At 36.5% G+C, this 72,089-nt stretch overlaps 4 protein-coding genes, 2 long non-coding RNA genes and 1 other non-coding gene across 8 annotated transcripts; 2 read left to right on the top strand and 5 right to left on the bottom strand.

Moving 5' to 3' along the window:
* Nucleotides 1-5,583: 5,583 nt before the first annotated feature.
* On the top strand, nucleotides 5,584-8,102 carry LOC104895659 (uncharacterized). The gene is made up of 3 exons (XR_790347.4): nucleotides 5,584-6,226; nucleotides 7,078-7,144; nucleotides 7,852-8,102. It is a non-coding gene; the product is annotated as an uncharacterized LOC104895659 (long non-coding RNA).
* A 13,751-nt stretch (nucleotides 8,103-21,853) lies between these two features.
* Nucleotides 21,854-26,222, top strand: LOC104890555 (uncharacterized). Its single transcript, XR_008970023.1, has 3 exons — nucleotides 21,854-23,844; nucleotides 24,816-24,876; nucleotides 25,604-26,222. It is a non-coding gene; the product is annotated as an uncharacterized LOC104890555 (long non-coding RNA).
* Nucleotides 26,223-35,468: 9,246 nt separating this feature from the next.
* On the bottom strand, nucleotides 35,469-37,245 carry LOC104895658 (molybdate transporter 1). The gene has a single exon (XM_010682226.4). It carries the CDS (start codon nucleotides 37,151-37,153, stop codon nucleotides 35,741-35,743), a length of 1,413 nt encoding a protein of 470 aa, XP_010680528.2. The 5' UTR covers nucleotides 37,154-37,245; the 3' UTR covers nucleotides 35,469-35,740.
* A 1,548-nt stretch (nucleotides 37,246-38,793) lies between these two features.
* Nucleotides 38,794-43,693, bottom strand: LOC104895657 (probable pectin methyltransferase QUA2). 2 transcript variants are annotated; one of them, XM_010682225.3, is made up of 9 exons: nucleotides 43,491-43,693; nucleotides 42,188-42,924; nucleotides 41,954-42,086; nucleotides 40,931-41,171; nucleotides 40,592-40,817; nucleotides 40,301-40,476; nucleotides 39,905-40,208; nucleotides 39,546-39,684; nucleotides 38,794-39,422 (listed from the first exon to the last, which is right to left on the bottom strand). In XM_010682225.3, exons 2-9 carry the CDS (start codon nucleotides 42,850-42,852, stop codon nucleotides 39,267-39,269), a joined length of 2,040 nt encoding a protein of 679 aa, XP_010680527.1. In that variant the 5' UTR covers nucleotides 42,853-42,924; nucleotides 43,491-43,693; the 3' UTR covers nucleotides 38,794-39,266. The 2 variants fall into 2 exon arrangements, with proteins under 2 accessions (XP_010680527.1, XP_010680526.1); XM_010682224.3 differs by having other exon boundaries at nucleotides 42,188-42,863; nucleotides 43,491-43,692.
* Nucleotides 43,694-46,001: 2,308 nt separating this feature from the next.
* TRNAM-CAU (transfer RNA methionine (anticodon CAU)) lies at nucleotides 46,002-46,086 on the bottom strand. Its single transcript is given in 2 exon segments — nucleotides 46,002-46,037; nucleotides 46,049-46,086. It is a non-coding gene; the product is annotated as a tRNA-Met (tRNA).
* A 969-nt stretch (nucleotides 46,087-47,055) lies between these two features.
* Nucleotides 47,056-53,361, bottom strand: LOC104895656 (linamarin synthase 2). Its single transcript, XM_010682223.4, has 2 exons — nucleotides 52,739-53,361; nucleotides 47,056-48,085 (listed from the first exon to the last, which is right to left on the bottom strand). Exons 1-2 carry the CDS (start codon nucleotides 53,262-53,264, stop codon nucleotides 47,142-47,144), a joined length of 1,470 nt encoding a protein of 489 aa, XP_010680525.1. The 5' UTR covers nucleotides 53,265-53,361; the 3' UTR covers nucleotides 47,056-47,141.
* Nucleotides 53,362-63,818: 10,457 nt separating this feature from the next.
* On the bottom strand, nucleotides 63,819-68,517 carry LOC104895655 (linamarin synthase 1). The gene is made up of 3 exons (XM_057395959.1): nucleotides 67,962-68,517; nucleotides 66,740-67,140; nucleotides 63,819-65,115 (listed from the first exon to the last, which is right to left on the bottom strand). Exons 1-3 carry the CDS (start codon nucleotides 68,153-68,155, stop codon nucleotides 64,169-64,171), a joined length of 1,542 nt encoding a protein of 513 aa, XP_057251942.1. The 5' UTR covers nucleotides 68,156-68,517; the 3' UTR covers nucleotides 63,819-64,168.
* Between the last annotated feature and the right edge of the window lie 3,572 nt (nucleotides 68,518-72,089).

The raw sequence follows: 72,089 nt of genomic DNA, 5'->3' as shown, positions 1-72,089 counted from the left end.
TTGGCAAATGTCTGTTTAATCTCATTTGGTTCAAACAATGGAATGGAAAGGGAATAGAATGGAATGGAAAGTTGGAATGGTAATATAATAAAATCTGTTATATTAGAAATTTGTTTGTTTACATGTAGGAATGGAGTCGTTGTCCTAATGACTCCTTTAGTTACTGTTTGGCTCAACTTTTTAATGGAAATAGTTTTTAAAAATATCACTCTTATGTATAGAATCATCATAATTATTCAAAAAGGTATTAAAGCTGAAAGTTGGAGATACATAAAAAGGTATAAAATTATTACAAATTTTTAAAAATACATCAAATTCTGGAAACAAAATATCAAAATTCTATAAAAAATCGGAAAAAAATGTATTAAAGATGAAAGTTGGAGATGAAACCTAATTGATATTCATAAGCACATGTGAAGAAATGAGTACCAAGTTTCAGGTTTTGTTCAATTTGTAAAAATATAAAAGAGGGCAGAAAATTCTAAATTGGTTGTCGAATTAAAAATTAAAAATAAATGGAAAATAAAATGGCAAAAACAATTTCTATACTTCTCGAAAATTTGAAAAATATTCTAGAAACTCATATTAAATTCAAAAAAAATCGAAGAAAAAGAGCAAACCCATAATTAAATTCGCAAGCAAAATTGAAGAAAAGAGTACCAAAATTTGCAAGCATAATTTCGAGGAAAACTCAAATAAAAAGAAGCAAAAAACATGAAAATGGTGAAGTGGAGAAGATTGATTCATAAACCAGCAAAAAAAAAGGATGATATATCACATGAAAATTACCTTTGAAGAGGAGAAGATTGATTATAGAACTTATCTTTGCATTAGATTTATGGTGAAATAGAGACGACAGAGAGGAAGTGAGGAGTACTCATGGATGGTTAACCGTCCCGAAATAACATTTCGGATTGGTAACCAGAAGTTTCGGCTCACTCTTTTTGCGAAACGTAACCGCAACCGTTTAGACCGGTTACCGACTAAGCGGTTAACCGTTTTTTCGGTATGGATTTTCGGTTAAGTATTATTCGTTATTTAAGTTATAATATCATGTTTTGCTTAAATGTACATATATATTTTAAATTTTTTTGTGCATATATTATAATATTATATATACTCTAATATAAAATGTATTATAAAGTGTATAATAAATCTATTGAAAAACATAACTAACACTAATAATTCATTCCATTTCCTAATTATAATGTTTATATTAATACTAGAGTTTCCAAATAATTACTACTTCCTCTAATTGTTGTAACTTAGCAACAAATATTAGAATTAATGTAATTGTTTGAAAATATTTCACAACAATTAAATAGAGAAAACAAATATTTCAGTATTTTGGTTAACCGTTCATTCAAAAATCATAACTGTAACCGTACCGTTTAACTTTTAATTTTATTGGTTTGGTAACTGTACCGTTAAATTTGTTATTTGTTGGTACGGTAACCACCCATTCAGACCAGATTTTCGGTATTTCAGTACCGTTTTTCGGTTTCGATTTTTTATGAACACTCCTAGTGAGGAGGATAGTGTGTTTGAGGGGCGTGAGGGTTTTTTTTTTCTAGTGATGGGGGAAGAGTTTCAAAAAGGAGGAGTGAGATATGGGCTAATAATGGAATAAATTATTAGACTATTCAACCAAACAGAGTATAATGGAGCCCATTACTTGACTCCGTTTCCAGAGTGAAAAAGGGCCAACCAAACATGCAGACCCTTAGTGACTTTTTGGTTCATCAAGACGATGAATTATCCTTAATTTAGTATTGGAATATGCACAAGTAATTAAGTAATAACAATTAAACTATTAATTTGAGAATTAACTGTCTTGATCAAACAAGAGTTGGATTTTAACGGATTTGAATATTTCAGTTAAGAGCATGAATATCTTTATGAGAATAAGTAGATTGGATTATTAGTAGTTTAATTGTAATGCTCTGTTTAATGTGTCTTTTTGCGTGAATCCACGGAATAAATAAAATGCATGTTTAAGGAAGTCAGATACTCGAGAGAAGTTTATATTACTTTGAGCTAGAGATGGCCAACAGTGCGGGACCATCCAGCCCAACCCGCCTTTTCGGTCGTGTGGGCTGAGCTCACGAAAATCCCGCTCCCGCCCAGCTCGAATTGTGAAATTGGTGTGTGGGCTGTGGGCAAGATTTTTTGAGTCCAACCCACGAAAGCCCGCTACTAAACCGCCTAACCCGGTCTGCGAAACCGATCTTGATAATTTATATCCAGATGTCCCTATTATGTGTGGTAGTACCACCCTAGTAGCTGATTTGATAGCTTTTCCTTTGCATGATTTTGATGTAATTCTAGGGATGGATTGGCTTAGTAGGCATAAAGCCAAGATAGATTGTGAGAAACAAAAGGTGTCGGTAGTTGGTCCTAGTGGAGTCCATGAGTTTTATAGAGGGTCTTCTTTGAAAATCATTTCTGCTTTGACTCTAAAATCCTATTTGAGGAAGGGTTGTCCTATGTACTTGTGCCATGTTCACGACACTAGCAACGAAGAGCCACGTGTTGAAGATGTTCGTATTGCTAGCGAGTTTGTAGATGTTTTTCCTGATGATATTCCTGGCATGCCTCCGAGACGTGATGTTGAGTTCAGTGTTGACTTGATGCCTGGAACTGGACCTATTTCTAAGCCTCCTTATAGAATGGCGCCTGCTGAAATGAAAGAACTTAAGGCTCAGTTAGAAGAGTTGCTTGATAAGGGCTACATTCGACCTAGTGTATCTCCATGGGGTGCACCTGTTTTGTTTGTGAAGAAGAAAGATGGGAGTCTTCGTTTGTGTATTGATTACAGAGAGCTCAACAATGTTACGGTGAAAAACAAGTACCCCTTGCCAAGAATAGATGATTTGTTTGATCAGTTGGTGGGAGCTGGAGTTTTCTCGAAGATTGATCTGAGATCTGGATACCATCAACTTCGTATTGCAGAGAATGATATTCCTAAGACGGCTTTCAGAACTCGCTATGGGCACTATGAGTTTACTGTTATGCCCTTTGGGTTGACTAATGCTCCAGCAGTGTTCATGGACTTGATGAATCGAGTCTTCAGGCCGTACCTGGATAAGTTTGTGGTGGTGTTCATAGATGATATACTGATTTATTCAAAGGATGCTAGTGAGCATGAAGAGCATCTTCGCACTGTTCTGCAGGTATTGAGGGAGAATAAGTTGTATGCTAAGTTCTCCAAGTGCGAATTCTGGCTGGAGAAAGTTGCTTTTCTTGGTCATATCATTTCTAGGGAGGGTGTCTCAGTTGATCCATCAAAGATCCAAGCTGTTTCAATGGCCTACTCCAAAGAGTGTGACTGAGATTCGCAGTTTCCTTGGCTTGGCGGGTTATTATAGGAGGTTTGTGAAGGACTTCTCGAAAATAGCTCGGCCGTTGACTGCATTGATGAGGAAGGATACTAGGTATCGTTGGGATGATGATTGTGAGACGGCATTCCAGATTTTGAAGGAGCGTCTCACCACAGCTCCTGTGTTGACCTTACCTGATGGTAACCTTGAGTACGAAGTGTTCACAGATGCTTCGAAGAATGGGCTTGGTTGTGTGCTTATGCAGGATAAAAAGGTTGTTGCTTACGCTTCTAGGCAACTGAAGAACCATGAGTTGAATTATCCGACGCATGATCTAGAATTGGCAGCTGTTGTTTTTGCACTTAAGATCTGGCGTCATTATCTGCTTGGCACATCATTCAAGATATTTTCAGACCACAAGAGTCTGAAATACATTTTCACTCAGAGAGAGCTGAACATGAGGCAGAGAAGATGGTTAGAGCTGATCAAGGATTATGATATGGAGATTCAATACCATGAGGGTAAGGCTAACGTTGTTGCAGATGCACTTAGTAGGAAATCCTCTCACTGTTTGCAGACCATGCGTTCGAGGAATCGTCTTCGAGAGGAGTTTCAGATCTTGATGTGGAGATAGTGCAATTGGGAGCTCAGCTTAACTCTCTTATGATTCAGTCCACTTTGTATGATGAGATCAAGAAAGCTCAAGCACATGATCAATTTTTAAAGGACAAGCAAGCTAATGAGCCTGTCAATTTTACAGTGGCTGAGGATGGTAGCGTGAGATTCAAAGGGAGATGGTGTGTTCCTAATGTTCCTGAGTTGAAGGAAAAGATCTTAGGAGAAGCTCATTCAGCACAATATTCAGTTCATCCTGGAGGGGATAAGATGTACAAGGATCTTAAGCAGACTTTTTGGTGGCCGCATATGAAGACGGATGTTGCTAAGTATGTCTCGAGATGCTTGACTTGTCAGAAGGTCAAGAGTGAGCACAAGAGGCCTCAGGGGATGATTCAGCCTTTAGAGGTTCCTACATGGAAATGGGACTCGATCTCGATGGATTTTGTTTGTGGACTTCCGAGGACACCAAAAGGGAATAATATGATTTGGGTTATTGTGGATCGTCTTACCAAGTCTGCTCATTTCGTTCCCATGAAAGATACTTGGAAGCATGAACGATTGGCTAGTGCTTATAGAGAGCACGTGATCAGACTTCATGGTGTTCCGAGTGATATTGTTTCGGACAGAGATCGCAGATTCTTGTCTAACTTTTGGCAGAAGCTTCAAGAAGCTTTGGGGACTAAGTTAAAGATGAGTACAGCTTTTCATCCTGCTACAGATGGTCAGACGGAGCATACTATTCAAACATTGGAGGATATGTTGAGGGCTTGTGCCTTAGAGTTTCAGGGCTCTTGGGAGGATAAGCTTGATTTGATTGAGTTCTCATATAATAACAGTTATCATTCTACCATTCGGATGGCACCATTTGAAGCTTTGTATGGTAGGCGTTGTCGTACTCCTTTGTGTTGGAGTGATATTGGTGAGTCGGTTGTGATTGGTCCAGAGATGATTCAGGAGACTGTTGAGCAGGTCAAGCTCATCCAACAGAAAATGAAGGCGGCACAAGATAGACAGAAGAGCTATGGTGATAAGCATCGTCGCCATGAGGAGTTTCAGGTGGGAGAGAAGGTGTTTCTTAGAGTCTCTCCTATGAAAGGAGTTATGAGATTTGGGAAGAAGGGCAAGTTGAGGCCTAAGTTCATTGGCCCGTATGAGATTCTGGAGAGAATAGGAGAGGTGGCTTATAGATTGGCATTGCCGCGAGGCGTTGATCGTGCGCATAACGTGTTCCATATTTCTCAGTTGCGGCGATACATTAGTGACCCTTCGCATGTGCTACAACCAGAGTCTCTCCAGTTAGATGATAACATGACTTATGAGGAGTTTCCAGTTCAGATTCTCGATCACAAAGTTCGAAAGACTCGCAAAGGTGAAACAAAAATCGTGAAGGTGTTGTGGTCAAACCACAACTCGGAGGAGTCTACTTGGGAAGCTGAGGATGCGATGCGTCTTAAGTATCACCATCTCTTCACCCAGGTAAATTTTTAGTTACGAGGACGTAACTCTTTTTTTAAGGGGGGTAGAATTCATAATAATTTTATAGATGTGTGATTGAAAGTTATATGATAAAGTTTGTGCATGTGTGATTGAAAGTTTTATGATAAAGCTTCGATGTGTTCCACTCCCTACTTGTTATATTACGATGATTCCTATGATAAAGTTCGTGAGCTGTTTCAGAAACAAGAGTATAAGTTTAATCATTTGAGTAATACTTTAAGTTTCGGGACGAAACTTATTTTAAGGGGGGTAGATTGTAACACCCCGTATTTTATACCCGTATAGTAATTAGTTACATTAATTTATTTAATAAAAATGATTTCAGATTTCTTTTTTAAAAAAAAATACTTTTTTTTTACTAACTTTGACTTTACCTTTGAAGTGGTTAAAAAAGAAAAAAAACTGATTCCTAAATTTACTAGGTTACTATCTAATACATATTAGTATAAGGAGAGAGAAAGTAAAAAGAAAAATAAAAGAAAGTCTTCATCCCTCTTCTAACCTACGTGCAGTAGCTTTAAAAAAAAAAAGGATGAAGCCTTCCTCACATTGATCATCTTCTTCTCCATTTATTTTTCCCTTATTTTTGATTCAATACCCTAAATTCATGAATTTTGTTCAACTTTCTTCACGATTCAACTTTCCTTCATCTACCTTTTTCAATACTTAGATATTGTGAGTATTTCAAAGAGGTAAAATTTGGGTTTTATTTTGGAAGTTTTTGGGACGAACTTCAGATCAAAAGGGCGTTTTTCGGGTCTTCTTGTGTGATTTTTATCTTCCATATTCAAGTAAGTTCTAACTTTTAGTTTCAATTTCGAATTTCAGTTTTGTTTAAGTTTCAAAGTTTGGGTATGTTAAATTAGGGTTCTTGGGTGAATTAAATTGGGGGAAAATTTATGGTGTGCGAAATTTATATGAAAGGTTCATGTTTTATGGTTAATTTGATTTAGTTAACGTAATTTGGGGGTTTGATTGCTAGTTGTTAGTTTCGAAATTATTATGAAATTTCCATTATGTTGGTTTGATGTGTATTGGTGTAGGTTGTGGTTTCATTACAAAACAGAGTAGTAATCTTAGCTTGATTCAATATGGTCCACTGTTATAAAAGTTTGTTTTCATTGTATGTTCTGTTTTGCACGCAGCTACTGTTTTGGCAAATTCTCAATGATGCTGTCGTTTTTAGACCTTGGTTCCTTCATGAAAGTTGTAGAGCTTGAAGAGTTAATGAATTTAGGCTCAAAAATTGTGTGATTTGGAGTTGTATACTTGGAGTTATGCCTTGTGCAAGTTCTGGGTGTTTAGCTGTTTTGGTGGTGGCGATAATATGTTATAGGAATTTTTATGTTGTGTTGGTATTGTGCTGTGATGTAAATAATATTATGATAATTTGATATTTCTACCATCTATGGAGTACATATATGTAGATAGACATAGTAGGTGTCTGATACTTTGTTTAGAACATAGAAGTGTCGTCGCTACTTTACTACACTATACGGCTATATACTCTATATTATTCTGATAATTGGATGTATAGTAATCTTTATAAAATGTAGTGTTTATATAATGATATGAATGATTGTTGCGAGTCAATTTTAGGTATGTCGTAAGTGGCTTATACTATATTATTATTATATTATAGATTGCGGGTTCGTAGAGGAACCTTTCTGACTCGAGATTGAGTTTTGTTAGCTGTGGTTGCTGATAAGGTAAGATTTCTTACTGTGCTTGTACAGATGAGTTGAGAAACTGTTTTATAATGTTTGGAAATTTATTTTTACAATGAGATTGTTTTATGAAGTTTATACGTTGAGATTTAAATGGTTCTCGATATTTATATTGAAAGAGTTTATGAGATTATTCATGAGATTTATATTAAAAGGAGGAAATTCCTCAATGTTACCAAGTTGAGATTTTGAAAGGAGGAAGTTACTCACCCTTACGAGGGTTTATAGAGTTTTATTGTGGGGTTGCCGGTAAGCGGTATTCTCCGAGTTTGGGAGTATGTTGAGTTAACAGTGTCTCAACAATATATTTAGTAGTTGGGTGTATGTTGATCAATACACTTGCCATTAGTCTTCCTTCTTGGTACGTTATCAAGTTAGGGGTATGCATACTAGGGACTTTGGTGTTTACCTTGTCTAGTGAGCCTAGCTAGCTCATTGGATTTTTATATACTTCCTACTCACAGATTACGAAAGGTTATATTTGAAAGTTTTACAGAATAGTTCAGATTGAAAGAAAGATCGTATTTGAGTTTATTAGAAAGTTAATTATATATATATACTCTGTACACCTCTTAAATGAATTTGTAAGATATTCCTATATATCTTACCTGCACATTGAATAGTTTTGTTTTATTTCAGTATTAAATCTTGCTCAGCCTTTGGCTGATATTACAGTGTTTAATGTGCAGGGACTTGAAGATAGTTAGCTCCAGTTGGGTTAAAGAGTGCGTTGGATCCCTTTTGATTTAATAAGACTTTTAAAAAGACTTCCGCTGTTATTCATTTATAAGATTTATGTTCCGGTTTGTAATAATTAATTTACATTCTATTTAGTTGGTCTGTAATAGTTAGTTAAAACTTATTGTTTATTGTTTTAGTTAGAACCATTAGCCTTGCGGTTATTATTAATAATTATCGCGGCGTAGCACCTTTGGATTTCCGAGTTTATTTTATTAAGTTGATTTTAGAAGTATTGGAAATTCAGGGTTGTTACAGATCTAGACCGACATGAACCGGACCAGCCCAAATTCAAAAATAATGAAATTATTCATTAATTAATAACTGTATATATATATTTAATTAATTTTAAATGTTTTGTGTAAGAATAAAAAATGATTTTAATGATTAAATAATTTTGAAATTAAAATAAAAAACTCTCATGTCGGCCCGCCAGTCCGCTAGGTCCATGAATTGCCAGAACTGCGAAAACCGGGAACAGACCGGTGTGGGCCAAGATTTTTCATCATGTGGACCAACCCGACCAAACCGTGAATTTCATGGTCTGGTCCTGAGACTTGAAATCTCAGCCCGACCCACTAGGTCCCACGAACCACCCTGCCCAGCCCGCACCAGTGGCCATCTCTACTTTGAGCGTGCATTGTTCCTCGTGATTATAAGTTCAATTTGATTCGGGGTAGGATTTATTATTGCATTGATTCATAATAGTGGAAATACTTTACTAGAGCTTTTATTCATTATATTTTTTTAGAGCCCGTCTTGGGTTTAACATGTTACAACATAAATTATGGTGTAACAAAGACTCACACATGGGCATAAAAAGGACAAAAACACGTGCTTCATTAAGTACCCAATAAAAAGCACGAAATTTCACCCATCACTCCGATATAACTCGAAAAACCTAAAACTAATTAAACTCAATAATGGCGGAATAATACGATGAATTGGAGAATCCAGCTCAAATCATCGCTAAAAGCTGGAATCTATATCGAATGTAAGAGATGAGTATTATTTTCAGTGGACGTTCACGTTCTGACTCCATGTTGTTTTTTGTACTTCCTCCGTTTCGTTTCAATTGAAACGTTTGCTTTTTCACACAACCCAACACGCTTCTTTGATAATTAATATCTTTAGTTGTGCACACGTAAAAAAAATAAAAAGAAAAGTTATAATTTGATAATATGCATCGAGACGAATCTAACACCATTCCACTTGACCATGTTTTTCTTTATATAATGACAATAAATTGGAGTTAAAATTGATTAATGGATAGAGTATGTTTTCTTGTTGATTTAGTGTTCTTACGTAAGTTTTGCCGAGATTTTGTACACAGTTTTAGTGTACAACGTTCGAAGTTAAGGAAAAATAATATTTTTAACTCTAAAGGGTCCCGTAAACGAGAGCTAGGAGGAGCAGATGCTGGAAAGATGAGTATATGTTTTGAGTTTTCTTTTACTAATTGTTTTTGCTTAGAAACTGTCAAAGGTAAGTGTAATGTTGAGAGTCTTGAAATCCCGAGAACGTCTAAGGAGCTGAGCAAGAGGTCTCCGATAATCCTGCAAAACACAACGAAAAACTGGCCCGCGGATGTTCCCAGGAAAGCCCCTCTGACACTCAAGTCATATGAGATTGAGGTAGAGAGAGAAAGTGAGTAAATGTAGAGCGAGATGCTCTGGTTCTCTGTAGGTAAGAATTTAATACCTTTGTCTGATGGGACAACCCCTATTTATAGAGGATGGGACCTATAATAAATGAGGGAATTTAGTCGGCTCCAGCTGGTGAGGATTATGTTCCCTAGAGGTAGGGGTATTTTAGTAACATCATCATAGATGGGCCAGTCCAGGAAATGGGCCCAAACAATTAGCCCCACGGCAAGTAATCGGAATAAAGATTTTTCATTCTTAGTGCGGTTGATTGGCGGAAGAATAATGTTTTTTCCGAGGTTGAATGATGCCTTGAGTTAGTTATCTGGCGCTAGGTTTAACCAAGCACGGGGGTCCGAGAGGGTCAGCCTCGAGGGGGTCCGAGTGGGTCAGCCCCGAGGGAGTCCGAGAGGGTCAGCCTCTAGGGGGTCCAAGAGGGTTAACCCCAAGGAAGTCCGAGAGGGTTAGCCCCAAGGGGGTTCGAGAGTGTCAGCCTCGAGGGGGTCCGAGAAGGTCAGCCTCGAGGCCGTCCGAGACGGTCAGCCCCGAGGGGGTCCGAGAGGGTCCGCCCCGAGGGGGTATGAGATGGTCAACCTTGAGGGGCCCGAGTAGGTAAGCCTCGAGCGGGTCTGAGAGGGTCAACCCCGAGGGGGTCCGAGAATGTCAGCCTCGAGGGGGTCCGAGAGGGTCGGCCCCGAGGAGTCCGAGTAGGTCAGCCCCGAGGGGGTCCAAGTAGGTCACCCCCGAGGGGGTCCGAGAGGATCAACCTTGGGGGGGGGTCCGAGAGGGTTGCATCATAGGGCTTCTTCGCTCGATTTGGCTCCTAGACCAAGGCACTCATTTCCCGAGTCCAGTTAGATGCCAAAAAACTATTGTAACAGCCCGCTCTTCCGAGCTGCTAACGAAACACACTCAACATCCATAAACAATAATTATATCTTAAATAAATTACTTCGCGGCGGAAAAATTCCTTAAATACACCAAATATCTCGAATAAAATTCCCAAAATGATATATACAATGAAATATCAGAAACTATTCCTGAATCAACTATCTAAATACAAACTCAATCCTTAATCTAGGACGACATCATAATCTTGCTTCACTTCCAATTCCGAGCTCTGAATATCAAACCTGCAAATTCAGGGAAAAAATACAAAACAAAACAAAATTCCAAAATGAGTAAAAAACTCGTAACCTTTGCTTCAACCCGTTATAAACATTTTATTTCTCAAATCATTTTCATGTCATTACAACGCTGGCATAGCTCACTCTCTTAAACAAATCAGTGGCAAGTACGGGCTTTGGACAAAGGACAAACGCTGCCTCCGAGGTTCATTATGGAGCCCAGCAATACTACCCCTAAGGTTCGTTATGGAACGTAGCCGACCGTATCAGGTCAAAAGAAGTAACCATCCTCCATCCATACCTTGCCCACTTTCTATTTTTAGCTCATAAACTAAGCCAGCAAAACATTTGCATATTCATATTCATCGAATGACATTTCCAGAATCAACTCATAACATCACATTCATAACTATGGCCATAGTACGAACTTAATTGTAAAAAACAGAATAGAGATCCACACACACATGGGCATGAGTAAATTATTTTACTGAACATAAAAGTTACCTTATACGCATCATCGATTTTTTTGAGTAGTTCACCACCAAGAATAATCATGGGCAATTGATCGCCAACTCTAACTTGAACTCCACAATAATTTACCTCACAACAAAAACAATAATCAATAACCAATCTTAACTAATCTAATTAACTTCTCTTAATACAACCACTATGCTAATCAAACTAAATCCCGCAAATAGAAACTAACTAATTTTATAACTCCTACACTTATCTTCAAATATATCAACTCTAACCACACAACATTAACCACAACAACACCCACCCAACAACACCTACTACAACAGAGCAACAACAACAACTTCACCACCACCAACAATTATAACATCATCGAACAACAACAATACAACGACGACAACAATATAATAACTACAGCGCAGCTACAACAACAAACAACAACAACTTAACACCACCACTACAACAATAATATACAATACCACAACAACATAACAAAACTACTAACAACAACAATACATCAACAACTTGGCTTGAATTACGAATTAAAGGGTCCAAATTAAGAACAAAGAGGAAATTTACCTCTGCTCTACTATGAGCAGCGAAGAACATGGGATAAAGGGGTTTTTTGAAGCTTTGACGAAGCTAGCAAGGTTCCGGCGAGGCTAAGCAACAACAACACGACGCGAGCGGTAGGAATCCGGCAGTCGTTTGTCAACAAGACCGCGCAGCAACAAGACGCTTTACACCATAAACAGGGCACGAACAGGACGAGAAGGAGAGAGAAAAACAGGACAACATCACCAGCAACCAACAACAACAACCGCGGCAGCAGCGCAAGTAGCAGCAGCGACGACGTCCGGCGATCTGTTCGTCGGTGGAGCACCAGCAGGACACGAGAGAGAGAAAAATTGGGGGTTCGGGTTTTTCAATTTTAGGGGTTGGGGTTTTGGTTTGTCGAGCAAAAGAACAGGGGAGGGTTTCATTTTGGGTTTTGAAATGGGTTTTTTGGGTTCTCATGTTTTAGATTCATCGAGCAAAATAATGAAATAAAGTGATGGGTTTTGGAAATCTTTCCTTAACCGACAAGAAAACATATGGGTTTGGGTTTCTATTTTGGGCAAATAATCTGCAACAAATTACACTTAGAGCCATAATATACTACCTCCGTTTCTTAATAAGTGCAACATTTCCCTTATTTGGAATAGTCACAATAAGTGCAACCAAGCTCAAAATGGTAAAAAAAATTCAATATTATTACAAATATGCCACCGAAAAGCAAGAGGAGACCACAACTTTTTTGTTTCATCACTTGAATTACTCTACTTTATTATGGTCCCAACTTTCTCTCTCTACATTCCTTGGTAGTCCCCCACTTTCTCTATGTTGCACTTATTAAGAATCGGAGGAAGTACATTATTAATAATAATAATAACTACATAGAATTAATATAACAAATATATTGCAACACGACAAAATAATCATACTCCATCTCTAATAAATTAAGAATTTCCGAAACATAATTAACTTAATAAATATATTTAACGTTTAAATAAACGCTCTTAAAAACAGGGCTATTACAACTATACATAGTTGTTTTTCTGCTAAAGTCACTAGGGCGCTTCTCTTATGACCGAGAAGGTGCTTATCAAGTAATTCTCGGCTCCGGGGGAATAGTGACTCCCATGTTCCCCGATGAGGGCTCACAACTAGGGCTAGCAATCAGGTCGGGTCGGGTCGGGTTCAGGTCGACCTATTTAGGTAAACAGGTCAGAACCTATGAACCCGAACCCGACCTGTTTAGGTAAACAGGTCAGAAAATTAAACCTGAACCCAACCCGGAGTTAATCGGGTTGACCCGAACCCGACCTGTTTAACCCGATTGCTGAATAGCTTCAATTTTGCCCAAAAAAATCCTAATTTTTTACAGACTTTTTTCTAACACACATCGATCTATTCCAAATTTCCAACTATCCAACCTTCAAATTTATAACAAAGAAATCGACATCCAATTGCATCCAACTTTCAAGTTAGAAAATTAAAAGTTAAATCCAAGTATCCAACTACACAAGTAGTCAAGTACCAACATTCAAATTTCAAACAAAGAAACCAACACTCCATCAAAATATACTAAATACGCTAAAAGTTAATTTGCAACTACAATATATAAGTCTGCCAATTACAATACAAAATCCATCAAACATCATTATAAAATCAGCATCAAGCTTGGCTAGACATGAGAGTTCTCTTCTTCCTCAGATGAAGCCTCCAAATCAACAATCAACATGATTAGAAGGGAGGTCAGCCATCTGCATTAACAGATATGAAGCAAAAAATAAGAACAACTTAACAAAACTGTTATAGTACAAAACAAGAAAAAAAAATGAAGATACAAAACGACTATAAAAGAGGGAAAAAAACAGCAAATATCGAGTTCAAAAAAACAGCAAACTAAACCTTTCCATCAGTATGACTAACCACATAACATAACAAAATGAAGATACAAAACAGAGGGGAAAAGAAATTACAAAACATAGGCGAAAACAAGATTAAACAAACTGAAGAACTAAACAAAATGATTAAACAAAAAATGAAATTTGAAGAACTAAACAAACTGAAACAAATTCGAAGGATTAAAGAAAAAGTGACAAAAACAAAGTGAACTCACCAAGATTTGAACTTAACAAAATGAAACTTATGTAGCAAACTCACTGAACAAAAAATGATTAAGCAAAAAATAAAATTTGAAGAACTAAACAAACTAAACAAATTTGAAGGATTGAAGATAAAGTGGAAAAAAACAAAATGAACTTACCAAAATTTGGATTAAGGGCGATGCAAGAATGAAAGAGTGAGAGAGAGAGTTGAAAATTGAAATGTTAGGGTTTTTGGCTTTGTGCCGTTTAGATTTTGTGAAATGTTAGGGTTTTACTTTTTAACCTTTGTTTTTATACTGTAGTCATAACTCATAAATGACAGGGTTTTATCTTTTATGTTTTTACATTGGGCTTGGCCCAAATCTGGTATATTAACTCAAATTTTAAACGGGTTATGTGGGTTATTTTCGGGTTGGGATTTTCAACCCGAACCTAACCCAATTAATTTCAGGTCGGGTTCAGGTCGACCCAATTACTTAAATGGGTCGAATTTTTTTCCCAAACCCTTTTATTTCGGGTCGGGTTCGGGTCGGGTTATCGAGTTGAGTCGACTTTTGCCAGCCCTACTCACAACGCTACTCGGATCCCGAGTAGGTCCAATTAACGATACTTAGCCGTTTTTCGGCTAAGTTGCTAGGACACTCCTCTTATGACTGAGGAGGTGCCAACGAAGGAGTTTCTCGACTCGGGGTAGCTAAGAGCCCTATGTTCCCAAGGAGGGCTCACAACGCTACTCAGATCTCGAGTAGGTCCAATTAACGAGACTTAGCCGTTTTTCGGCTAAGTTGCTAGGACTCTCCTGGTATGACCAGGAGGTGCCAATGAAGGAGTTTCTCGACTCGGGGAGGGCTAATGAGCCCTATGTTACCCGAGTAGTTTTCACAACGCTACTCGGATCCTGAGTAGGTCCAATTAACGATACTTAGCCGTTTTTCGGCTAAGTTGCTAGGACGCTCCTCTTATGACTGAGGAGGTGCCATGAAGGAGTTTCTAGAATCGGGGGAGCTAATGAGCCCTATGTAACCCGAGGAGGTTTCACGATGCTACTCGGATCCCGGGTAGGTCCAATTAACGTGACTTAGCCGTTTTTCGGCTAAGTTGCTGGGACGCTCCTCTTATGACGGAGGAGGTGCCAATGAAGGACTTTCTAGACTCGGGGGAGCTAATGAGCCCCATGCTACCCGAGGAGGTTTCGCGACACTACTCGAATCCCGAGTAGGTCAAATTAACGACACTTAGTCGTTTTTCGACTAAGTTGCTAGGACGCTCCTCTTATGACCGAGGAAGTCCAATGAAGGAATTTCTCGACCCGAGGGGGCTAATGAGCCTTATGTTTCCCGAGGAGGTTTCACGATGCTACTCGGATTCTGAGTAGGTGCAATTAACGATACTTATCCATTTCTCGACTAAGTTGCTAGGACGCTCCTCTTATGACCAAGGAGGTGCTAATGAATGAGTTTCTCGTCTCGGGGGGGCTAATGAGCCTTATGTTTCCCGAGGAGGTTTCATGACGCTACTCGGATCTGGAGTAGGTCCAATTAACGATACTTAGCTGTTTTTCGGTTAAGTTGCTACGGTGCCCCTCTTATGACCGAGGAGGTGCCAATGAAGGAGTTTCTCGACTCGCGGGGGGGGGGGGGGGCTAATGAGCCTTATGTTACCAGAGGAGGTTTCACGACGCTACTCGAATCCCGAGTAGGTCCAATTAACGATATATTGCTGTTTTTCGACAAAGTTGCTAGGACGCTCCTCTTATGACTGAGGAGGTGCCAATGAAGGAGTTTCTCTACTCGGGGGGGGGGGGGGGGGGGCTAATGAGCCCCATGTTTCCCAATCGAGGAGGTCTCACGACGCTACTCGGATCCCGAGTAGGTCCAATTAACGATACTTAGCCATTTTTTGGCTAAGTTGCTAGGACACTCCTCTTATGACCGAGGAGGTGCCAATGAAGGAGTTTCTCGACTCGGGAGAGCTAATGATCCCTAAGTTACCTGAGGAGGTTTCACGATGCTACTCGGATCCTGAGTAGGTCCAATTAACGATACTTAGTCTTTTTTCGACTAAGTTGCTAGGACGATGCTCTTATGACCAAGGCGGTGCCAATGAAGGAGTTTCTCGACTCGGGCGACTAATGAGCCCCTTGCTTGGCCGAGGAGGTTGATTTATTTGCACTTAGCTATTTTCGCTAAGTGATAGGGCACTCCAGGCATGGCCGAGGAGGTACCGCGAGATATGTCAACTCGGGGGGATAATGAGCTCCTTTCTTGGCCGAGGAGGTTGATTTGCTAAGACAGTGATAGTCGGTCGGGGCGCTCCTCTACGATCGAAGGGATGCCATTGGAGAAACTCTTGACTCGGGGGGCTGACTAACACCACCATACCTCGATTCAACTCCATAACCCAATCCCGTCATTTCACCGCAATTATGTTAATGAATATCAATAACCATCACTCAATAAAACTCATATCAAGAATTATTCCAATTCACTTTCTTAGTATAAACCATTTCAATAACGGTTATTTCACCAAATACCCCTGACAAAAAAAATTATTCACCAAATACCCCAGTTTTTTTCAAAATTTACCAGATACCCCTATCTTTTAAAAAAATTCACCAGATACCCTTACTATTAACGCACGTTAGTGCTCCGTTAGCCTGTATTTACAAGTTTGCCACAAGTCAACTTAATTAGCCCTAAGTCAACTTAATTAGCCCTAATTAACCTAATTAAACCTTATTAAACCTTAAACTCTCCCTAACCCAACCCCCCAAACCCTAGACACACCAGCCCCACCACCCAACCCCAGCACTACCCCCTCCCCTCCCCCTCGCCGGCAACCCCGCATACCCCTTTCCGGCAGCCCCCTCCTCTCCCCCTCCCTCACTCTCATCGCACCTCCCCTCCCCCTCCCTCATTCTCGTCGCGCCTCCCCTCCCCCTCCCTCACTCTCGTCGGCCCCGCCAGCTGCTGCTGTTGTTTCTGGTTCATCGGGGGAGAGAGAAAAGTCGGAAATTCGCGCGAATTTAGGGGAGGGGGCTGCCGGAAAGGGGAGGCGCGATGGAATGAGGGGGGAGGCGCAACGAGAGTGAGGGAGAGGGAGGGGGCTGTCGGAAAGGGGAGGCGCGATGGAAGGAGGCGCGATGGAAGGAGGGGGAGGGGAGGCGCGAACGAGGCGAATGGAGGGGAGGGGGCGGCGCGACTGGCGGGGATGGAGAGGGGGGCGGCGTGACTGGCGGGGAAGGGGAGGGGGGCTGGGTGGTGGGGCTAGGGTTGTCGGGGGGTGGTGGGTTAGGGGAGAGAGAGGGAGGGGTTAGATTAGTTAGGTTTTTTAGGGTTTTTTGTAATATCCCGAAAATTTAAACCTTCCTAAATTAATTAATAATAAATAGTGATTATATTTTTCCTTTAATTATAAGGTATGACTAAATTTTGTTACTCTATACCCAAGTAAAGTGATAATTAATTCGTTAAATAAATATATGTTGCAAATAATAATAAAGTTATGTTAGATTAGACATTAACAATAAATTAGAGTAAGGAAACAAAGTAGTAAACAAATTGATTTCTTTACAAAAAATAGTATTAGGATTCAAAAAAAAAAAAAAAAAAAAAAAAAAAAAAAAAAAAAAAAAAAAAAAAAAAATCAAAAACATATGCTACTGTTTCATTGTTTTTCCAAAACAACCCGACAACGGAAATGGTAATCCAAACCAGATTTTTTTCACATAAACAAACTCAACTGCAATTAGAAACTTCAATTCAATTCAAACCACCTAAAAATCTGATTTTTATACTCAAACCCACCCAATTTCAGTTTTTCTTCATCAATCAACCCACCAAATTATGAAATTTATCCCCAACTATGCCTATAAATACCCATTTCTTCCTCCTCAATTCACCACCACAACCATTCCACTTTCTTCGCCGGAAAACCACACCTTCGCCGGAAAAACGCCTCCAAAACCACCCCCAAAACTTCTGTTTTTGAACCACCACTCTCTCTCCTCTGTTTCGTCAGCCACACAACCCCCACCGCAGCACCACTGCCGTCGTACTTCTGCCGCCACACACAACCACCACACCGTCACTCACCCGCACGTTATCCTCCTTCGTTCGCCACCCTTCCTCTCGCCCAACTCGTCTCTCTTGCTCCCCATCTCTCTCGTGCTTCCCTCTCTCTCCTCGTGCGCCGCCCAGAAACCACCGGAGTCCCGCGCCTCCAGCAACGCTGCCTCGCCACTGCTGTCGGAGCCCCGACCCCGCCCAGCCAGTCTCTCCTCTGCTTTCTCCTTTCGGTCCTGCTCAATTGAGCAGAGGTATACAAATACCCTCTCTTAACTTATTAAGCTCATTTTATCCTCCTTGTTTTGTTTAATTGAATTAAGCCCAAACATAGACCTTGTTACTCAATTTGTTGGCCAAAGTAAAATCTGATTTTAATTAAACTCACTAATAAGATCCATGTATTTAATTTGTTAGAATGGGCTAATTAATTAGGTTATTTCTTTAATTAGTTGTTCTAATCAAGCAACAAGACCTAAACGAATTTAGATAATTATCACCGATGATTCACCTTATTTTTGTAATATGAAATTGTTAGAGTTACTTAAGTTAGTGGATTAAATTATAAATTTACAATAATTATTTATGATAATAAACGTATAATATTACGAATTGACAAGAAAACTTAGCAATAACGTCACCTAGTAATTATCAATATATTCTTATAATATGAAAATAATAAAGGAATGTTAGTAATTTACGATTAATTGGGTTACGATAATTGAAATTGTTTTATTAACTTGTTGAAGATAATTTATGTATTAAATTGAACAAGGTACTTAATAGGATAACATATGATAAGTTAAATTATAATTCTATTAATTATAGTAACGTAAGTAAAGTTAATTATAAAAGTTGAAATAATGAATCTTTGTAACATCACCAACGACCACTGTTTTAATTTATAAAATGACGAATATGTTTAAAGGGACCATATGACTAGTGGAACGAAGTTTCGAACGAAAGGTTAACAAGAGTATAACATGATCTTAATGTTCAATTTATAAATACGAAATGGTTATAACAAGACGTTCATGCTCACAAATAATGAATTACGACTTAGACGCTAAGTTGTTAAGCGAAAAGGGAGCCTACGACTTTATATCAACCACCAAAGAAGTTAATATATAAAACTCCTCACAGCACTCCTAAAATAGAAACATGATGGAAAGGATCAGTAACTCAGAATTCGAATAAAATATTAACAAGTCTTTTTATTAATCCCTTAATTGATTAGATTAAACGGAAAGGATATTACAGCCTCCCCGGCTTTCAAGGTTATTAAGCAGGATCCAGGTAACATCTATTGCTAACACCCACGATCCCCTTCGAAATGTGTTTGTGAAATGATGTTTATAATTATGTTAAGATATTTGCATGTGATTCTTATATGGATTGTGGGATTAAATTTTTTCGAATGATTTCGTAAATGATGATCTTATGACTTATTGATGCTCAAGTATGATTCATGAAAGATCTGTGGCTTATGCCGATGAATGCTAAACAAACGAAACATGATAAATAAAAGTGAAAGAGGTTCTGGCAGTATAATGTTACGCTTATCTACTTTATGGTCGTGCACGTACCTTCGCACCGCCGTACATCCGAAAAGGGAGCTGGGCTCCTTGAGGGGTACCGCATGCTATTTTGGTGCGAGCGGTGTATCCAAAAAGGGAGCGGGGCTCCTTGAGGATCATCGCATGGTGGTGTATCCAAAAAGGGAGCTGGGCTCCTTGAGGATCATCACATGGTGGTGTACCCAAAAAGGGAGCTGGGCTCCTTGAGGGTCATCACATGTCTATACTCGTCAGTTACCAAGCTAAAAGATGAAAAGATAATGGGAACTTATGAAGTATCATGATGCTATTTATAAATGTTTACTTTGCTATTATTTCATTACGAATTTGAAATATGTTTTACTATATTCTCTTCTCCCTGTTTGCAAATAAAATGAATTGAAATGAATTTACGTTGTTAGGGTAGAATGTTACTGAGCTTCGGCTCATGATGTTTTGTTTTCTGTTTTAGGTATGAGCATAGCCATTGCAAGTGCGCTGTTAATAAGGAACATGTTCAAGGGAAAGTGGCGGTATCTGGTGTTGGAGAAATTATTATTATTATTTGGTCGAGTATTTATGTATAGATATCAAGGACTATTTAAGGTTGCATTGTATTAGTGGGCCATATCCCACATGCTTAAGTTCCATTTCCGCTGCAAGTATGTGCAATTGTGTTTAATTAAGGTTATGAATTTTCGGGCCATTACAGAGTGGTATCAGAGCCGAAACCTAGCCGGAAGTGCGGAGTATTAGACTTTGCACTGCCTAGGTACGATCATTTGGGAAATTAGATATTGAGAGGGTCAAGATTAATAAATGACCATTTGGGTAATAGAGTCTAAGAAATGAGATGTGAATCGAAAAGTTGTGAGGTTTACGCCTAGGTATGATCCTTTGGGAAATTAGAAAATGAGAAACTCAAGGCTAATGCATGACCAGTTGGGTAATTGAGTCTAAGAAACGAGATGATGAATGGTTAATTTATGAGGTTTGCGCCTAGGTATGGCCCTTTTGAGAAATTAGGCATTGAAAAACTTGAGGTGAATTGATCGTTATTCGAGTTAATAATGGATTACATGATATGTGATGTTGAATAAAAAAATTTATGAGGATTTCACCGAGGTATGAATTTTGAGGAAACTTAGATGTGGAGTAGCTCGAGGATAACTTGATGGTTATTTGAGTAATAGAGACTAATGACTTGTGAATAATCTTTTGAAGCATGAGTAGTTATATCTCACATCAAAGTTAGACACAAAAAGGGGTCAACGAGATAACATAAAGAATACTTGGAGATATTTCAGTGCATGAACTTTTGGATGATAAAAAGGTTAAGTCTAAGGAATATAAACATCCTAGGTTAACTGTATTGTGGACACTATCGAAGTTGTAACTTGGGATCGATTTTATTTTTATGAAGGTTCGTGCGAGGATCTCTTGATTAGGAAAAACTTTCAAGGGAAATTAGGATTTTTACTTGAGGACTTAGAAAGTAAGTAACTTCATTGCAGTCATGAAAATTTTGAGTTTAAAGGTTGAAATACGTTATAATGTGGTATGAACTAGTATTAGGTGTTATGGTTTTGCTGAACAACGAATTATGGCTTTTAAGTGAAGCATTAATTTAAGAAGTTAGACAAATTATTAGCTTGAAGGAATAAGGATGTACCATTTGGAGATATAATAACTACGTGGAGTATAACTAGGAAGTAAGCATTTGGATATCGAAAGAAATTTTGAGAAGTTCTTAACCATTAAGGTCATCATATTTCGAATATTTTATGAAGATATTGGACAGGACATCTTGTATTTGGAGAACTAGGTATAACACTTTGTGACGATGATAATGACTCTAGTATGATTATTCAGATAACTTGGAATGTGTACTAGATAATATTGAATGCTCAGGTTCATAGGAAGATGACATGTTGCGATGAATGTGGAGAAAATTGAAGTTGGGATAAACAGTAAACGCTATTTGGGTTTGATAAAGCGAGCAATGAACCTTGCGCATATCAGGAAAATGTATAATTGGGTTGGACATATGTAACAACATTGTTAAGAAATAGACGCTTAGCCTCGGGACAGTGATAATGAATCAGGTTTGATAAGACGACTGAAATTAAGGATATATGAATAAGAAATAGAAAACTCGAGGTTTTAGGAATATTTTACTAGATGATATTATTATAATTTTGATGATTTCAAAAGTCTGACAAAGTTCATGCTATAGAATGATGGATGGTGAAAAGATAAAGGACCTACAGAGGTGTGCGAGGAATAGTTAAGCCAGATGGTGAATTATAAATTAAGGACAAGTTCGATTCATAAATATGGGCTAAATATTTCTATGAAATTGGGTGGACCAAGTAGTAATTGTGTTAATGATTTTGAAATTCATGGAAATTGATTTATTTTGGGAATTTGACATTATCTTTAGGATTGTAACGTTTGTTTTGATATTATGTGACTAATAGATATAGAGACTTGAATAAGGAACAAAATTGTGATAAGGGTATTAAGTGAAGATAGTACATGAACCTAAACTCTTACTTGAATGATGAATGACCTTATTGGATAAAAATTATTGGTGCATATGTTGGAGGAAGAAAGAAAGTACAACCAAATTACTTGTAAGCAGTGCTTACCTTAACAACCCTATCCCGAGATATTCTCAAAGCCATCAAATTCAATGATATTCTTGAGTAAGGGTATAATGCTAGTTCTGATTAGTGATAAGTCGTTAATAATTGAATTTTTAGATATAAGTTTGATGCCTTAGGAATACTGATAAAACCATATGTAAATACGTACATGCTTTAGATCATAATAAAAAGATGAGTAACTTAGTACAAATGTATATTTTTCTGTGACCAAAGAAATGTGTTATGCAAGGTTTTGAAATCCAATCTGCTGACTAATTGTATTATGAATTATGAGATTTCAAATATGAATTTTTTGAGCGAGTCAACGAAATAGCTTATTGTTTAGCGCTGCCGACAGATTTGGATAGAGTCCACAATGCTTTAATGTGTCAATGCTGAGAAAATACATACTAGATCCTAATCGTGTGATTCAACACGAACTCCTAGAGCTTAGAAATGACCTAACATATGAAGGAAGACCGATTGAAGTTCTCGATCGACGAGAAAAACAACTTAGGAATACAGTAATCCCTATGGTAAAAGTCCTATGGGCTAACCATTCGTCGTCAGAAGCCACTTGGGAAGTAAAAGATCAAATGAAAACGAAATACTCTCACCTCTTTGCTTAGATGATGATTCTGTGAAGTTACTCATAATATGCATGTGAATATTTGACTTTGAAATTATGTGCCTGTATATATGTATATATGAGTAAATGAAAATATGATTATTGGCTATCATTATTAAGTTTCGAGGACGAAACTTTTTCTAAGGGGGAGAGGATGTAATATCCCGAAAATTTAAACCTTCCTAAATTAATTAATAATAAATAGTGATTATATTTTTCCTTTAATTATAAGGTATGACTAAATTTTGTTACTCTATACCCAAGTAAAGTGATAATTAATTCGTTAAATAAATATATGTTGCAAATAATAATAAAGTTATGTTAGATTAGACATTAACAATAAATTAGAGTAAGGAAACAAAGTAGTAAACAAATTGATTTCTTTACAAAATAATAGTATTAGGATTCAAAAAGAAAAAAAAGAAAAGAAAGAAAAGAAAAAGAAAAAAAAAAAAAAAAAAAAATCAAAAAACATATGCTACTGTTTCATTGTTTTTCCAAAACAACCCGACAACGGAAATGGTAATCCAAACCAGATTTTTTTCACATAAACAAACTCAACTGCAATTAGAAACTTCAATTCAATTCAAACCCACCTAAAAATCTGATTTTTATACTCAAACCCACCCAATTTCAGTTTTTCTTCATCAAATCAACCCACCAAATTCATGAAATTTATCCCCCAACTATGCCTATAAATACCCATTTCTTCCTCCCTCAATTCACCACCACAACCATTCCACTTTCTTCGCCGGAAAACCACCACCTTCGCCGGAAAAACGCCTCCAAAACCACCCCCAAAACTTCTGTTTTTGAACCACCACTCTCTCTCCTCTGTTTCGGTCAGCCACCACAACCCCCACCGCAGCACCACTGCCGTCGTACTTCTGCCGCCACACACAACCACCACACCGTCACTCACCCGCACGTTATCCTCCTTCGTTCGCCACCCTTCCTCTCGCCCAACTCGTCTCTCTTGCTCCCCATCTCTCTCGTGCTTCCCTCTCTCTCCTCGTGCGCCGCCCAGAAACCACCGGAGTCCCGCGCCTCCAGCAACGCTGCCTCGCCACTGCTGTCGGAGCCCCGACCCCGCGCCCAGCCAGTCTCTCTCCTCTGCTTTCTCCTTTCGGTCCTGCTCAATTGAGCAGAGGTATACAAATACCCTCTCTTAACTTATTAAGCTCATTTTATCCTCCTTGTTTTGTTTAATTGAATTAAGCCCAAACATAGACCTTGTTACTCAATTTGTTGGCCAAAGTAAAATCTGATTTTAATTAAACTCACTAATAAGATCCATGTATTTAATTTGTTAGAATGGGCTAATTAATTAGGTTATTTCTTTAATTAGTTGTTCTAATCAAGCAACAAGACCTAAACGAATTTAGATAATTATCACCGATGATTCACCTTATTTTTGTAATATGAAATTGTTAGAGTTACTTAAGTTAGTGGATTAAATTATAAATTTACAATAATTATTTATGATAATAAACGTATAATATTACGAATTGACAAGAAAACTTAGCAATAACGTCACCTAGTAATTATCAATTATTTTATAATATGAAAATAATAAAGGAATGTTAGTAATTTACATTAATTGGGTTACGATAATTGAAATTGTTTTATTAACTTGTTGAAGATAATTTACGTATTAAATTGAACAAGGTACTTAATAGATAACAATATGATAAGTTAAATTATAATTCTATTAATTATAGTAACGTAAGTAAAGTTAATTATAAAAGTTGAAATAATGAATCTTTGTAACATCACCAACGACCACTGTTTTAATTTATAAAATGACGAATATGTTTAAAGGGACCTATGACTAGTGGAACGAAGTTTCGAACAAAGGTTAACAAGAGTATAACTGATCTTAATGTTCAATTTATAAAATACAAATGGTTATAACAAGACGTTCATGCTCACAAATAATGAATTACGACTTAGACGCTAAGTTGTTAAGGAAAAGGGAGCCTACGACTTTATATCAACCACCAAAGAAGTTAATATATAAAACTCCACACACTCCTAAAATGACACATGATGGAACAGGATCAAGAACTCAAATTGAATAAAATATTAACAAGTCTTTTTATTAATCCCTTAATTGATTAGATTAAACGGAAAGGATATTACAGCCTCCCCCGGCTTTCAAGGTTATTAAGCAGGAATCCAGGTAACATCTATTGCTAACACCCACGATCCCCTTCGAAATGTGTTTATGAAATGATGTTTATAATTATGTTAAGATTTTTGATGTGATTCTTATATGGATTGTGGGATTAAATATTTTTCGAATGATTTCGTAAATGATGATCTTATGATTATTGATGCTCAAGTATGATTATGAAAGATCTATGGCTTATGCCGATGAATGCTAAACGAACGAAACATGATAAATAAAAGTGAAAGAGGTTCTGGCAGTATAATGTTACGCTTATCTACTTTATGGTCGTGCACGTACCTTCGCACCGCCGTACACCGAAAAGGGAGCTGGGCTCCTTGAGGGGTACCGCATGCTATTTTGGTGCGAGCGGTGTATCCAAAAAGGGAGCGGGGCTCCTTGAGGATCATCGCATGGTGGTGTATCCAAAAAGGGAGCTGGGCTCCTTGAGGATCATCACATGGTGGTGTACCCAAAAAGGGAGCTGGGCTCCTTGAGGGTCATCACATGTCTATACTCGCCAGTTACCAAGCTAAAAGATGAAAAGATAATGGGAACTTATGAAGTATCAGATGCTATTTATAAATGTTTACTTTGCTATTATTTCATTACGAATTTGAAATATGTTTTACTATATTCTCTTCCCCTGTTTGCAAATAAAATGAATTGAAATGAATTTACGTTGTTAGGGTAGAATGTTACTGAGCTTCGGCTCATGATGTTTTGTTTTCTGTTTTAGGTATGAGCATAGCCATTGCAAGTGCGCTGTTAATAAGGAACATGTTCAAGGGAAAGTGGCGGTATCTGGTGTTGGAGAAATTATTATTATTATTTGGGTCGAGTATTTATGTATAGATATCAAGGACTATTTAAGGTTGCATTGTATTAGTGGGCCATATCCCACATGCTTAAGTTCCATTTCCGCTGCAAGTATGTGCAATTGTGTTTAATTAAGGTTATGAATTTTCGGGCCGTTACATTTTTTTAGGTTAATTAGAGTTTTTTAGGATTTTTTAGGGTTAATTAACACTAATGACTAACGGAGTTAACCGCCGTTAGTCATTAAGTGCATTATTTGTCATTTTTAAAAAAATTTGGGGTATCTGGTGAATTTTTTTAAAAGGTAGGGGTATCTGGTGAATTTTTAAAAAAGGTGGGGTATTTGGTGAATAAATTTTTTTTGTCAGGGGTATTTGGTGAAAAATCCGTTTCAATAATCTAAATGACAATTTCTAATTAAGAACATTAATCCAATTCTATAACTTACTATTCAATATAACCAGATAAGGCTTTCCATTAATCAAATGAAACTAATAAATTTTATTGAACTAACTTAAGAACTTCTAATCATAATTCTTTACCAGAACCAACAACACATCAACTAATGTTTATTAGCAAATTGAAGGAGCTATTCCAATTTGAGTTCATCACAGCCAATTCACAACCAAAGTACCACATTTATTCAACCAATCTTTGGACGTTCTTCATCGAGGAGGATTTCTAGACGAGGGTCCTTCCTAGAAGGAGAACGTCCCTGTCTTAACGTTCCTCGTCGAGGAGGATTTTTGGACGACGGTCTTTTGTAGAAAGAGAACGTCCATGTCTGGACGTTCCTCGTCGAGGAGGATATCTGGACGAGGGTCCTTCCTAGAAGGAAAGTAGCTAGTCTAGGTCGGTTTCCTTCTACAACTTGTCTCCATCCAAAATCCAAAGTTCTTTTGGGCGAGTACACTTTTGCTCGGCTTTTTGCTCGACTTCCTTTAGCATGCAAAGAGCATCCGAAATTTATGAATTTGCCACTTGTTTTTTTTTTTTTGGTCTAACCATCAAAACATTGGACAACATTTGAACTTCAAACAAATAATTCCAAGTTCAAATGTGACTCGTCCGAGAACCTAGACAATATTTCACTAGTAGAAAAACGACGATTTGCGTCGCCCCAAGTGCGTCGTATGTAAAACAGAACGACGTAAAAGGGTAATTTGCATCGCACGCAAAGAAGAGTGCGACGCACATCATGGGTAAGTTAGCACTAGTACGAGCTATATGCGTCGCACGTACCATAGGTGCGTTGCAAAAGCCCAATGTGTGTCGGACCACCTGGCACACACGACGCAAATTGTCTCCTCCTTGAAAAAAGAAAATTTCACTATCTGCATCGCATGGTACTTTGGTGCGTTGCAAAAGCTCGATTTGCGTCGGACCTCATGGCCCATCCGACGCAGATCCGCAGCCCACCAAACATTTAACATCAATATACTTGCAATTGGGCCTTATCTATCCGCGTTAGACCTTAATGTTGGTGCGACGCACATTCTTTTCCCCCTTTTAAAACAAAACTCAAACCCTACTAATTTTTCAAACCCACTAACCAACCGTCATTCTCCTTCCCTCTCTCTCCTTCCGCCTCTCTCTCTCCCCCTCTTTATTCTTCTCTTAGCTCGGTTTCTCAAACCCTACCAATTTCGCTCCTTTCACAGTTTCATCAACACTTTCATCAACATTCCCATAAAAAAAAAACACTTTCATCGTTTTCTCAACAAAGACGAAGGGTCAACAGTTAGATCTTCGACACTTAGATCTGCACTTTCATCGTTTTCTCAACAGTTAGATCTGCACTTTCATCAACACTTTCATCGTTTCCTCTCTCTTTCCCCAAAATCTCTAAATTTTTCGATTGTTTACAATCTCCTTGATTAATTTCAGTTAGATCTTTGACTTTGATTCTCTTTTTCTTCTCTCTTTATGTTAATTTTGATTGTGATAGAAATTTCAGAATAGTTTGGAAACCCTAATTCGTGAAATTTTCGATCTCCTTGATCAATTCGTGATTTTTGTCGCGATGTCCTCTCTCACTCTCACCGTCGAAAGGTGCGAGAAAGCTAAAGATGACGGCGCAAGAAAGTTGAAGATGATGGTGAATATTGAAGAAACATTAGGATTCAAATAAAAGTTGACGGTTAATGTTTTACCCAGATTGTATTGTTGATTGCTTTAGATTTTAGGGTTTTTTATTAGATCTAAATTTTGTTTTTTGGGGTTACATTTTATAATTTCGTTTTAGAGACATGAATTTTTAGGATTCTTTTGTGTTATATTTGATTTTGTTTTGTGATATATTTCGTTTTGTACTTCGAGTCATTTCAATGACTAGATTTTTTACTTGTTGATCTGAATAGAATGCTTTAAAATCTATATTAATTAAGTTCGTTAATTTCTATTCTCTTCAATCAGTGCGAGTGAAAAAAGAACCAAATGCAATGGCGATATTTCTGTCTTTACGAAACAAAATCAACAAAATAAAGCAGCAATAACAAAAGAAAAACTAACATGTGCCATGTGCGTCGCATGTTGCAACATGGCTGACGCATATGACTGTTATGTGCGTCGCATGTTGCAACATGTCTAACGCAAATGACTGTCATCTGCGTCGCACCTTGTGCATAGTGTGACGCAAATAGCCGTTCAACTGCGTCGGATCAACATACGACGCAGATCATGTTTCTTTGATTTGCGTCGAGACCTGTGCCGTCGGACCAGTGTCCGACGCAAATCGACGTTTCTCTACTAGTGTTTGAATTGTACTTAAATAATTAAGCACAAGTTTCGATGAGACTTGTCCTAAAACCTATACGCCCCCCCTTCTTGGGACTAGGCTCGTACTGTTAGTACGGACGAGCTATGTTCGAAGTAGGAGAATGACCACCAACCCTTCATCTTGGATGAGTATGAGTTTATATACACTTGCCGACCTTGTGGGATATGAGTGTTGTTTGTGAGCATATCAGTTCCTGGCCGGCTTCCTTAAGGAAGCAGTGTTTGTCTTGCAGTAGTGAGCCCTTACTAGGGATTTTACTACTTACTTGACCTTGCATTTGAAAGTAAGATACCTTTACTAAGGTATGCTTATTTGCGGTCGGCTTCCTTTTAGGAGACATGATGTTTCTCTTACTAGAGATTATCATTTTTTGTTGAACTAGATATGTAATCTACCTTTCTTTGGGTTTATTACATTTTGGTCGGTCTCCTTGAGGAAGCAATGTGCGTTAGAAGAATGTTTATCCCTTGCTGGGCTGATTCAGTCATTTACTTTGTTCTTGGTTGTTCCGATTTTTCTCCCTTCTATGATGAAGGTTTTAAAGTAGTAAGGTAGCATTCTCTTGCTGCTTGCTGATCTCTATATAGGGATCCAATGCATGGATAAATTCCCCAGCCTCCAGAAGGACTTTGGTCAGAGTGGTGATCTTTTTCTTTACCATATCAAATTTGAAACTTCATAGCTTTAGATTCCTAATGAAGGCGTCAAAGGCCACTCTTGCATTCAGATCTTGAATCTGCAATGCCTCTAGATTAAATATCTTACCAAAGCTTCTTAAGGCCTCCTTTGGTCCTTGGATAACCTTCCCCAAATGCATGCTAGTATTCTACTCCTGTCGATTTTCTACAAAATGGCTAGTGAACAGAATATAACTAAGCTCCGTGAAATTATTCACTGAGTTCGGAGGAAGATTATTGAACCATTTTTGTGCTACCCCTTTCAAAGTAGCTGGAAAATTCTTACACCAGGTAGCATCATCAACTACCTGAACATACATTTGATGCTTGTATGCCGACAGGTGATCGTCTGGATCGGTAGTTCCGTCAAATGGTTCTATCGTGGGTAGCTTAACCTTTGGAAACGGGGGAGGCTCCATGATTCTGGTTAGAAGAGGTGTTAGATAGGCCTGGACGCCTATACACCATAGGTTGCAATACAGATTTTTCTTGCCTTGGTTGAACAACATATGGTCCTTGACTTCTTCCTGTAGTTCTGGATGGCAGCCTTAATGGAGGATCTCTCATGTAGGGTGTAGATCCTGATGCTGAGCGTTGTAGAGCTGATGCCTTCTTGGCCTCTAAATACTCCCTAGTATCCTTCTCCATTTTATGACCACTAGGAGGTAGGTTGTCCCCTGGCCGGAGTACTAACTTTCAATCCATTTTCCTTCGTTGTTCACTATCCGCTTGCTGCTTTCCTTTTGATACCCGCCTGGACACCTCCTGCCGGGGAGGCCTGCTTAGCCCTGGCCGTGCCTTCTTGGGACTGCCCCTTAGGTGGAATTACAGCAGCTGGGTCTAGATTGACATGAAAAAACAACATGTTACTTTTAATTTGCTCCTCAACGACAGCAGCCATCCTGCTAGTCTGAAAATCATTCAAAACATTTTCCAGATAGGCAGCTATCACTGGACGCTTTAGGTTTTTCTTGAATGATAGGCTCCCTGATTTTTCCAGAAAGGTTGACAACAGCAAGGGGCCTATCTCTTCCTCTTGGTGGCCTTTCATCGTCCACCGTATCCTCCACTCGAATCTCAAAACTTCTATTCCTAGCAACGTTGGATGAGTGACAATTAGTCATTGTTGCGTCTCCCCACAAACGGTGCCAAATGTTACGTAGTGCTAGACTCGTAAATTAATACTACTATTCCCAACAGTAGGTTCTATAATAAGAGACTTGTGCAAAACCCGAACTTGAGCTCCGCCTTCAAACCTGCAAAAAGGGACCCACCCTGGAGGTTTGGGTGGTATTTCCCCCTCCAAAGCTTAAGTCATGTATCAGGAGTGGAAAGGAAATTTTTTAGAGAGAGAAAGTAGACAGAGGGAGAGAATTTATGGCAGAATAACAGTACACTGCTCTGAAAAACGTACATTTCCCCTGATTTTAAGGACTATTTATAATGTATGAAATGACTGACACTAGTTGAATAAATGTTATTTGCTGCGGTGATATTGCTGCGGTTTTACCCATACGCAGCCATATATCACGTAAAAATAAATATAAAATATGAAATAAAGATATTGTTGCGGTTCCTTCTTAAAACCGCGGCAATATGGTATCTACCGAAATTTTTTTGAAAAAAAATTGACTATTTAACCAAATATATTGCTGCGGTTTTTGTTAAGAACCGCAGCAATATATTAAAATAATAATATTTTAATATATTGCTGCGGTTCTTGGTAAAAACCGCAGCAATATTATAAAAAAATATATAAAAGGCGCGTTAGGGTTTTTTCCCCCCTCTCATTCTCTCAATCCTCACCAGCCGTTTCTTTCATTCTCTCAACCTCTCTCATCTCTCTCAACGTCTCTTTTCTCTCAACCTCTCATCTTTCTCAACGTCTCTTTTCTCTCATCTCTCTCAATCTTCACCGGCGGCACGTTCTCTCTCAACCAGTACGTTCCCACGCAATCACTGGTGACTCGTGCATAAACAAAACGAGTCCAACAGCCTAAGCACATCAGCACGTTCCCACGTGTGAACGGAGCGACGCGATCTTCGTCGTCCACCAGCCTCGACGGCTCCCGTCAGCCTTCGAACGGAGCGACGCGATGAAGCCGCCAAGTCCACCGACCTCGATCAGAGTGTTCGTGCGTCCTCTACTCCGCCGTTCGATCCAGATTGTTCGTCGACACGCTTTTTTTCGTTTTTAGATCTGAATTTCTTTTCTTTTTTCTCCTCCTCTACTGTAATGAAATTATCAGTGGTGATGTTTTAATTTATTTTTTTTTTCGATTTTCATATTTTTGTTTGTAATATATTTTTTTTGCTTTTTTTGTTTAATTTTGTAATTCTAATTTCATTATAGTGAATTTTTAATATATTTTCTGCTTTTTAGTTTCTTTTTATATTGGGTGTTTATAAAATTGTTGTAGCTAATATAACATATTATAATAATGTTACTGCAACCACAAAAAAATTTGGCCTTGAAAAAATTTTAAATTTTTTTTTTTACCTGCTTAGCGCCTATTGCTGCGGTTTCTAGCCCAAAAACCGCAGCAATATTACGTGTCAATCAGATAATAAATAATAATATTGCTGCGGTTTGGCCTATAAACCACAGCAATATAATTAATACCTATTGCTGCCCCCTTAATTGTCGCGCGCCAAAACCGCACCAATAGGCCACTTTTTAACCACAACAAATAGCATTTATTGTACTAGTGTGATGTACCTTGATATCACCCTAATTTAAGAGCATCATCTGATTGGCTAAGCAATAGTGTTATGACACGTGGCAATCATTTATTGGAGAGTACACATCATCATCTATTCCATAAAAGATATCCTTTGATATTGTTGGGCCTAAGTACAAATCGGGCCAGAAGGAGGGCTAGTACAACTCTCTTTATTCAGAAAGGTGTACTTTTTGGCCATGCACCTTTCAGGGCCATGTACTTTACTGTAGCAGCAAAGTGCCACGTGTAGGGTTTTCATGGAGCCACGTGTCCTTACTTATAACCGTTGTTTTTTAGGCTACAACAATACCAATCAACTCATTTTGGATATTTAAAACCCAAAAATATATTTAATAACAATGACTTTATAGTATTTATATAACAAATATACTGCAATACAACAAATAATAATTTTTTTTTAATTTAAATAAAATAATAATAATCGAAAAAATAATTAACTTAATAATTATATTTAGCTTTTAAATAAACGCTCTTAAAAATAGGCTATTACACTATTGTTGCGGTTCCTAAAAAAACCGCAGTAATAAACTCTTTTAATTTATAAAAGGATACACGCACGCCCAATTAGGGTTCTCCTCTTAGCCTTTTATCTCCTATCAACCGTTTTATGCCCTCACCCTCCCCCCTCTATCTCTCTCTATCTTCCTCCTAACCTCGCACTCTCCTCTCTCTCTCTCTCTCTCTTCCTCCTAACCTCCAACTCTCCTCTCTTCGCCACCTTCAGCCCTCTTCCTCTCGTCAAAACCGCAGCCATAATCGTCAAAACCGCATCCATCATCACTCTTTCGTGAAGATCTCAACCATCGTCGTCCGATACGAAGGTTTTATATCTCAGCCACGCGAAGTCGTCATATCTCACTATCTCAGCCACGCGAAGTCGTCAGATCTCAACCTTCGTTGCTTTCAGTCGCTTTCAGCCCAGTGGCGTATCCAGGAATTACGGGATGGGGGTACGGATGAGAAAAAATCAAATAAAACAAAATACAATACTTGAGTTGATTTACGACTAAAAATTCAAATCAAAATACAATGCCAATATCAATTAATGATTCGAATTACAACTAACTGAAAACGACAAAAATACATAAGTTTCAAATAAAAAAAAATTACAAGTGCACCCCACGATATTAATTCCAAAGTTCCTTGATTCAAATCTAGTACTTCCAAAGTTCCTTGTTTCAAATTATATTTCACAACATCTAATTCCAAATTCAACTAATCTCCATTCGCAATCTCTATTTCAATTTTACAACTTCTAATATCTAATTTCAATTCAAATAATCTTTAATTTCAATTCAAGTAATATCAGTTCCATATTTCACAATTGCACAACATTTAAATTACATTTTTATAATTTCTTATTCCAATTCAAAAATATCAATTCACATCAAGATGAAAAATCTATAATTTATAAATTAGCAGAAATAAAAAAATAAAAAAAAGAAAGTGGTGACCTGAGTTATGGCCTTCTGCCTTCCTCTAGCGAGTGTGGCGACCCGCGACTGTCGTTATGGCCTCCGGGCTTCGACAAAGTGGCGACCCGCGTAGGCATGCTGCGTTCTGGCCTCCGAGCTCCGGCAAAGTGGCGACAAAAAGGAACAAACGGTCCGGCAGAGGCGAAAAAGAAAGAAAGAGAGAGAAAAGAAAAGGTATGAGGGAGAGGGAGAGAAAAACGTTATACTGACCAGAGGAGAGAGAAAGAAAGGGACGCGTGATACTGAGGAGCGTCTGTCAGTCTTCAACCTTGGGCAGTGTAATTTTTTTTTTCTTTTTGCTTTTATTTCCTTCAACTTTTCTTTTTTTTTTTTGGAAATGGGGGTACAGCTGTACCCACTGTACCCCCTGTAGATCCGCCCATGTTTCAGCCGCCTTCGCGGCGCGTTCCTGCTCTGTACCGCGGATCGCTCTTCGCCGCCTTCGCCGCTATTCCACGTTCGTCGCTTCCAACCGTCTACTAGTTTGTGAAATTGTAGTTAGCTTTGGTGTTGTAAATTGTTTCAACTTTTTGATGCTGTAATTAGTTTGAGTCACTGAAATAGAAGTTTTTGATGCTCTCTTTGTCTGGTTCATTTCGTTTTAATGATGTAACTTGTTTCAATTTTCGAAAAATACTTAGTCAATGTTGAACAATGAAGAAAAACACGGTTGAAAATAAGAGATTAGTACACGGGCACTCTGCATGTTTGGTTTTAACGAGTCAATGTTGAAAAATGTTTGGTCAATGCTGAAAAATGGATCGTATTATCTCAGATAGTCCGGGCATATAGTCCTTTTTCCCAACTAACCCTCACATTGTCACATCTATCACCAATAACCCTAAATTTGTAATTTGTCATTAAACATGACAAGTTACCAACAATGTTAATTTGGTTTAACTTTGGATGGCTTTGGTGTCAAGAAGGTGGTTGATGACATCAAATGCGAAGAAGGTGGTTTGATGCCTATTAGTGGTCTGCTGCCAGTAATAAAACCCTTGAAATTGTGCATCAAAACTAATGAAAACATACTTTTGAATAACCATCAACCATCTTCTTAAATAACGCCAAACCATCAAAGTCAAACCAAGTTAATGCCGTTTGTAATTCCATCATTTTTAATGACAAATTACAAATTTAGGTTTATTCATGATAGGGGTGATAATGTGGGGGTTTGTTTTGAGAAAAAGAGCTATATATGTCATGAGATAACATCCCTTATTAATTTGTTATAACTTATAAGTTGGTCAATTTTGTCTTTCACGTTTACAAACAATCAGCCAACTTTTAAAGCATTTCCAAATTAACTCTGGATCAAGGCAAGGGATGAAGGGATAGACAAGCACCATTATCTGAGTCAAGTATGGAAAGAGTTGGGTGTCAATCCTCGAATTGTGTGCGATAAAATACATTGGTTTTGGATATTGACTTAAGTGTTGGAGGCATCGCCTCCGAAATCGCCGAGGCTTGATGTTTATCTATAGATTACTCTTTAAAGCCCCAATATAGATCCACAATGAGTAGACCCTAAATGAACTACTCCTATTTTAAACTGAAACCAACATTCAGCGGGTCTTCAGGAGCAGCATAAGAACAAGCTGCACAACATTATAGTAATGACATCATCAAATATCAACATCGTCACCAACTCTAACCAAGGATGTCTTGGCCTACTATTTAAGATTGATGTAATGTGAATAATAGGTCATAGGTTCGAATCTTCCCCTACCCTTCTTTGTACTTTGTATTGCCTTCATACCTCAGATAGATAAAAAAAAACATCGTCACCAATTCATATCATATACTAGATTTCCTGTGTGAAACAACCTTATACACATTTACCCTGGGTGCCATGGCTTTATATATACCGTATCCGTTTCACAATACTTATAACTATTTGACCTTTGCACCAGTTATCTATTAACTGTGACAATACTTTTCTATTATTACTTATAAAATAAAATATTATCGAGTAAAATATTGCTGGATTAGTCTCAATGTTCAAATTCCATATACCAAAATTTTATTCTTATTTTTACTAATTGATAATTAACCATATTGAAGGTCAAAGATGTGCATTGACAAACGTAAAAGTTAAAGTGTTGCAATATTGTGAAACAAAGAGTAATTTTCACATATTATATGATAGAGTCCATGATAAGGTATTTTACAAATGCTTCAGTAGCCATACACCAAGCTACTAAAATAGGTAAACTTGAAAGCAACCAAAAGACAAGAGATAAGAAAGTAACAAATTGTTAGCTTGTAACTAATGTCCCTAATTCGCTCTAGCAATATCGTCCAAGTAGAAAAAGAAAACTTCACTAAACCAACAACAGTTTCCATGGATCATTGAATCTTCACCAATAATTTGATCTTTAATTATGAGTTACTTTCCATCCATAATCTAGGAAAAGATTGTGGCCTATCCAAAATCCTCAACTTAAGAAGAAAATGAGCTATAATCCCACATAAAAATCCAAGTGATGCACCTTTTCCTACAAGAGATACAGCTGTGACTAAAAGCATCACAAAAGAATCACCTTTTGAGTTCATATCCCTACAAGCCATAGCAAGCTCTAGGCCAGCAAATAGTAATAACACCCCTAAAACTCCAACAGGAAATTGATCTAATATTTTCACAATTGAACTCCCTAATACAATGCCAATTACCAATTTTCCCAACCCTAAAATTGCCACACAACACCCACTCCTCCCTCCAAACTTATATTGCCCAGCTAGACCTCCAGCTCCATGACAAGTTGGTACAGCACCAAACCAACACCCAATTAAGTTCATCATCCCTACTGTCACAGAAAGCGAAGTCGCCGAGAAATCCTTCCCCGGAAAAAGGTCCGACGACAGCTTACAAACGGCAATAACCGAATTTAATACCGACAAGGGCAATTGTGGAATTGTACCCTTGATAAACCCTTGCTTCCATGACTCCTTAGGAATGTTTATAAAGTGTATAGGAGAGGGTCCAAATTTAAAACCCTTAAACACTTCTTTAGGTCCACTAACAATTGCCAAAATTATCCCTAAAAAGAAGATAATAACAGCACTTGGTAAAGAATATAAAACCCTCCTAAAACCCTTTAATCTTCTCAAACCACTATTGTTGGATTCCAAATCACATCCATCATTTTCTCTCTCTTCTCCAGCTCCATTAACAAGAATGATCAAAGAAGCACACACAATAACCAACAATAAACCATCAAAACCTAACCAAGGTCTTTCTCCTAAACTCTTTGACTTAGCAAAATCTTGCTCTTTTGTTATGTATTTTACAGCAGCCATTGCAAATGCTAAACCTTGTGAAAGCTGAATACCTCTAACAACAGATAAAGGAATCAACAAATAAACAAGTTGCATTAATTGAGTAACACCCAAAACAAACAATATCCCAGCAGTACAGATACCAGCTGCCATAATCTCTGGGATTCCAAAATCTGGGTTAGCAATTGCAACAGCTGCGATTGATTTCATAGGTTGGACTGGCATCGGTACGCCGTAGATTGCTCCAGTGATTATGTTGTATATCCCAGTGAAGATTAGAGTGGTGCCCAAATCAAGATTTCTTGCTAATGTTAGTGCTAAGACTATTGGGATATATGTGCCTAAATCTCCCAGTGCACCATTTAATTCCCCCCATTTTGACCTGAAACTAAAGTTTTGTTTTAGGGTATCCCAGAAATTGTAGGGAAATCTTTGGTGAATTGGGTTTGGAGTGGGATTTTCGAGGACTTCTTGGTTCAAGTTTTGTGAAAATTCTTGGGGAGTTTGAGGTTCCATTTGGATTGAGAGAAAATCAAAGAGTATTTTTTTTGGGAAATATCAGTAATACTAAGTAAGTCACCTGTTTAGATGCTATTTATTTGGGAATATTGATAACTACACTTTAATTAGATACATTTTATATAGGGTTATTCAAGACGGATCACATTCTATCTACATTATCGTCATTATGCCTCTTCGGGCCTGTTATCCCCAAGCTTATTTTCAGTTTGGTTCGATTCAATTCAGTTCAGTTCAGTCAGTCCTGGACAATACTTTTACTCACATATCACTAATCATTTCAGTTCTGTTCAATTTAGTTCAATCCAATTCAATTCAGTTGTTTTACGTCGAAAAGAACCTGCTTTTTTTTGACACAACAAGAATACAAGATACATAAAGAATGTAATCTAATTTGTCTTTTAGAAAGATGAGGGGTCACTAACAAATGAGAGCCATTGGTTGAGAGTCCTAATCTTGTGGGGAAAGTGATTCTCAAGTTGATGGAGACTTTATTGGTAGTTTTTTTTATGGGAATATGATATGTGAAAAATATACTACTATTATTGTACAATACTCTGTAGTCTGTACTAGTTGCATACTGCCATATACAGTATACTAATTATGAGGGAATAGGGAGTGTGTCTTTTTCACGAATCTCTCTTCTCGACTGCTTGAAGTGCGCGGATTTGGCTTCGAAATCAAAAGGCAATGTCAACTCTTTCTTTTTACTCCCTTGCGTTAGGGTGCTCATGTCATATTCTCTGATAGAGACTAACTAAATTAATAGTAGTCAAGTAGATAAGATGCTTTCCAGTAAGCTATGGCATAAGACAGAGATGTGTGACAAAGAATGAGTGGTCGTTTGGTTGAGTATGAGAAATAGATAGGTAATTTGTGTGTTCATGTCGAAAACCAAATAACAAGTTTTCCACATTGCAGGATTTTGCACGTGCCATGTTATTTTTTATGCTGACTAAAACACACCCGATAAAATTAAAGGAATCACTTTGATATAGCCTTAAAAATCTAGACATCCCATGCTCACCGATCAACAATGCAATTGTCTCAGCCACGTGAAGATAGACCTGGGTTAGGGTAGTGTGTGAAAGCAGATGCAAACCAAGCGCCGCCACGGCCCACATGCATGTCACATACGGCTTCGTCTGCCACCAAGTTTAAGTTTTATATGTATGTTAGCTTGTAAGTACTCGAGATGATTATTGACCAAAAGTTCACAACTAACTCTTGATGCTTTGATATTTGCCGAGGTTAGCATTTAGCACCTACTTCTGAATAAAGAAAACATATTGTGAATTCTTGTCAAACAATAATAGGTCTAGAATTTGAACCTATCAAGTTCTACATTTAAATCCTAACAGTTCGGCATGTACCGGCGGATTACATTGTTCTGAGATAAATAAGAGAAGGATCGATGCGCGGAGCGGCCATCATGGTCGTGCTAAATTACTGTGCTCTCATCTTCTTAATGTCATGCAAAGATAATATCATCATAAGAATTGAAAATCTGTAGTATAGCAACAAAAGGATATGCCATCAAGAACTGATAAACATGACAGAGCACAGAACTGTGAAGAAAACTGCCGACATAGAAATGAAGTAGGAATTAAAACAATGCTCATTGTGGCCAAAAGAGAAACTAAAGAATGCTCATTCTATTTCTGTAATGCTTTGGAATAACACATTATACAACGTATGTAGTGCATTTTTATTTAACAGTATCTATCTTGGCTATATGTCAAGAAAATGTTTAAATTCTCCCCTCGCTTCAACGCTGTAATGTAATCAATTATCGATTATCAATCAATCAGCCATTTCCCTAGAACTTCGGGAAAAGGATCTCCATCTCCTATTTGACTAATTCCCAAAAAGAATGCAACTTTAGAATCTCTATACAGTGGTTAGGAATCTAACAGAAGGACCACCATCTTCTCTTTGGTCTTTTTCATATCGCCCTTGGCAAGCATGGCATCGTAATCAAGATTTTATCAGGCTGCAAAACCAGAACAACATCATATGCTTCAACTTTGTCTCGTGGAAAGGGCTTATGACATATGAGTACCCTCTCATCAATATTTGCTTCAACATCAACAATCTGAACATTATATGCTTAATTTTTGTCCCCTGGAAAGGGCTTACGACATATGAGTACTCTCTCATCAATGTTTGCTTCAACATCAACAATCCGAACATCCCATCTTAATCTTGTTGCAAGTGTTCTAGCTAACTCAATCATTGAAGGTGTGTCGCGGAATATAATCCAACCCTAAAAAGGGTCAATTTTAAATATCAGTGGGCAATGGGCAGTGCCAGAACATTTCTGTCATAAAATATAGCAAGAGAAAAAATCATCATCCTGAATTAAAATTTGTCAGTACAGTCTACATACCTCGGGACGAAGAAGTCTATCTATGTCTAAGAAGAGATCGAGCATTGTGCACTTCTGATGCTGAAGAGTCTCAAGTGACAGCAGTCCATCAGCATGGATCATATCATAAGTTCTTGGATATGATGGAAAAGCTTCACACCTAAAAATGAATACTTATAGGCTCAGAATCAACAATTAAAAACATGAGATCAATCATGCATAGTGCGTTGACAGATCAGTATGTGCATTAGTCTTAAAAAGGTACGCTCAACAAACAAATGTTATATTTATGCCTATGGTTTCAGCAGGGTAAGAAGATGTTTTGTAGCGGCTACAAAAAATCTATAGTAAGTTTCATCCTAAGAGAAGTTAAAACCTACCAATTTTGTGATGTGCCTATAAAGCCTCTGTCAAGAATTAAGGGGAGTGTGTTAGGTGCAGTTGTAGGAACCACATTCATAACCCACAGGTTTTTCTCTGCTTCCAGCAAGGCATGATTGAACCCACCAAACTGCGCATTCATATCCAATACATTCCTAAGCATGTTGAAAGGTGGGGAAGGATCCTCATCACCAGGTCTCTTTGGATGATCAGAGAATATTTGGGGTGACAACAGAGACCAATATTCCTGAACTGCTGACTTCCACTTCAAGGAATCCGCAGAAAAAAATTCAGCAGGGACACCTATTATCAGAAACAGAGTAATGCACATTGATAAAAACAACACAGCATTGACCTAAGGATTATAGAGTTGAAAGGAAGAGAATGAAACGTACCGTATAGCTTAAGTTCACTAGAATTAAGATTTGCTCTAGAGGGCCAAGCAGTACGCTGTTCAATAGGAATCCATCGTTCGCTATGAGTTCCACCTATGCATAAATGCAGAGGTTGATAGTAAGGAGATTCAACATCATAGCCTTTTTTACAAAGAGGAGGGTTTGAGCTATGTTTCCTGGATCACACATCAGACAAAAGCATAGAAAGTTAAGCTGAAATCATGCTTCATCATCTATGTACTTTCTGCAAATGAAGGGTGAAATAAGAGCATTAAGGGCCAGAGAACTAACTGAGAAGCATGACAGTTCCTGAGAGTGGTCTTTCTCCAGATAACTGTATCATCCTGCTGCGACATCATATCCCAGCATAGACTTTCTGCAAAATGCTGGACAAACTGCCATATCTTTTGGTTTTCATTGTTTTCAGGTGATCCATGTACACTGGCAACTGGTGAAGTCCAGACAAAATACCCTCCTGGCTTCAGTAGTCTGTCAGCTTCAACAAGGAAAATCCCATCTGCATAACATGGCATATTAGGTGCTCATTCTTCTGCCTTTCTAATTACTTTTTTTAATAAATTCTTACTGGATGGGTGGGTGGAGACCTGGGGGATGGAGATTATCATATACCTTTTTGATCCCAGTCAATACCACATCTAGCACAATGCAACATGTCGAAGGAAAGAGATGAAAAAGGCAGCCGCTTTGAACTGAAGGAAGCAATCATTGCAGGAAGACCTCTTTCAAGTGTCAATTGAACTTGACTACCAGATGGTTCATAATTTGCAATACACAATGTCAGCAAATTCCGTGAGAAGAGATGGGCTCCAAAACTACCATAGCCGCATCCAATATCCAAAACAGATCTTACCTGAGACCAAATATAAGAGCAACAGAAAAAAGTTGAGCAAAAGGCCAGGAATTTGTTCACGTTGGACCTAAAGCAAAAGGTTCAGAAAGAGGCCAGAATTCCTTCTCAGCCACATGGAGAAAGCTAGACAGATGGTATAAGTATGAAGTTCCAACCATCATTTTCATACGCTCATAAAAAGGATCCAATTAAGCCCCGTTAACTAAGAACATCTGAGTCAAAATATGATGTTGCTAGGTGCATTCGAGATGTAATCACTTTTAGCTACGATTTTGAGATGTACATCCTCTCCAACACATCAGAAATTGTTTAGTATAAAAATCCAGCTATAAGATAGACTCGAAGTTTATAAGCTGAATCGTCATAAGACAACCAATCACAACTTTCAGGTCATAAAGTCGTTGCGGATGCAATTTCCTTAAAGTGCCTAAATAGTACTCCCTCCGTATTCTTTTAGTTGCTACATTTTACCATTTAGACATGTCTCTTTTCAGTTGCTACATTTGCCAAATATTTCTACTTTTAGTATGCGGTACTCACATATTATTTACCTTTGTGCCCTTATTTTTGTCTTCATCACACAAAAAGACAACTATTTTATGCTTTATTGCTCTATTTTTCAATGGTCACCACATGTTTCCTTCATCTGTGTGCTAAAGTAAATGTAGCAACTAAGAAAAGACGGAGGGAGTTTTCTGAGAGAAAGTTTTACAGTCTACATTATAAGGCTAGGAAAAATGCAGATAGCTTCTATGTTTTGGGGAACTGAGGTTGGTACTTACTCCAGCCTTATTGAAGTCAGACACACTTCTGAGACCAATCATGTCTGCAATTTGATGTGAGTAGTCTTCGACCCCATCAAACATGAGAGAGTCTGAGCGGAATGATATCTGGTCTTCTTCCAACATCATCAATCTGCAATACAAGTTCTAAGAATAAATATGCTTCACTCGAAAAAATGCTCTAGGCTATATTAACCCGAAAAAGTACAAAGAACCGCTCCCCTACACACTAACCTCTTTGTCACGGTTCCTGAAGTCAAAACCTCTTGAGCAGAAATCTTCACATTAGCAGACCAAATCACATCCCTACCAGCAGGCCACCTAAGTGGGAACTTGTAATTCCTGGGTGGAAGAACCACACAATTCACCCTCGAACTCCTCTCACACTGACGGTCCAAGTTGGACCCCCCAAGATTTTCAGAAATGTTAAAGCAAGGAACATAATTTTCATATTCCTGGGAGCAAAATTCAACTTCTCTGAGCCTTGAGGAACCAAGAGAAAGCTCTTGAATATCTGTAAAGTCAGAAATGAGCTGTTCTTGGAGCGATAGCCACCAGTACCCACCAGCAAAACTACTACTACTTACAGGTTTTCTCGAGTTAGAGACCATCCTTTTAAGAGATGTAAGAAGCACAAAGAATGCTGCTGTAGCCATTACTATCTTAATAACTAAACTAAACAAATTATGGTGCATTTTGCCACTCCCACCATTAACTCTGTCTGTTCCAAGACAATGATCATCAACAGCATTACGCAAATAGTCAGAAATGTTCTCAGAACACGATTCACCCTTTTCTTTGTCTCTCTTTCCTTTAATTCCATTCTCTGGATCACTACCAACAAGGTCAATCTCTCTTAACCGTCCACTGGATCCGGCTCGATTGTGTGGTCCTACCATTCTTCAATTGTCTGATACAAAGTGAAACTATATAATTAATCACTTTAACAAGGTTGTTTATCTTCCCAAAATCTGTAAAATAAGGCAAAATCTCCTGTAATTCACCCCTAAATCGTAAAAAGTCTGCTTATAAACCCTAAATTGTCTGAAAAGCTAACAACTTACTAGTCACAGTTAGCATCAAATGTGAAAAAATTATGAATAGCCTTGAACTAGTAGAATGTGGCAATTTGTTAGTCTAACTTTAAAATTCAGCTAATTGAAGCTAATATTATAGATATTACCATAAGAAGAAAAAAAATCACCTAAACACAGCATCATGTAGATAAGTAGATATAGATTCCAACATGAAAAATTCATGAAAGTGAATAACAAAAGACAATATCAGAATGTGTATGAGCTAGATCAAATCAAAGCTAAGAAGAAATTGATCAGATCAAATCAAAATTAATTTGAGCAAAAGTAAAGCTGGCAAAAAGTAAGTTTAAGATGTACGCAAGAGAAAAACTGGCTTGTCTAAAAAAAATGTAAAGTCATAAAAATATACGAGATTTGAGGAGTTTGTTTGAGTAGACATATCATAATAACAAGATCTTAGGTTGAAAATTGAAAACAATGAAGAAGAAGAAAGAACTAACCTTTTTATTTTTCAAAAAGACGTTACAGAGGTGAGAGACTGTGAAGTAAGGAGCAGTGATGGCGCTATAATAAGTTTTTCATTTGCTGCTTTTTGATTGAACTCATCTCAGATCGCTTTGTTAATTGTTAGTCGGCAGTTAAAGACTTTAAAGTTACTGGGAGAGAAGTGTGATTTTGACTTGTGAGTTGTGAAGTAGAAACCGAATTTGGTGACAGCAAGCCATCTTGGACTTTTGATGTATGGAGTACTATTTTTTTAAGGTCTCGTTTCTCGTATGTGTTAGGCTCCGTTTGGTAGGGCGTAAAAACTAAAACGTTTTCCCGGAAAACTGTTTTCCTCTATTTTCAGTTTTATATTGTTTGGTTGGCAAAAGAATGTAAAACCATTTTCCCTTGGGGTAAAATTACTCTCCCAAGGATGGAAAACCATTTTCTTTTCAAAATGAAGGGAAAACTATTTTCCTTCTCTCTCTTGTACACTCCTCTCACTACCTCCTTACTTTCCCTTTCATTTTCCTTTCATTTCATCATTTTTTTACATCGAACCAAACAACGGAAAACTAATTTTGGAATTGTGTTTTCCATTGTAAATTGTTTTCCATGAAAATCATTTTACACTGAAAATATTTTACACCCTACCAAACGGTGCCTTAATGTGAGTATGTGACTCACAAGTCACAAGTAAGATTTTTATGGAAATAGGGGGTGAACTGAGAAAAGTAAAGGTCAATATCTATCCTACTCCCAGAGTAGGGTGATCAATCTGGGTTATCGGGTGGGTTTTAGGTGGTCTGAGTTGGGGTAGATGTGTTTGGGTAAGATCGTACTAGATTAAATCTTTTCTGGAATAGAGTGGGTTGGGTCGAAGCCACTTAGGTCGGATCAAGCCCGACAAACTTATACTCGGGTTCAGGTTGGGTATGGTTCGAACCATTTTCGACTCGGCTTAAATCGATTTTGGGTTGACATAAGCCGGGGTCTAAACAGGTTTGTGCGAATCAAATTGGATTCATATGGACTTATGTCGACTCAGGTCGTGTTCGGATGGACTTGGTTCAGCTCAAATCGAATTTGGATGGAGTTGGAATGGTCCATTATATGTTTGTCGTTCGTTTCTAGTCATTATCGATATCGATTGAAGTTTGGGTTGGCACACACATATTTGTGTGCGCCACAACGCGAGAAATACATTAAACAATATAATAAACTTGACCAATGTTAACTGTAATCATATTATCAAATATGTCAAGTGATTTTATTAATAACAATTTTTTAATATCTTATATGTAAGTATTCATAAGAACATGAACTAAAGTTATGAGTAAATCATATTTGACTTAATGTCGATTCGGTAATGGGATGGATTGCCATGGGTTGGGTTATAATGGGTTGGGTCTAAATGAATTTTCTCGGATCTACACGGTTCGGGTTGACTTAAGGTCAGCTGCGAATTAGGTTCGGATCTTGGTATTCGAATCTAGCTGGGTTCGGATTAAGTTTGGGTCGATAACATATTGGATTGGGTTCAGATTAAGTTTGGGTCAATAACAAATTGAGCTATGTTCTAATATGCTTGGGTAGAACTGGGTTGGGTTGATTACATATAGGAATAGATCGGTTGAGAAACCTAACTATGTCGGATCGGAACAAGTCGGGTGCGGATCGGAACAAGTTGGGTACGGATAGGAACAAGTTGGATGTGGATCGGATGCGGGTGAACCATGGGTCGGGTTTGTTTTTGACACCTCAACTTTGTATAACTTATTATTTTCGATATTAAAGTCATCGTTTTGACGCCTTCGATTATCTGTATTGAAAATTGACTTGAATGTAAATACAAACATTAAAAAAAAAGGTGACTTGTGATTCAAGCCAATAAGCTTATTTTGGACTGGATTTATGAGAGATAGATTACTTACTATGATTGCACTTTGCTGACTTGAAAAGGTGGAAACAATCTCACTATAAATCTATAATAAACTACATCCAACATCGTTAAAATATAAGGTGTCATGCCTTAAAACGAAATTTACCAATATCAAAAAATATAATACATAGATTAAAATCTTTATAAACTTAAAAAACGACATTGACAGAAATTAAATATAACTATATAGTGAAGGGATTAAGAGATTAGAAAAAAACGCCTTTTAGTGTGAATATTTTAGCTGTTTTGCAGTCTTAATAAGATGTCATATTTTATATAATGCCTTTTTCAAAATACTTTTTTTGGACAACTCAATAATATTAAAAAAAGAAATTACTAGGCAGGGCCAGTTAAACAGAAGATTCACAACACTCATCTTCTATTTATTATCTATTACTACAATAGGAAAGTAGATCTAGGTTTTCAACCCCATACGGCTATACCTTATCTCATTCTTCTCATGCTGGGACTTAGGAGTTTCACATGCTCTGCAAATTGCAATAATGCCCATGCATTGGTCACATGCAAAACTCCAGAACTATATTCTTCATTCAGAACTGATACTTTATAGCGTTAAAAAAAATGGGGTGAGAGAGGCTCGAACTCTCGACCTCAGGATTACTCAGAAGCTATGAGACCTACGCGCTAGCCAACTGCGCCACCACCCCAATGATTAATAAAGTTGTATTACGTTATGGTGACTTTGTCTACAATTTACTTCCTCTGAAATTAGACAAAGCAGATCTAGTAACAGTATGAGTAATCTCAATTTAACAGAATTATTCCCTCTGTTTAAAGTTATAACTATTGTGTAATTCGGGTGATGCTTGAGTTTTCACTTTGAATAATACTTCAAAGTTTTGAGCTTATATTTATTTCAGATTAATTTGTTATATATTTTTATGTTCCAAGCTAGTATATACATATTTATGTGGAGTAAATAGCATATCTAGTTGGTTGAGATGGTAAGTCTTTTACTTTACAAATTTTTGTAGTTGCTAAGTTTATTTTTTTTTGGTAAAGATGTTGTTAAGTACTTCCTCGGTTTCTTTTTTTTACTTGCAACAGTTTGACTTTCATGCTTGCCAATACATAATTTCAACCATCAATAAGTTTAATTACCGATAAATAAAATTATAAAAAGTATATATTCGGAAATATACATTCAGACGAATCTAACAAGATCCCACATGAATATGTTTTTCCTTAACTATAAATCACCAAACATAAACTAAGTTGGTGAATAGTGTAAAAGTCAAACCGTTACAAGTAAAAAGAAATGGAGGAAGTATATGACATGGCATGTTTCTAGTGAATAGAGGGTTGCACATGGCAACATATACTTTTTAGGGAACAACTTTTAAAATATTACTATAGATAAATGGTAATGGATATTGATCATTTCTACGCATAGCTAACTAATAGTGTCATTATATTATTACAAAAAGGGTGGTTTTTTAAGGGACAAAAATGATGTTTAGTGTTGTTTTTATGTCGCTGAATGATTTTATAACTTGAAACAAAGAGATTATGACTAAAATATCTCATATTTCGAAATAGAGGAAGTATAAATTTTGTACATATTTCGGGCATAAGCATATGGATTATAAAGTAGTCCAAACAAAGACTAACAAATCTAAATAACAACCATAAAATAGAGTTGCATAAATATATATAATGTTTGTAATTTCAACAACATTATTTTCACTACTCAATCACTGCATCAGTAAGAAGAGACTCTTTTGAGAAACTTCTCAAAATTTTCAAAAGATGAACCTCCAACATTAGTAGCCTCATCCGCTTTCTCTTGCCAACCCAATGCTCTTTTCCTCAACTTCTCCCCTTTCTTTCCATTCATCATTTCTTTAACCAAAATTTCAATCTCTTTTCTCTCAACTTCTGGATTCACCTCTAACCCAATACCCCACTCATCATCCATACACGCATACCGACAATTAGTCTGTTGCTCGAACAAAAACGGCCAACATATGACAGGCAAACCACTCGCACATACACCTTCAAGTATCGAGTTCCACCCACAATGCGTCAAAAAAACACCAATTGCAGGGTGCAATAACACTTCTTCTTGCGGTGACCAAGTGACCACCAACCCTCTATCTCGTGTCTCATCAACAAACTCCTGAGGCAATGACCCTGATTCGTCGGCGATCACCGCATCAGCGCGTAGAACCCACAAAAAGTGGTGCTTACTATTGGCTAATCCCCATGCAAATTCTATGAGGTTTTCCCTAGACATTACAGTTATGCTACCATAATTCACGTACACTACTGATTTGTTCTCTCTTTGTGCCAGCCATTCGAGGCAAGAGATATCATCTCTCCACAAACTAGTTCGAAACGACTTCAATGGGCTACTTGGGACGTGTTTCTTCTCTAGTAGATGGAGTGGGCCAATGGTGTAGATTTGTGGGGAGATGGATTCATTAATGGCCTCTAAAACTTCTTGTTCGAGAGAATCGAAGGTGTTGATTATTATAGCGGATGCTTTGAGACAACTTTGTACTTCATCGTTTTGAAATGTGAAAAGGATATCATCAGGATTTGTAGTTCTCATAAGAGAAGGAAGGTCTCGGAGTCGCATGTTCTTCATTCCTGGTATCCACTCCACTGGCTTGTCAAGGGTTCCATCGTGCTTATAGTTCTCGTCTACAAACAACCAAAATATAAGAATTGTAAATGCTACATTAGTTTCTGTTCCACCATCAAATTGCGGAGAATGCTTGGTAAACCCATTGGGTAGATAGGTTTGTAGGACCATGCATTTGGAACGTGTTGTAACTAGGATTTTCCACATTCCCTAGTTATTGTATACTCCTTCCATCCAAAATATAGTTTATATTTTCATTTTAGGTGTCCTAAAATATACTCCCTCCGTCCTCTATTAGTTTACCCGTCTTTGTTTTATGGGTGTCCCTTATTAGTTTACCCTTTTCTTTTTTTGCTATTTTAAGAATGGGACCACAAACTTTTCATCACACATACATTCAACTTTAATATAAAATAATAGTTTCTCTTTCTTTCTATGACCCACAACATTATTTCTCCTAAAACTGTGTGCAAAAGAAAGGGGTAAACTAATAGAGGACGGAGGGAGTAGTTCCTATTTTCATTTTTAGTTCCACATTTTTTCGGAATTTGTCTAGAAAATCGTGTCCCCATCATTTATTTATTTGCTTCTTGAAATCAGTTTTTTGCTTTGTTTATTCAACTCAGGCCAAGTGTTACCCTTAATATTGTTTCTCATATGAATAGTTGGTTGGATTTTTTCTCCTGAGTTTATCCCCCTATCGTATACAAAGATTGCAATTGAGCTCTTATATTTTGAAAAACAAGGAAGAACCTGTTCTCAACCAAAAACACAAGACGAATTGGTGTGAGATCCACATTAAATGAATTGACCAAAATGTTTCTTCTTGATATATTACATGGAGAAATATGGCCTGAATGTTTATCTTTAATTTCTAAACAGAGGCTTAGCCCGGCTCGATCGCAATGTCAATTGCGACTTAAGTTAAGCTAAGATTAGCTAAGTCAAACATTTGACCTAGAATTTTACTAATTTTATTAAGAGATGATATTGTGTCAGACCGTCCGACCATAATATTTGGTCGGACGACTTTCAGTTGGTTTCAATTTTTTTCCAGTTGGTTTCAAAAATATTTCAGTTGGTTTCAATTTTTGTTCAGTTGGTTTCAATTTTTGTTCAGTTGGTTTCAATTTTTGTTCAGTTGGTTTCAATTTTTTTTCAGTTGGTTTCAATTTTCGTTCAGTTGGTCTGACACAATGGAATAAAGGAACCAACTGAACGAATAACAGAACCAACTGAACGAATAAAAGAACCAACTGAACGAATAAAAGAACCAACTGAAAGAATAAAATAACTAACTGAAAGAATAAGGTAACCAATTGAAAGAATAAACCAACCAACTGAAAGAATAAACCAACCAACTGAAAGAATACTTCAACTAACTGAAAAGAAAAATTCGGCTACTTGAAAGAAAAATAAAACCAACTGAAAACAAAACTTAAGTAAATGAAATAAAATAAGTTCTAAATGAAACCAACTAGTTTTCAGTTACTTATATTATCGTTTCAGTTAGTTTTCTTATTCTTTCATTTAACAACTAACTAAAATAAAAAAACAAAAAATCAACACTGCCACTGAGTTGGAGTTGAAACTGTGATTCATTTCTCTGTTCGGCGTGGAGGATTATTGCTCCCCGTTTGTTTTGGACAGACTAGTGGTGGATTTTTTATGTTAAAGAGTCTCAATATTGCTATGCTAACTTTAGGATGTGATCTTTGAGAGGACTGGCGTGAGAAATCTGTTCCACAATGCTGCCATTGAATTAGGAAGTCGAATTTCAGGCATAGTGATTAATGCGATAATTTGATGTTTGGAGATCTTTGAGTCGTGATTAAGATGAAGGGTGGTGTTGGAGAAGACGATGGGGAGAGGAGCAGGTAAGTGCCGCCCGTCTCGAGGTGGGGAGAATACCACGGGAAGAGAGGAGGAGGAGGAGGGAGGAATTTTAGTATTGGGTTGGGCTCGTCTGTCCATAACTTATGGTTAGACGGTCTGACCCAATACTTTCACTTTTATTGAAATATTTGTAAAATATCTTATCTTTAACATAAATATTAAAATTACATCTCTGTTATTGTAAAAATAAACATTGAATTGCCATAAAATCAAACAATTAATAAACCGTAAAAGTAAAAAGAAATAAAAAATGTTGGTTAATAATTATGTTATTATATAGTGTTTATTTGCTAGACCGCTACCTATAAATCTCAAACGTTACTTGTAGTAAGTTCCACAACTGCTACTCATAATCTACTCCAACTACTACCTGTTGCTACAACCCTCATAATTTTCTTAAGTAGCTTTTTAATCTTGTCAAACTGCTAATTGCTACCTCAAACGCTGGTGCCAAACAGGATCTTAGCATACAATTGTGACACCATAAGAAGTTTTGCATATAATATTAACATTTACGAATGATAAACAATATACACGTAATATTCTCTTTCTAAATTTAGGATAATTTATGATTGCACAACATACTACTCTCTCCGTCCCATAATATAGTGCTTACTTCTCATTTTTCACGGGAATTAAGGAAAGTGGAATGAGTGGTAGGATTTCCAAAAAAAAAATTTAATAAAATGCTTTTTTGATACTTTTGTATTGAAACTAGTTATTATTTTCTTTTTCCTTCAAATAAAATCAAAAAACAATAAATGTTTCTGGGAATGGTGTAAAGCAATAAATGGGGTCACATGTTTTGAGAGAAAGGTTGGGGTATTTTGGAAAGTTTGTGTAGAAATTATAGATAATTTAGTCCAAATAAATTGACAAAAAAGAAAATAGACACAACATTTTGGGACACCAAAAAAGGAATATAAGCACTATATTATGAGACGGGGGGAGTATATTCATATTACCAGTCGCCACCTATCCAGACTATGCTAGAGCATTAATTACGGTAATTTACATTAATGGAGCACCCAAATCCCAATGCTTCTTTTCACTCTTGTTATAGAACTTACCAAAAAGATTTCCTATATGTTTTCCTAAAAGATTCACAAGAAGCTTTTTTCACCATTCATATTTTTAATTATTAAGTTGAATTAGAAAATTTTTTTGACGGGTAAAATGTTAATACTTTGTTACACATTAGAACATATTCAAGAGAATATTTATAGTACACCTGGGTGTACCATGCTTATGGTACACCCAAGACTATTTTCTCCAAATGAGCAAAGTGAGCAAAATGAGCAAATGAGCAAACGAGCAATTGAGCAAATGAGCAAAATGAGCAAAATGAGAAAATGAGCAAACATTTCTACTCATTTAAGAAATGAGCAAACTTGAATGAGCACAAATTATGTAAATGAGCACTGCTCTACACCACCCCACCATGAACAAACTACTTTATCTCTTCTCCTCCCACAACAATTATAATCGCGCTTAACAAACACCTCAACAATGGTGGTTGATTCTCTCTCCTCCACTTCATAAGTCTTCACTCCGAACAACCAGCAAAAATAAATTGAAAAAAACGAGCAAATAAAACAACAACAAACAAAACAAATGAGCAAAATGCAAAGTACTCATATCTGGGAATTGAAGTTTCAATTTCTAAGTTTTGATTTTGTGATTCCAGCGAGAAAGAAGATCGAATCTCCGGTGGAAATCTGCTTCGCCGGCGTTGAATTTCGCAAAGCAAATGCTTTTCTCCTCGTCAAAATGAGCGAGCAAATACAGTAGGATCCCAAAAGATGAAGGAAGATCCGACATCATTCCATGAAATGACGTCATCAATGGAAGGATCTTCAACAAATTGATAAGTCTTTGTCAAAAATGGCGTCGGAATTGACCGTTGAGCGTCTCCTCCAGTTTCATCGACAACTTTTTCGACGGTAATTTTATCTCTATTGTTGGAAAATTTAACTTAATATGTTGCTGATGAGGAAGATGATGATAAGCCTCGGAAATTACGAAAATGCCACTGAAGTTTTGATTAATTACGAAAATGCCCCTGGGTGTACCATGCTCATGGTACACCCAGGTGTACCATGAGTGAACTCCATATTCAACACTACATTTTTTTTTGTTATACATTGGTTTTGATTTATTGACCTTATTTTTTAGTCTTTAGCCGATAAAATAAGTTATAAATTCATATAAGTATAGATAAAGATTAATAAGGTCTAATAAGTTCATTCAGCAAAAATAAAGTCCGATACTTTCACAAAACAATGTCCACCAATTATTAGAATAGACGGTCTAATTTTAACATAAAATTAAACGAACCCAAGACTAAACTTTTCTAACAAGCCCATTCTATTTCACTCTAACCCAACACTATCTTAGTCATTTTCTCTTCTCCTTCCTTTTTTTTCTTGATTATTGAACTATAACAGATAATTTCAAAAAAATAACTCAGTAGTTTTACCAAACAGATTAAAATAGTCATTGAATGCATTAAACTATTCACTAAATGGATTAAAAAATGTCAAGAATAAATAAATTAAACTGGTCATGAAATAAATTAACCTGGACCTTAAATAAATTAAACTAATCAATATATTAAAAAATGTGACATGTTCTCCTCTTAATATTGGGCTTGAACCGTGCTTAATCTCTTACAAAGCCAACTAAACAAGGTCTAATAAGAGTACTAATAAAGTTAAGTAAGTTCGGATAAGTTCAATTAATCAAAAAGTAAATTGAATAGAACAAGACCATAGTGAAAGTTCATAAAATTTGACAAAAGCAAAAAAAGAACGAACCTTTGAAAGGAATAATTCCTCTTCTAAGGAGCTCAGGGTACTGAAGATAACCCATAAATCCACAAGCAGAGGCAGTCCACAATTGGAAACCAGGTACACCAATTTCCTCAGCAGCTCTAATCGCACCACTCATCAGTGCATCAGCAATGACAAAACTAATCGGAGGGACACCATTGGCCGACCCCATCCTCGCCAACAACTCACGCGAAGCAGGCAAACAATTCTCACGGAGAGCGTAACAAAGAGAAGGAGGATCTTGGGTAGCATCACGATCAGACGGTGGTAATCCATCGGGAATACTTTCAAACTTGAAATCAGGAAAAGAGTTTACCCAATCTGATGAACCCTTTGATCTAATCAGACGGTTGTGATTGAATTCGCTGTTGACGAAAGTGATGTAAAAGCCTCTAGAATGAAGCAGCTTAGCTAACTGCATCATGGGAAATACATGGCCTTGTGCAGGTAATGTTACACAAACTACATGGGGTTTTTTAGCTTTGTTTTTACTACTAATTGATTTATCCATGTTTTTCAGTAAGTTGGAAGTTAGAAGAGAAGAAAGTTTTGATCTAGCTAGTGTGATTTTAGGCTAAGTATTGCTGAATTTCTTTAGATATTATATATACTTGCTGACTGTATGTAGTATTAAAGCAGTAGCAGTTATAATTGACATATATTAAAGTCATGTAATTAATATATCCGATATTCCGATGTATGAATAATGGCAAAAGCTATGGACATTTCACATTTGTGGTCCTCACATAAAAAATAAGACTTTTATTATGCTTAATTATTATTATTATCATGGTCCTCAATAGTCAATGGATACGTCAGACCATCCGCAATGCTAAATTTGTTTGTAATTGTAGGGTGAAAGTCCAATTCGGTGGACTTTACTATTATTTTCACTGTTACTTCATTGTTATCGCAATACTCCTTGAATGTCTACCGATAATATAAAATAGACGTTGTCTCATTAAGAACCTTGTTAGGAAAAACCATACAGTTAGGAAAAAAAATACAACTACTATGTATCCTTATATGCTTAAAATTAACTAACTCATTTAAAATCTTATCAGGAAAAATCCATTGGGATAAAACCCGATCAAAGGGAACATACTCGCCCCAAATCTAGTATATCACAAAGATGACGCATTCTATTTTTCCGGACTAATTATTCTTCAACTTTATTCGCTAGAAGAGATTTGGTAAATAAATCTGCAAGATTCTCACATGATTGAATCTGTTGGATGTTTCTTCCTTTCCTTTTGGAGGTCATGAGTTAAGAACATTGGTGATAAATCTTTAGTTTTGTCTCCTTTGATATACCCTTCGTTTACTTGGGTGATAATACATGCAATATGGTCTTTGTAGATGACAGTTGAATTTGTTGTTATTATTTCCATTCCACTTTCTTCTTGGATATTGTTGATCATTAATCTTAGCCATACACATTCCCTTCCATCTCCATAAAGAGCAATTAACTGTACATGATTTCATGATGTGTCAGTCAAAGTCTATTCGTGGATTTCCAATATATTGTAGCACCTCCATAAGTGAATATATATTCGGATTGCAACTTAGCCTTTTTTGGATCTGATAGGTACCCAGCATCTGCATATCCAATGAGTGACCCATTTTGTTTCAACTGGTAGAATAATCTAAGATCTTGTGTTCCTCAAAGATAATGCAATAAGTGTCTAACTCCACTCCAATGTTTCTTCATTGGTGCATTGTTGTATCTAGCTAACAAGTTTATTGAAAAATTTATGTTAGGTCAAATATTGTTAGCCAAGTACATTAAGGTACCAATCAAACTTAAATATGGTACTTTAGGACCAAGAATTTCTTCGTTATCTTCTCGTGGTCTGTTTCATATTTAGGGAACGCACTATCGTTGAATAACTTATTGGGTGAGCTTTGTCCATAAAAAGACGTTTCTGATTTTTTTTCTATAGTTTGATTGATGGAAGAAAATCCCATTTCTCAAATGTTCCATTTGCAAGCCAAGGTAAAATTTTGTCTTCCTAAGATCTTTCAACATCTCAAATTCTTTCAAATTAATTTACAATCACTTTGAGTTCTCTAGGAGTTCCAATAATATTCAAATCATCAACATAAACAACAATGATGACGAATCCCGATTAAGATCGCTTGATGAATACACAAACACTAATTTGATTATTTTGGTATCCTGATTTAAAAGTTCCATAATCTTTCAATAGGTATTCACTAAAATGATTATACCACATTCTTCCAAATTGTTTTAACTCATATATCGACTTTTCAATTTTATTGAAAGCATCTCCTTATGCATGTGATTTTCTGGTAGCTTTAGTCCATCAAATACTTTCATATAAATATCTGTGTCAACTGACTCATATAATTATGTAGTCACTACATCCGTTAACTTCATTTGCAGTCCTTTCGAAAATGATAAACTTACCAGAATTCTTTGTGTAATTGCATTAACTATTGGAGAATATGTTTCATCATAATCAATCCATAACATTTACGAGAAACTTTGCGTTCCTAGCTAGCCTGGCTTTATATCCAGTAACCTCATTTTTCTCATACCTTTTTTTCACAAATACCCATTTGTACCCAATTTTTTACACCTTTTGGTATTTGGGTTAGTTGTCCAAACAACTCGCGTTTTTCAAGTGGTTTCAATTCTGCTTAGCTTGAATTGCTTCTTTCCATATCTTTTCTATGGCGACATTCACCTACTCGGTTCTATATCATTTTCATCGTATATCATTTCAACCGTTATCGAATAAGAAAAGGTTTCAATCAAGATAATATCTTTTCGATTCCATTGTTTCTCTGTAGAAACATAATTGTTTGAAGTTTCATTGTTGTCTATGCTTTCATGTTCCTTTTCTTTTGCAACATGCTTATCTTAAATTTTGTTTTCATTATGTTTCGTGAGCATCTATATTAATTTCGTTTGTTGTTTCGCCTTACCTTCATTTTTCTCGGTTTTAAGTCTTTGAAACCGGGTGGTCTACCACGTTTTCAGCGTGTTATTGACTCATTTTCAATTGCGTTATTGTCACTAGCAATTTCAATCCGTGCCGGAGCATTCTTAGCAGGTACATGTGATTTTGCCACTTTTTTAGTATCTTTGAATACATCTGGCTATTGGTTGGCAATACTTTACAAATGAACAATTTTCTTGACTTTTTGTTCACATAAATTTGTTCTTGGGTCCAAAATTTACATTTGTTCGGCATTCCATGTAATTTCTGTTTTTATGATTTGGGGCCAATTCTCTCCCCCTAAAGATGGGAATACTGACTCATTAAAATTACAATCAGCAAAATCGAGCCGTAAATAAATCGCTAGTCCTTGGCTCTAAATACTTGATGATTGATTGAGAATCAAATCCAACATGTATCCTCATCCTTCTTTGTGTACCCATTTTTGTACGTCGGGGAGGAGCAATACGTACACCTATAGCGCACCCAAAAGTTCTCAGATTGGAGACATTCGGTTCTTGATATGATACTAATCGTAATTGTGATTTTTTTTGTGATATATAGGCTACTAGCCTTAGTCTTATCAATATTGCTGCATGTATATAGCGTAACTCCAAGAAAAAGATGACAATTTTGATCTCATTATTAATGATCTTGTAATTATATGTAGTATGTTGATTAATGATTCAACAAGACCATTTTGTGAATGTACATGAGATACATGATGCACTACAACAATCTCAATAGACATGCAATAGTCATGAAAAGTTTGGGATGTAAATTCACCAGCATATTGTCTAATCTTATTCTCTTTATTGTATGATATGGGAATTGAACTCTCAATCGAATCATTTGAGCTAGAAGTTTTGCAAAAGCAATATTTTTGCTTGACAAAAGCCTCACATGTGACCATCTAGTAGAGGCTTTAATTAATACCATGAAGTAGCTGAATGGTCCATATGCCGGATGAATAGGCGCACAAATATCTCCTTGTATTATTTCTAAAAACGTTGGAGGTTTAGTGACAATTTTAATTATAGATAGTCGGGTTATGAATTATCCATCCGAGCATGCATCGCATGCTAATTTATTTGACCGAGTAATTTTGACATTCTTTATTGAGTGTCCAATTGAGTTTTCAGTGATTCTTTCATTCTATACATCTGTAAGTTCTATTGACTATCAATCTAGAAATAATAGCAAACAATAATAGAATATCAAATAATAAAGCAGGAAAGAACACACCAGAAATTTTACGTGGAAACCCAAGAACTGGGAGAAAAACCACGAATCTGCACTAGGAATCGATGAATATTCAAGAAAGATTACAAAAAGCACTCAAGAACTCTCTCTATGCTTTTTCTCTCTCTAATTGTGTTTAAAGATGAAGAATACATTAATCGTAATTAGGGCACCTATTTATACCCCACTAAGCAAAACCGGAAAAAAAACGCGTCCTCGATAGGTGCGGGCGCACATCCCTGGTGCGGGCGCACCATCCTGGTGCGGGCGCACCAGCCTTGGTGCGGGCGCACCAGGCCTCAGGTGCGGGCGCACCTGAGTCTTCTGCCGTCAGCTTCGTCAGTTCTTCGTAAAACAGTCATAACTTTCTCGTTTCTCACCGGAATTGGACATATGACCTATCGTTGGAAAGCTCTCGGAACAAGCTATCACCTCCACTTTGAATCACCTCAAAATCATTTATAGATTGAAAGATATGTCCATTCAAATTAGCCTTATGCCCAAATGACGTTTTCCTTCTACGCAACCTCATCTCCACACCCATACACCTCCATGAGCTTCATATACTACCATATACCCAACAATCTCCCACTTGGAGATAGGTGTAAGTGAAGAAAACTTCATACCTTCATCATCCTCTCATTCATCTCAACTCCTACACACAACTCCCACTGCAAAAGCAATCTCGAGTCGTGTCCAAACCATGACATACCTACAAGCATCCCATGACAACACATCTCCTCTACACCAAGGAAAATAACATTGAAGTTTGCACCAACTCCAATACAAAAGAATCAAAGTCTACACCGACTTTGATTCTTAATACTAACCTCCAAATCATTGCACCATCATGACTCCATGAACCTACACACCCTCCTACCCCGGAGGTCGGATCACCTTAGAGACAAGCACAACCAAATGAAGATCCCTTCCTACAACTAAAGAAGATAACACTTCCTCTCCAACCAAAGAAGCACATTGAAGTCTCATCAAACTTCAATAAAACCAATTACCACCTAAGCCAAAGAAGCTTCTCATTGTTCTAAAAGCAAACTCACATTGCTCCCACTCGAACAATACACCCTTTGTTCCACTTAGGATTTCCGGCACATCATGCTTGTGTGCCGTCCTTCACCTTGTGCGCTTACCGGTCAATTTGCCACCGGGATACCGCTTCACCACGGTTCTCATCCCTTGGCCCACTATCGATAGTTTTCCGACCAAACGACACCTTACATGAAGTTCTCATCCCAATCCGCGGCCTCTTCATTGTGCTCCCCATGGTGTAAAGTGTTCCACTCCTTGTCCCACGAGCTATGATCATTGCTCCCTTGACAATCTTCCAAGAACCACCATCAAACACAACCTTGTAACCCGATGTAGCAAGTTGGGCTACGATATCAAGCTTTTCTTCAACCTTGGGATAAACTTGACATTCTTCAACTCCAACGAGCCACCATGAGTGAGTTTCACACTCACATCACCTTTCCCCATGACTTCCACTGCCTTGCCATCCGCAAGGTAGACCTTTTCAAGTTTTCCGGATTTGAAATTCCGAAACAACTCCTTGCATGGTGAGGAATGATGAAGAACCCGAATCCAAGACCCATGATCCCGAGCACCCAACCAACTCTTCCTGATCATCCATGCTTACCATCAAAGCATCGGAATCGTACTCGAAATCAAGTTAGTTGATGCTTCTTCTCATCATCACTTTCTTGAACCTTCTTCTTCCCTTTCCCATTCTCTTTCTAGGACAATCTCTCTTTAAATGTCCTTCATTACCACACCCCAGCAAAGTAACACTAGCCCTGCCTTTTGACTTACTCCGGTCCCCCTTTGACTCCGATTTTCCCTGAAAGTTCCTCCCTTTTCCCCTCCCTCTACCTTCTGCACTGTATGCTCCAGATGATTCTCCACTCTCCTTCCTTCGAATGCTCTCACTCAAAATCAGATCACGGACAACATCATAAACCAATTTCTCTTTACCAGAGGAATTACTAACAGCAGTTACAACAGTTTCCCAAGCAGTAGGAAAGAGGACAACAAAATTAGGGCTTTCACTTCATCCTCAAAGGCAATATTAACCGAAGATAACTGACTTATTAATGAATTAAATTCATTAATATGTTCAGCAGCAGAACTACCATTATTCATCTCTAAACCAAACAAACGGCGCATCAGATATACCTTATTCATTGCGAGGGCTTTTCATACATATCTGACAGTGCTTTGATCAATCCAGCCGTTGTTTTGATATCCTTGACATTGAACGCCACAGTCCGAGCCAATGTCAAACGCACCACCGCTAGTGCCTGTCTGTCCAGTACTTTCCACTTAGCCTCCTCCATCTCAGCAGGCTTTTCAGACAAAGGTTGATACAGATTTTTCTGATATAAGATGTCTCTATTTGCATCTTCCAATATCCAAAATCTGTCCCATCAAACTTCTCAATTCTAATCTTTGAATCCTCCATTGTTAATTATTCTAGATCTAGACAATAATCAAACCTAGCTCTTGATACCACTTGTAAGTTCTATTGACTATCAATCTAGAAATAATAGCAAACAATAATAGAATATCAAATAATAAAGCAGGAAAGAACACACCAGAAATTTTACGTGGAAACCCAAGAACTGGGAGAAAAACCACGAATCTGCACTAGGAATCGATGAATATTCAAGAAAGATTACAAAAAGCACTCAAGAACTCTCTCTATCGCTTTTTCTCTCTCTAATATGTTTTAAAGATGAAGAATACATTAATCGTAATTAGGGCACCTATTTATACCCCACTAAGCAAAACCGGAAAAAAACGCGTCCTCGATAGGTGCGGGCGCACCATCTGGTGCGGCGCACCAGCTAGGTGGGCGCACCAGCCTTGGTGCGGGCGCACCAGCCTCGTGCGGTGCACAGCTGTGCGGGCGCACCAGGCCTCAGGTGCGGGCGCACCTGAGTCTTCTGCCGTCAGCTTCGTCAGTTTTCGTAAAACAGTCATAACTTTCTCGTTTCTCACCGGAATTGGACATATGACCTATCGTTGGAAAGCTCTCGGAACAAGCTATCACCTCCACTTTGAATCACCTCGAAATCATTTCTAGATTGAAAGATATGTCCATTCAAAGTTAGCATTATGCCCAATATGACGTTTTCTTTCTACGCAACCTCATCTCCACACCCATACACCTTCATGAGCTCCATATACTACCATATACCCAACAACATCATTCCTGTGTCACGATGGCCTAATCGGTCATGTCATAGAGTAAATGATTTTTCGTTATTTAACTTGTGGTTAGATATCACATTAATTTCAATTGGATGTATATCTATGCGACATTAGTCCTGAGGAAATTGTTGGCAATTTTTCATAGATGTATTTTTCTTGCCACATTTTTCTGCCGTGAGGCGTATAAATTACTCTTGGTTCACCGTTATTATTTCCAAATGGTAACCATTCTAACGTACATCTTTGATATTTATGAGGTTTCTTTGAGATTTACTCGAATATAATGCGTTGTTGATTAGCAATTTTGTCCCATTTGAAAATATAATGTAGGCTTTTCCAGAGCCTTAAATTAGCTTGGATGTCCCAAAGATTGTGCTGACATTTGCTTGAAATTTTTTAAGTTTAGTAAAACTCTTTATTTTTCAACATGGTGTGTGTTGTCCCACTATCGAGTAGACATTGTTCTTCATTTCCAACTTATGCTAAATGCATATCTTCATAAGCAACAAATATGATGATCAATATAAGAAAATGCATATCTTCTTAAAAATGAAATAGGATACATTAAAGTGAACATTGAGGCAATTAAACAAATTAAGTGTATTCATGCATTGCTATTTTTTCCAAAGACATAGTTGCTTTCAGTTTCAACTTCATCCATGAAAAAAATAAAAATAAAGGCTCGGCATGAATATATTAGCTCCATTAACAAAGTTTGCTTCATCATTTTTCCCTTTGTTTTCTTATTGAATTTTGATATAGGTCTACCTAGTTTTTGACAGTAAGACATGTGCGACCCCAATGCCCAGTCATGCCATAATTTTCGGTTCCAGTGGATCACAATTTTCTGTTGCATTTATTTCATGGGTGGTTCAAGAAACCGTAGGTATGAGATTATGATTTTTTAACAAAAGAGCATTATTTTTTCAGCCAGAAGTAGCATTGAGATTAGCTTAGAGTATGTTTTGAATTCTTTGAGCCTGTATTGTTGTGCCAACATTATATCATTAACGTGGAAAATGGAGAGCGTTTTATCTAGCATCTACTCTTCCGTAATGGGATGATCGCAATATCTCAGCAATGACACAATTCTAAACAATGTTGAACTATAATCATTGATTGTTTTACAATCTGTAACCTTAGATTGGTGCGGTCAAAAGCATTTAATGCCCATATATTTCATTTAGGCTATCCCATAGTTTTTTGAGATCCTCCACAAGTAGATACTCAGCTTTTAAAATAGTTATGTAAGTGATGCTTGATAAGGACTATTTGCGTTTTCTTAATCAATTGCTATTTTAACTCTTGTGGTCGATGTAGTTGCATCCCCGTGGTGGATTGTGACACCTTTAATTGTATATTCTAATCCCGGGCCCTTAAATTCATTTGCGCGTCCACTGTCCATTCTAAAAACTTTAGCCCGGATAGATTTAGTATGTTAAATTGTCTTTTCATTAAATCTCCTTTTTTTTTACTACAAACATGTAAATATTTGAAATTAATAAATGATAATAAATTATATATATAATCTCCTCCTTATTTATTTCATTATAATTATACGCATAAAGAATACAAACAAAAAAAAAATACTAAAATAGTGTACAACATTTATGAAGCCAAATACATATGAAAAAATGCCAAAATGAAAAAAAAAACGTGTGAGCAAAATACTTCCTAAAATGCAATTTAAAACAAAAAAATATATATTTATGGGCATTTTTTGTCATTCTTACTAGGAGAGATTTTTTTTTTTGTCTCCTAGTTGTGTACTCCCTCCGTTTCCTAAAGATCTTCCCACTTTCCGTTTAAGGGTGTTTCCAAAAGATCTTCCCACTTTTGCTTTATTCCTTATTTGGCAAAACAAATTTTCCTATTTACCTCTCATGTCACTATCATATGGTCCACTATTACATTATTAATTCAATTTTACTCCCTTTCTCTCTCCTACTTTAACCCCTTTTTATTTGTTTATTTATCTTAACCCCTTTCTCTCTCCTACTTTACTCACACCATTCCCCACACAACTTGATTTTCCTTGGTATCTGTAGGAACAGTAAGTGTGGGAAGATCTTTAGGAAACGGAGGGAGTATTAGAATATATATCATTAATGTCATGAGAAGGAAAAAGAAACCGACTATAAGAAATAAGTACCGCCTTATTAACCTAAAATCCCTATCAAAGGAAGAAGACGATGAGGGTGGAGAGCGGTTGTCGTCGGCGTGGAATATGGTCGCCGAAAGATTGAGAAACTTTTTTTTGTGAGTTTAATTGGAAGAAGATAAGAGATGTGTGTTGAAAATGAGGATATGCTTTTATAGAGTATTATCTCTAATTATATAATTCATCTACACTTTAAAATATACAATGTGACTACTATTATGCATGTCAGTAAAATGATGATATAATATATGTAATTACAAATGAAAAAAAATGGTAATATTTAATAGTGCATAGAATGCTTATTTTCTGCATACATATAAAATTATTTTATATATAAGAGCTAATAATTTTATCACTTCACTAGGCCGTCCAAAGAGGCGGTAGGTTCAAATAAAATTAAACCGGTACATATAGGCGGTTCAAGAGCAAAAAAAATAACTTAACTAAATGTTCTTGCCCTCCATGAAGGTAGCATTATTATCAAATTATTTATTTTCTAGGTTAGTGACATGGTGACGTTTTTTTTTTTTTGATAGTTTAGTTCACTTCATTAAGACTCTTAAAAGTGTTGAAGTTATACATCCAAATGTCAAGGCTACAACACCTTGAACTGAAAGACAAATACAAAAGCGCCAAAATCAAAACACTCTAAAACACCACAAAAACCCCTCAACAATATCACCGTTAGAACGACTAGAAACAAACAAAATACCACATCAAAAACCATGAAATACCAAGCTCACAACAGAAAAAAATACACAACTAAGACAACTTCAAGCAAAACAACAATAGAACACATGAACTCCTTGAGATGATTTTGAAGCAATGACACCATATCCACCATTGGGATAACCCTCACTACACCTTCTCTTTGAAACTTGAACCCCATTTCTCTTCTCCATATTATGACTAAAACCAAGGTGATTAAGCAATTGACATTGATTTTTCTTTGGTGACCTTCGAAAATGAGAACTTGGTACAACATTGTTCATAGATGAGTTAGGCGAGAAAATTGAACCCTCGCTAACGACCCCAACTGAATTTGTTTTTGAACCAATTCCTTTAGCACATGTAGAATTCTCATCACGATCAATACAAACTGAACTTCCTTTGATACACATCTCATTTGCAAATGAGAGGACACTTGCATTGCCACTCAAACTAACACTTCCACTAAACTCTCTGAATTGCTTACAATTTCTCCTTGACAACACATCATTTTTTAAAGGGTCATTGATCAGCATACTAGGCTCTAACAGATGATCCTTGCTCTCTTATTAGGAAGATTGGATAACGTCTGCAAATTTTCTAAGTTGAGCAAAGCATCAACTTCTAACTTGAGCTCATAATCATGATATAGAGGTGTATTGCCTTGCCGAACAATAGACAAAGAATCCAAACAAGCATCATGACAATCATAGATTTCAATATGTTAAAATACTAAATTATTCATCCATGCTATGTATCATAGAATGCCAAACGAAAAAACATCAAATTAAGTACTACCAAGATAAAAAGATACATATAACGATGTGAAAGCATGTCCTCAATATCTAGAAAAATAAAGCATGCAAATAAATATACTTTAAACTCCGTAGTTTAAACACACGACTAACATAAAGTGTGCACAAGCCATTTAAATAGATCCACTACAATAGTATGCCAAACGAAATATCATCAAATTAAGTATTACTAAACAAAGGATACATATCTTGAGTTCTTGACAAACATAATGAACAATATAGAAATCCCCATAAATTGAACTATTAATTGAAGATATCCTTAGGTGATCTTTTCAAATTTAAAATATGAATTATGCTAGTCAATCACATGAAGAACCTCTTTAAGAAATCTCTCAAAATTCTGATAAGATGAACCTCCAATGTTTGTAGCATCCTCAGCTTTCTCTTGCCAAACCAAAGCTCTTTTTCTCAACTTCTCCCCTTTCTTTCCACCCATCATCTCTTCAATCAAATCTTCAACCTGTCCTCTCTTTACTTCTGGATTCACTTCCAACCCAATCCCCCACCCATCATCCATACACGCATATCGACAATTCGTCTGTTGCTCGGCGAAAAATGGCCAACAGATAACAGGCAAACCACCCGAACATACACCCTCAAGCAAAGAATTCCATCCACAATGCGTCAAGAAAACACCAATTGCCGGATGGACTAACACTTGTTCTTGCGGGCACCAAGTCACAACCAATCCCCTATCTTGTGTCTCATCAATAAACTCCTGAGGCAACACCCCAAATTCACCCATCATAACATCAGGGCGTAGAACCCACAAGAATGGGTGCTTGCTATTTGCTAAGCCCCATGCAAACTCAATGAGATTTTCCTTAGACATGGTGGTTACACAACCATAATTCACGTACACTACTGATTTGGGCTCTCTTTGGGCCAACCATTCAAGACAATAAGTATTGTCTTTCCACAACGTGGGCCGAAATTCCTTTAATGGGCTCTCAGGGACGTGTTTTTGCTCCAGTAAACGAAGTGGGCCGATTGTGTAGATTTGAGGAAGCATGGACTTACCAATGGCCTCTAATACTTCTTGTTCGAGAGAATCGAAAGTGTTGAATATTATGGAGGATGCTTTGCGGCAATTTTGGACTACATCACGTAAATATGTGAAAAGGATGTCATCTGCGTTTGTAATTCTCATAAGACTGGGAAAATCTCGGAGTCGCATGTGCTTCATGCCTGGTATCCACTCCACGGGCTTGTTTAAAGTTCCATCGTGCTCATAGTTTTCATCTACGACAATGAACAAATACGACTTGACATAACAGATTAAAAGTTTGGGTATGTTTGGATTGAGGGTGATGAATTAAAGGAGCAATGAAAGTCAAACCATTGAGTCTATAATTTTTTTTAGGCAAATAATGGGAAAGAGAAGCACAATTACATCATATTTTGATCCATAATGAAAGATAGGACTGTCCTTGAAGACAACATATAAACATAGCCGTCTCGTAGAATTAGGGGTTCAATGCTAAATTAAATCATAAGGGTTGAAATTTTTTGATGAATAGCATGAGATGGAAGAGTCATTAATGGTTGTTTGTTGGAGAATAGGAAGAAACAAAGCGAAACAACAGATAAAAATTTAGCGTCTTTGAATCTGCATCCAACATCACACTCGATAAATTGGGATGATTAAATCTATTTTTATTTTTACACTTTGGACAGACAACTACTAAAATCCGACTGTTATATTTTGAGGGCCTGTGTGATGAATGGAGGGCAACTTTTTGAAAGAACACTTGGTGGTGTATGATTGCAAAGGAGATAGATTGTACGATAAGTGAACACGACATCTTTGACATTTTTTATAGGATGAAACCGAGGCGAGCACGACTTGAATAGTATTTCATTAAGGTATTTTTTTTATAGATTTATTTTGTAAGTTTTTGGGATATATTTTGCTTCCTTATCTTTTTCTACTTCTGTTGTGCGGGTGGAAATAGTTGGTGAATATTAATGTTAATATTAACGTAATTATAAATTATTAAATGAGACAGTTTAATTTTAATATAAAAGTAGACCTAGTTATTAAATAGATTAAACTAGTCACCGAAAGAAATTAACCTAGTTATTATTGGGCTAATTTTCTTTATATGTTGGACTTAACATTGCCTAATTTTAATTTAAAAGTAGGCGGTCTCTTACAAGACAAACTCGTAATTAATTCTGACATTATTGTTTATTTTATATTGGTGCCTGCCATACTCATATCCTAGTTCCGCCTCTCTATGTACCTTGACTAGCTCTAGGGGTGACAATCAGGTTCGGTTGGGTCAATTTTAGGTTGATCTGATTTATATTTCAGGTCACTTACCCCTAACCCAAGCCTGACCTGATTCTAATTTCAGGTCGAAAATCATATCTCAAACCCAACCTTACTGATTTCGGATTGACTCAAAACAAACCCAAAATGACATGAAATGAAATTCAACTATATACGCTAAGTTATGAAAGTATGAGTTAATGACCTGAAATGAAATTTAGGTGATCCAAGAAATGGGCTTGGCCTAATACAAAAAAGAATAACAAAAGATAGGTAGTATAAGTTATAAAAATCTGCGTTAATTTCAAGTTGACCCGACCTGAAAATAATCCGACTTCTAAATCAGGTTGTTCGAGTTATTTTCATGTTCAAAAAGTCAACCCAAACCTGACCCATTATATTTTAGGTCGGGTTGGGTCAACCCATTTTTTATTTCAGGTTGAAAATCTCAACCTAGACCCAGAATTTTCAAGTTAATTTCAAGTCAAGTTATCGAGTTAGGTTAATTTTAACAGCCCTAACTAGTTCGATTAGCACCCCTGATTCAAAGAACGAAAAAATAAAAACAAACACAGGACACCATAAACTGACCTTCGAAGGGAATAATTCCCCGTCTCAAAAGCTCAGGGTACTGAAGGTAACCCATGAACCCACAAGCCGAGGCAGTCCAGAATGGGACACCAGGAACACCAATCTCTTCAGCAACTTTCATAGCACCGCTCATCACAACATCATATATGATGCAACTAATCGGAGGGACACCGTCCGACGATCGCACCCTCGCCACCAGCTCACGGAAAGCAGGCAAACAATTCTCACGGAGGGCGTAGCAGAGAGAGGGAGGATCCTGTGTAGCATCACGATCAGACGGTGGTAATCCTTCGGGCATGCTTTCAAACTTAAAATCCGGGAAGGAGTTGAGCCACTCTGTGATAGTTTTTAGAGTAGAGAGGAGATTGAATAAAATATGGAGAAGTTTTGCACTAAGCTTTCTCCATATTTTATTCAATCTCCTCTCTACTCTAAAAACTATCATGGTATCAAGAGCTTTAGGTTAGATCCTTGGAGGCCAAAAAAAAAGAAAAAAAGAGAGAGAGAAAAAGAGAGAGAGTAAGAAGTAAGCCATTGCAGGCCATCTTCTGTTTTATGAGTGAAAAAAAAATTTAGGGCAAACCACCATGGCAAGAGTGGTTGAAAAAAAATATATATTTGTGATTTTATGCAAAGTGGTGAAGAGAAGTGCTTCACAAAGTCGTGGTGAAGAGAAGCGCTTCACAAAGTCGTGGTGAAGAGAAGTGCTTCACAAGGTCATGGTGAGAGAAGTGCTCCGAAAATGTGACATTGGTGAGAAGTGCATCAAAACTGTGAAGTTGGCGATAATGTGCATCAACAAAAAAAAGTAAAAATGTTGGTGATAATGCGCATCAACATATTGAAATGTTGACAAAGTGGGTTCGATATGACGCAAAATAGGATGTTACAAATGGCTGCTACAACTTTTGGAGCAAAGGGGTGTGTTGGATTATGCTCCAAAAGTAGTCAAATGATTTTCCTAACAATTTGGATTAGTGGCTAGTAGTAAGTTAGTGGGTAATTTATTTTATAATTAAAATGTGATTAGTGAATAGTAGTTATGGAGGATATGGTATATGACATGTTTTCCACTACTTAGTAGTGTGGCTAACTTTTAGGTTAGTTACTTTTTATTGTAAGCCTATAAAAGGCACTTATTGTATTGAGATTAATTGAGAAAGTTTAGTGCAAAACTTCTCCATATTTTATTCAATCTCCTCTCTACTCTAAAAACTATCACTCTGATGATGAAGAACCCTTGGCTCTGATCAGACGGTTGTGGTTGAACTGGGTGTTAACGAAGGTGATGTAGAAGCCTCTAGAGTGGAGAAGCTTGGCTAACTGCATCATGGGGATTACATGGCCTTGTGCAGGAAATGTTACACATACTGCATGGAGTTTCCTAGCTTCACTAATACTACTTGATCCATTCATTTTTAGTAAGCTGGAATACTGTACTATGGCTTTGAAGGGTTCAATAGCTCATGTTCTTTATACTTGTAGTTAGATGGAGATTATGTAGTATCAATAGAATATAACAATAGGAGTATATATATTATATTAAAAGAGAAGTTAAAGTTGGCCTCTTAATCTAGCTAGCATAAAACAATAAAATATATAGTTAAAAATGTTGAACTTGGCATCTTAGTCCAGCATAAAAGTCATGTTTTTTTTTTTTCAAAAATATGGATTTAGACTATTCTACATCCATTTTGCAATGCGTGCACCATTTTTATATGGCTCATAAAGCGAGGGTAAGGACAAAGAGGATTGTAATTGCATTTCAAACTCATGCGATTATGTTTTAAAGGAGGAGATATATTGTGAAACATAAAAAGAGAATGGTGTATGCATTGTCTGGGTAAAGCCAAGAATTTAAAGTTGTGGGGGATAGATGACTGCTCCATTTTAAATAAAATAAATGGAGGAAATGAAAATAAAAAAACAAGAGGTGGAGAGTGAGTAAAGTTATTTGTTGTTGAGAAAACTCGACCTCCTAATCAGTCAAATTTTTTACCAAGCTAATAATTTAACATCAAGCGAATAATCTCTTTCAAATCTATAAAGTCCTCATTTATTTAGTATATAAACAAAATATATGCATGGGTCTAACTAAAAAATATGGGACGTGGAGGTTCGGTGCAGGGGCCTGCAAGCCTCTGTCAGTCCACATGTGATTTCGCCTATGTACATTGTGAAACATTCAAAAGAGTAAATGGATGCTGGAATATTATACTATATCTTTCAAGGGTTCAATAATAATAATAATAATAATAAATAATAATAATAATAATAATAATAATAATAATAATAATAATAATAATAATAATAATAATAATAATAATAATAATAATAATAATAATAATAATAATAATAATAATAATAATAATAATAATAATAATAATAATAATAATAATAATAATAATAATAATAATAATAATAAAATAATAATGAAAATTTGTTAAAAAAACCTTTTAAATGTTCAATTTTGCAAGAAAAACTTTTCAAAACATTCTTTGCAAAAAAAACCACAAACTTAATTTTTCTTGCAAGATGAAACCTATTCCAATTTTCCGGTGTGGTTTTTGAGATATATACATAGGGGTGGTGCTGCAGTAAATGAAAACTAGCATTTTTTAATGTTTTTTGTTTTTCTCATTTAGTTATTCATCAATGTTATAAAAAATTTGATTCGAAAATACATTTATAATAATTGTTAACTTTTTACTATATTTTTCTTAAATCAATGTTTCATTGGTTTTATTAGTTATTTATTCATCATTATATTATTCAAATATATTATCGAGAGAAAGAAATATACATTAGAAGAAAGTTTGTGCTCAAAAAAAGTAGAAAAATTTATGTATCAATTTCAATCGTCGAAAAGAGTTTGATTCATATAATAGAGATTACCGAAGAACAATCAACATTTAGGTTTTAAAATATTATGAGTATAATTATTAATATGAAATTCAAGTTTTAATTAAAATTTATGTATCAATTTCAATCGTCGAAAAGAGTTTAAAATTATAATTTTTTTTTTTCTAATTGTGTCAATAAAACATGTTATATTATTAATTCAATTTTCGAATAATTTTTTTTCAAACGTAGGTAATAAGAGGAAATCATTCTCCTTAATTTAATATGTAATTGAAATTTCAAATTCAATTCCTTTATTAACTTGTTCAATATATATGGCAAGTAGGAAGAAGAAAAGATTTATATGACAATTTAATTTCATTAAGGATATATTAGACTTTGTATGAGAGGACACCATCTCCCCCCCTCACTTATCTCTATTATATAAGGGAAGGGGGGAGCTATGGTGTCCTCTTTTGAACTGACTATTTTGCCCCCCTTCCCTTTCTAAATTATAAAAGGAATCTCAAAATTAAAATCGAGACTCAAAAAAAACTACCGAAAATTAATTTACAACACTCACTCACAAATCACTTAAAAGAAGAAACTTTACAAATCACTCATACAATTAAAAAAATCATGTTGCAAATCATTCAAATAATCAAAATTTTTTATTAAAACTCAAAATTAACATGCAAAGTAAAACTAATAATCTAGAACATCAATACAAAAAAAAACATTTACTACAAAAATTTACTTACAAATACTCACAAAAGTTACTATAAACACAAATTTGAGAAAAACATAAGATTTTGACGGTGATATCACACATTCATCCATCGCATAATTTGCGAACTTCCAAATTATTTCACATTAGTTGAAATAAACAATAGGAAATTAGTTGAATGTTATGTAGCTAAAAAAATGGAGATGACAACAATGAGTTCAAAAGGATTTTTATACAATCAGACTTAAATTTAATTCATTTTCATATAAAACAAATTTAGTTTTTTCTAAAAAAAAAAAACAATATTTAAATTTTTGCCCAAAACTTTTGCAAAAAATCCATGTTCAGAAATAAATTTTGAAAAACAAAACAATATCAAACTTTTTGCAAAAATCCATTTTCAGAAAAAAAAACTAAATTAATTTGCAAAAAGTAACAATTTTTGTTTTTCTAAAAAAAAATTCCAATATCAAATTGTGTATGAAAAAAATCAAAATTTCATTTCAAATATAATTGAAGCATATAATTGAAGCTAAAAAGTGTTAAAATTTAGAAAAGGACCAAATTTGAAATGATGGAAATTTTTAAATATCAATGTGTGCAAACAAAATTTAGAAGTTAGACAAGGAAAAAAACCGAGGTGTATTTGTAGTGAAATTATAATTTAGATGTTAGACGAGGAAAAAAATTATTTAATTTTTCATAGTGTTTCCTATATATAATGAAACTCTTACATATATTTGGACCTATCTCTTTCTATTATATTATAGCGAATAATTATCAAGGTAAAAAGGTTTATGTAAAATATCATTCAAGAATTAAAGTACAACATATCTCTATTTTAAGGGAAGGGGGAGCTATGGTGTCCCCGAATGAATAGACTATTTTATCCCTTTTTCTTTCTAAATTACAAATCCACTTACAAACCAAAGGGAGATTCAAATAAAAATACTGGAAATAAAATTATAACAATCACTCACAAGTCAACTAAAATCATAGAATTGTATAATTTACATTATACAAATCACTCAAATGATGAAACTTTACAAAAACCAAAAGATTAACTTACAAACTACAACCAATACACTACAACGTCAATACATACTCACAAAAATTTGACTTGAAATCTAAGTGTCCACTTTCTTCACAATATATGAAGTAGTGTACTTAATTCAAAATCAACTAAAAAAATTATAATAATAGAAATCAAAGATAAATTCAATAAAATTTCTATTTTGTTCATAGAATTTTGACCTTGAAAAAAAAAAAGATTGGTGAGAGACTTAAGTGACAGAGACTAAACCAATTAAATTTTGTAAATAAAAACAATTATATTTTGTATGTCTAATGTTCAAATTTTGACTTTTACATACGTCGAAAAAAATCGAGTTTATGTTTTGAAAAAAATCCAAGCACGCATCGCATGCAAAAAATGCTAGTATAATAGAAATAGGGGGTTGAAGAAAGATAAAAGGGTTAATGTCGGAATTGTGAAAAAACACACCAAAAATGAAAATAGATTGCTTCTTGCAAGAAAAATTATGTTTGTAGTTATTTCACAAAAAATGCTTTATGAGATTTTTTTTTTTCAAGAACCTTTAAAAGATTTTTTTTAACAAATTTTCCTAATAATAAAAGTTAAAGCTGGATTTTTAGTCTAGCTCGCGTAAGTACAATAATATATATAGTAAAAAATGTTGAACTTGGCATCTTAGTCCAAGGTCAGTTTCTTTAATAAAAAGTTGGCCTCTTAAGAATAAAAGTCATGTTTAAATTTCCTTC

The sequence above is a fragment of the Beta vulgaris genome, chromosome 6, assembly GCF_026745355.1.
Source record: "Beta vulgaris subsp. vulgaris cultivar EL10 chromosome 6, EL10.2, whole genome shotgun sequence".
NCBI lineage: Eukaryota > Viridiplantae > Streptophyta > Magnoliopsida > Caryophyllales > Amaranthaceae > Beta > Beta vulgaris.
Note: the sequence above shows the minus strand (reverse complement) of the source record. Positions and strands in the feature narration are given on the sequence as shown.

Excerpts from the sequence above, each read along its gene's own strand:
- LOC104895658 (XM_010682226.4), bottom strand. The coding sequence starts at position 37,153 with ATGGAACCTCAAACTCCCCAAGAATTTTCACAAAACTTGAACCAAGAA.
- LOC104895657 (XM_010682225.3), bottom strand. The coding sequence starts at position 42,852 with ATGGTAGGACCACACAATCGAGCCGGATCCAGTGGACGGTTAAGAGAG. Across the intron at positions 41,172-41,953 it reads CTGACTTCAATAAGGCTGGA|GTAAGATCTGTTTTGGATAT; the intron begins GTAAGTACCAAC and ends ATTTGGTCTCAG. Across the intron at positions 40,477-40,591 it reads AGGAACTGTCATGCTTCTCA|GAAACATAGCTCAAACCCTC; the intron begins GTTAGTTCTCTG and ends TGTGTGATCCAG.
- LOC104895656 (XM_010682223.4), bottom strand. The coding sequence starts at position 53,264 with ATGGATAAATCAATTAGTAGTAAAAACAAAGCTAAAAAACCCCATGTA. Across the intron at positions 48,086-52,738 it reads AGGAATTATTCCTTTCAAAG|ACGAGAACTATAAGCACGAT; the intron begins GTTCGTTCTTTT and ends GGTTGTTTGTAG.
- LOC104895655 (XM_057395959.1), bottom strand. The coding sequence starts at position 68,155 with ATGAATGGATCAAGTAGTATTAGTGAAGCTAGGAAACTCCATGCAGTA. Across the intron at positions 67,141-67,961 it reads AAGGGTTCTTCATCATCAGA|AAAGCTTAGTGCAAAACTTC; the intron begins GTGATAGTTTTT and ends TAAAATATGGAG. Across the intron at positions 65,116-66,739 it reads GGGAATTATTCCCTTCGAAG|ATGAAAACTATGAGCACGAT; the intron begins GTCAGTTTATGG and ends TCATTGTCGTAG.